This window comes from Borostomias antarcticus (genome assembly GCF_949987555.1).
Source record: "Borostomias antarcticus genome assembly, chromosome: 8".
NCBI lineage: Eukaryota > Metazoa > Chordata > Actinopteri > Stomiiformes > Stomiidae > Borostomias > Borostomias antarcticus.
This window is the reverse complement of record NC_140241.1, coordinates 31,392,723-31,464,811: the sequence shown is the minus strand read 5'-3', so window position 1 is coordinate 31,464,811 and position 72,089 is coordinate 31,392,723. Positions and strand designations below refer to the sequence as shown.

General features: G+C 44.8%; 3 protein-coding genes across 3 annotated transcripts in view; 2 read left to right on the top strand and 1 right to left on the bottom strand.

The window, feature by feature from the left end:
• Positions 1–30,499: 30,499 nt before the first annotated feature.
• Positions 30,500–43,146, top strand: LOC311312326 (E3 ubiquitin-protein ligase MARCHF3-like; the record flags this gene model as incomplete). Its single annotated transcript, XM_084442252.1, has 4 exons — positions 30,500–30,753; positions 36,897–37,101; positions 40,052–40,261; positions 42,988–43,146. 4 exons carry the CDS (start codon positions 30,500–30,502, stop codon positions 43,144–43,146), a joined length of 828 nt encoding a protein of 275 aa, XP_084298378.1.
• Positions 43,147–45,559: 2,413 nt separating this feature from the next.
• Positions 45,560–63,565, bottom strand: lmnb1 (lamin B1). Its single transcript, XM_084441851.1, has 11 exons — positions 62,893–63,565; positions 56,298–56,454; positions 55,644–55,769; positions 52,796–52,966; positions 52,058–52,183; positions 51,324–51,544; positions 50,690–50,918; positions 50,174–50,278; positions 49,724–49,843; positions 47,108–47,215; positions 45,560–46,856 (listed from the first exon to the last, which is right to left on the bottom strand). The coding sequence occupies exons 1-11, from the start codon at positions 63,255–63,257 to the stop codon at positions 46,815–46,817; spliced, it is 1,770 nt and encodes a 589-aa protein (XP_084297977.1). The 5' UTR covers positions 63,258–63,565; the 3' UTR covers positions 45,560–46,814.
• An 8,264-nt stretch (positions 63,566–71,829) lies between these two features.
• The window catches only part of LOC311312639 (la-related protein 6-like), a gene marked incomplete at both ends in the record, with an annotated part of 1,609 nt that continues 1,349 nt past the window's right edge, over positions 71,830–72,089 (top strand). Inside the window, 2 exons of the mRNA XM_084442602.1 lie at positions 71,830–71,843; positions 72,065–72,089. The exon at positions 72,065–72,089 is cut by the window's right edge and continues 186 nt beyond it. Of these exons, the coding sequence (XP_084298728.1) occupies positions 71,830–71,843; positions 72,065–72,089 (39 nt within the window). The remainder of the gene's footprint in view (positions 71,844–72,064) is intronic.

The following is a 72,089-nucleotide window of genomic DNA, read 5'->3' as shown; positions in this document are numbered from 1 at the left end:
ACAGCTGTTAACAGGCCATAGAGGGCCATTGCACTATACCAAGTCCCTCACGTCCTCATGCGCCTCTCCGATGGCCCCACTGCCACTATCCCACTTCCAAAACTAATGTAGCAGAGAATGAACTGACAACCTTTCTGAAAGGGAGTATAGACTTAGGCTCATGAAACACCCTAACCCTGTACTCTATTCCTGAGCTGATTAGGGTTGGGTGATTGGACAACTACCAATCCTACATAAATTCCCTCATCTTCATAACTGCCATTAAGTTGATGGCTAACTGGGTCCAGACTTCAGGACTTACCGCCCCCAGGCCGGGGGGCTCCCTCGTTGAAGAGTGTGGTGCAAATGTACTGTGCATGGGTAGGGCTAACCCCCAAAGAAGACTGGGCAACGATCAAGGTCCTGATGCCCTGGACCACCACATCCAGCGTGCTGTTCCAAGTGGAACCCTGGAGGGCCGCATACTTACCCCCTGGCCAAACAAACTGCTTGTTGTCACCGTAAGGTTGCCACAGCCGTCCGACCAGAGCCTGAGAAAGGTCCCTCTCTGTGCCTCCTTGCCGGCGGAGGGGTAGTGGTGAGTCTCACCATCCACCCCTCAAGCTTCTACCGGCCGAAGACTCAAGAGAGGTTCCTCTATCTATAAGTCTCTGAACCCTAAACCTCCACATCCGGCGGAGGGGTGGTGGTGGTGAGTCTCACCATCCACCCCACAAGCTTCTACCGGCTGAAGGTTAAGTCCCGTATGAGAGTCTAAGACAGTGCGGTATTCCCTGAGAAGTTTTGCGGGCATGCCACATAAACCCCTGAATTCGGCTCCTACACTGTTCAAAGAAACTCACCGACAGACGTGAAGGCCCTAGGATACTCAATACGGATTCGAGCATCGTCGGGCCTTGACTCTGCTGTAAACCACTAGGGGACCCAATTAAACTGAACAGCAAACACACCCATGGTGAAAAAATGAAAAAATGTAATATTATCTTCCAAAAATATGTATCCCAAACTAAATGTTCATTTGGCATTGGTTTCAGCCTTCCATCTCATTACCTCATTGTTTTATAAAGGTACAAAGTTTGATTATGGTTAATACCCAGAAAGCAGTGCGGTATTATATTATCATATTCAAACTCCTCCCTAAGTGGGTTAGGGTTAGTGGGCGGGGTTTATGCCACAAAGGGAATTCTGGGAGTGCAACCGTGACTGGAGATGAGAGGGAAGAAGATGACTATCCCTGCTACAGGTACAGGAGTGCTTCACTTCATCCTCTTGCTAGAGTTGGTGTTATCGTTGCACCCAGGCCAAAGAGATGTGGAGTAGCTGGTCTGAGAAGGTCTTGTTCTCCTGGCAGTTACTCATTTAGCACTGTTTGTGGTGGTCTTACACCTCTGGGAATGCCTGAGGAGGAGGACTGACTCTGGGGGCCATCTCCAGTGATCAGGGTGAGACATTCTGGAGTGCAATTTATCATGAACATGATTGAGGAAAAGCTCTGAGGTAAAATTGTATGTTAAGTAGCCATGTGTTTTTCATTTTTTTGGTCAAAATATCATGATTTCAATCAGTCTATTGACCATTATTATCAGAAGATACTGAACTAGATATTTTTTAGACTGATTAAAGTTAATTTAATGTTCATATGTCTGCAAAGATATTGCAAATACTATAAGCACATGTCCTTCCCTGCAAGAGATGTAGCATTTTTATTTTGATAAAGCATTGTTAAAACAATATGTCACTGCATTTCTGATCACTTTACTCATAAAGCATAACATGGGAAACATACTAACTTGCTTTTGATATTGTTTTAGCCAAACAGCCATGTGTAATGTCAAGGTGCCTTGCCCAGATGTACTGTGGACTGCACAATGTTATTCAAAAAGTTGTCATGCCTTTATATTCTTCACACTGATAAAAGGGAATTTAAAAAAAACACAAAAAAAACAAACAACTTTTATTGTCAGACAGTTGATGCACACAGCACCCAGTGATGGCGCATCAATGTTGAACACACACACAGAGAGACAGGAGTGTCCACTGATTAAGTTCTCTGCTCTTCACCCATTCTGTCATCCTTCCTCTAAGGGCAGCCAAGAGCAGACAGTAGGCAGCATGCAGGGGACGCACCATGGGGACCGATAAAGTGCTCATGTCCGTCTTCATCAGCGACGGACAGCATTAGCGGTGGAAAATAGTTGTCATAAAGAATTCTCATGTTTGTCAAGCATGGATTTGACTTATATTCCTTAGTTAATAGTTGTGGAGACATCCATATATAATTTAATGTAAGGCTACATGAAATTTGCTTTTTTTTTTACATCGTGGAAATGTCCCCCATTATTTTAGCTTTTCTTGTGCTCCAGACCAGAACACATTTCATTCACTTTGCAATACTGACAAATAAATAATAGAAATAGTTAATCTAATCCAATTACTAATATTTGACCATCATAGTCAAAAATGTACTACAGCCATTGATATAAAACAAGGCACCAAATATCATTTTTCACAATCATTACCCTTTACCTTAATTCATAACCCCCACCCCCTTTCTCCACTCAAAAACAAATCCCCCACAACTCCTATACACTTTGCTCAGACAAGGCCATCTCTCATCACATAAGGTAGAGCTGGAGGTGTCTTTGTGATGGCAGGTTCAGGCAGCTCCTCCTTGAGATAAACAGCACTTCCAATGTATAATTTGTGTGTGCAATTACTGAAGGTGAAACTTTCAAAAGTACCCGTTTGAAGACATGTCCAACAAATTGCTTGAAGACACCACGTATGTGATAAAGAATCACAATGTCATCAAAATAAACTAGTTTGTGACATCAAAACATATGAATGGTGCTATAGGGTTAGGGTTAGTGTATGAATGGTGCTATATAAATAAAATGAAATTGACATTCAATAAATGACACAGTATTCAGTTGGACATGACTCACAGCTGAACCCCTTGGCTGTGTTCACAGACCCTGCAAGCTGGAAACACAGCCAGACCAGAGCACACTGACAGAGGCAGAGAGATTGAAAGAGGGAAAGAAACAAAGGGAGAGTTAATTCAACCTTTTTGTATAATTGTCCCCCCTAAGAATCTACAGTCAACGTTCACTTGAAATGAGGTGAGATCACGTACAAAAATAAAAAGTAATATAGCTGCAAGCAGCAATGTGGGGGCCAAGCAGGACGCGTCACCAGCGCATCAAAGACAACAAGTTCAACTATTCTGTTGTCTGCCATTGACTTGTACAGCAAGAATGCCTTTTGGATGAACGGGAATCGAACCTTGAACTCGCTGCTTGTAAGACTGACACACTACCGGCTGTGCCACTGTAACGGACGTGGTTTAGGGCATGGACAGTGATGACTCAGTGTTCCTCTGGAGAATTTCTTTTACTGTAGCAAATCTGGAGAAGACAAGCAAACACACACATTTGTCTTCTGTTGATCACTGCACTGGCAAGTCTGCAGCAAAGAGACTCAAATCTGCTGCCTTTGTAAAGTCTCCACAACATATACATGTTAAATACATGTCTTCAACACCACAAGACAGTGTTTTCATCTTTCCTATAGTGAAAGGTACAATTAAATTAAAACATAACTTAAAACAAAAGTCGCAAACCAGCACCACCTGCTGGACAAAGTGTGAAGTGTAACAGTGCTCAGGCAATAGCGAGCTAAAACACTCTCAGAAAGAACATATTCACAAGTAGTTATATGGAGCCACATACCTGGAGAAGACAAGCAAACACACACATTTGTCTTCTGTTGATCACTGCACTGGCAAGTCTAAATGAGCAAAATAAAATAATGAATACATTTTTCCCTAAAAACCGAGTGCATATTTCTGAACAGCTTTACATGAGTCACATGACAACGATAGAATGCCTGAAGCGGCAGCTAGCTATTCTAGAACGTGGTGAAATTACACATTAAGATATCTATTGCCATCAGTCAAAACAAACACAGATATCATCAGGGCACGTAGTAAAACTGATGTTAAGCATTATGCACTACAAATCGCAACTTAAATTATCTATATTTAGCAAAGATTAATAAAATAAACACTCTTCTGACTTCAAGGACAGCCTACCTGCAGCAAAGAGACTCAAATCTGCTGCAGGGATACGGCAACACAGCAGGGACATAAAGTGTGATAACCAAAGTGCAGTGAATCAAAACTCTACAGATTGCTCCAAAATAACAAATACTGTCTGGGGGTTGCTCAATTCGAATACAATTCACATAAACACATTACAGGATTGTTAAATGATAAATAAAAGACACAAATACAGATTATAAATAATAAATAATAAAGGGCATTTTTAACTCTGTTACATCCACCTCCACTGAACTTTATCGAAATGGAGCACCAACTACACAGCACGTTACGTTAAGCATGTATATATATAATCTGTTGCTCCCTCGAACGACAAAGGATATATACCTATATAACACATGCACCACAAAGCACAAATTGACAACCTACAAGGGGCCCATAACAGGAAAAACCAACACAGAATGTATCCCTTAAGGATGAAGTGGCATGAGAGCAGCGCTTATCTCTCAACCCAGCAACTGGCAAAACAGGGTGCCTTGTACACCCCACATTACCCCGACACACACTAGTGCAGTGCAGTGCAAGCCCACGACAGAGAATAAAAAGAATATAGCGAAACATAAAATAAAATAAAACTCTCCTGCCCATGAAGGCACACAGACTAACTTATTAAAACAAAACTCTCCTGCCCATGAAGGCACACAGGCTATCTGATTTGAGTACTAGTCAGCAAAAGCCTGGAACACGGATCTGCAAACAGCCCTAACATTGAACCTGTCCTGCACAACATCCTGCCTGGACATGGTTTGTATGAGCCTGTTCACAGGTTTAACTAAACGACCAAACTTCGACCTAACCTGTGTCTGTGCATTAGACTTATCACTGTGTGTGGATGAGGTCTGGTCAACAGCATGCAAAGTGCCCGCATCGTCTGCCTGTATCATGGTGTCAGGATTAGAGTCTGGCTGTCGCACATGTGCCGAAACATCCACAGCAGTTACAGGGCTAGAACCACATGTCACAGACAGGTCTGTTATGCCATCCCCAGGAGAGATTGAAGCGGCCAGTGGGTCAGAGGTCACGCTTGTCATGTCAGTAACATCCGCCTCTGACAGACTTGGGACAGACAACTGCGTTATCCATTCAATGGTTCTCCTCTCAGAATCCACAGGCTCTGGATCAGTCACGGGTGAGTTACTGTCACATCCAGCGACAAGACTTCCACTAGCTCCAGAAGGTGTCTCACTCTCTCTCTCGATCAAGGCTTCCTCCGCCTCTCCCACACCACCAGATCCTGGAGTTGAAGATTCCGTAAGCGGCACAGATGAAGCCAGGTCCGACCCCTCACACGTGTCCTCCAGAGGGAAGAAATTGGCCAGCATCAGCAGATTCCTGTGGATCACCTTCTCTTGTCCACTGCTCGTGTCACAGATCCTGTAGGTGTGAGTCTCTGCATTCATGTCCACCACGGTGTAGATGGTTGATTCCCACCGGTCGGCAAGCTTCTTTTTACCCCTCTCCCTCCTGTTAGCCAAGAGCACTCTGTCTCCAATCTCAATCCTGGATCCCTTCATTTTCCTGTTGTAGAGCCGGGCATGTCTGTTCTGCTCCCTTGCAGCATGATCCTGAGCAATCACCATCGCTTCTTTCAGGTCATTGGCGAGACAAGCTACGTACTTATCATAGCTCGTCACAGAAGAGTCATGAAGGACCGTACGAAAGAGGACATCAACAGGGAGACGGGGGACTCGGCCGAACATGATGTAAAAGGGGGGGTAGCCTGTTGACTCATGCACTGTGCAATTGTACATGAACGTCAGAGTCTGCAAGCGGCGTGGCCAGTCAGCTTTCTCTTCAGGGGACAAGGCACGGATCATGCCACCCAAAGTCCGATTGAACCGTTCCACACTCCCATTCCCCATTGGATGGTACGGGGTAGTGTGTGATTTCTTGACACCTGAGACCCTGAGGAGCTCACTGATCAGGTGACTCTCAAAGTTTGCGCCCTGGTCACTGTGGATCCTTTCTGGGAACCCAAAGACACAGAAATACCGGTCCCACAGAACCCTTGCCACCTGCTTAGCTGTCTGGTCTTTACATGGAAACGCCTGAGCCATCCGCGTGAAGTGGTCTGTTATCACCAGAACATCGATAGACCTGTTCTTTGAGTCCTCGGCTGACCAGAAATCGATACAGACCAGCTCCAGCGGCCTTGTTGACGTTATACTTTCCAGGGGAGCCCTCCCCTCAGGCTCAACTGTCTTGCTTAAGATGCATCGCTGACAATGACGAACATAGTCCCTGACGTCTCTGTCGAGGTTTGGCCAGAAAAATCTCTGCCTCGCCAGGCTGAGGATCCTGAACTGAGCTGGATGTCCAGCTCCGTCATGAACTCCATGCAGAACCTCCATCTTAAGTGAGTCAGGGACAACATATTGGAAATGCTTCGCCTTGGTTTTAGGGTCCCTTGAAATCCTGTACAGCACACTGTTGCTCACAGCGAGCCTATCCCAGTGCTTCAAGTACCTCGTGACAGAGACAGACTCCCTAAACCTCTCCCTCCTAGAAGGCCTCCGACGTCTCTCAACATAGGACAGAACACGAGAGAGAGTCTGATCTCCCATTTGCTTATCACGGAGGTCTTTTTCGGTGTAAGCAGGTAAAGAGTCCTGTCCAGGCGGAACCAACTGGGGCAGATATTGCAATGCCTCGACAGCACGGGCCCTCGCACCAGCATCCCACTCAACATGTGACTTCAGCAGAGCAGACACATCCTCCATAACAACAGACTGAGTGTTCATGCGAAGTGGACTACATGTGGACTGAGTAGGGTCACTGACTAGAGAGGGTTTCCTGAGACCACTGGATGACCTGAAGGCATTTTGGACAGAAGACTTTGACACATCTTTGACTCCAGTGAGAAGTCCTGCATAGGGCTCAGCAAGCAGCCTGTGTCCAACACTGTCCCTGGTAAACGGTACACGGCTCAGGGCGTCAGCCACAACGTTCTGCCGACCAGGGACATATTTGATGTCAAAGTCGTAACTCGCCAGCTTGCCCACCCAGCGTTGCTCACAACAGTCCAGCTTCGGCTTTGTCAGGATGTGAGTCAACGGGTTATTGTCAGTCCAGACTGTGAATTTGTGACCTTTCAGCCAGTGACTGAATTTGTCGCAGACTGACCACTTCAAAGCCAAAAACTCTAACCGGTGAGCTGGGTAGTTCCTCTGGGACTGAGACAAGGACTTGCTAGCGAAAGCAATGGGCCTGGCTCGTGTCTCTCCCTCCTGCATTTGAGACAGAACGGCACCTATGCCATCCAGAGACGCATCAGTTGACAGCATGAAGGGGCGGCCAAAGTCGGGATGAGCCAGTACGACACTGTGAAGTAGTGAAGCCTTCAGGTTTTCAAACGCCTGCTCCTGCTCCTGCGTCCAGTCAGATGCATGCAACTTCCTGCTAGATGGTTTGTCTTTACGTTGTTTGCCCTTTCTTTTCTCACCCTTCAACAGACCAAAGAGCGGCTTGGCGACGGCAGAGTATCGGGGCACAAAATGTTGATAGTAATTCACCATCCCCAAGAACGACCGTATTCTCTTCTGAGACGGGGTTATGCCATCAGCCTCCATGAGGTCAGTGCTTGTGATTTTTGTGATGGCCTCAACCTTACTGGGGTCTGTCGAAACACCATGCTCATCGACTATGTGTCCGAGAAATCTCACAGACTTTCTTAGGAAGAAGCACTTCTTCGGGGCCAATTTCAGATTATGGCCACGCAGCCTGTCAAACACCATCTCCAGGCGCAGTAGGGCACTCTCCTCGTCAGGCGCAAAGACCAGCAAATCATCTAAGTAGCATAGCAGACTGAGATAATTTTGATCCCCGAAGATGCTGGTCATCATACGCATAAAGCTCCCGGGGCTGTTGCAAAGGCCCTGCGGCAGGCGGTTGTACTCAAACAGGCCCATGGGAGTGGTGAAGGCGGAGTACTTCCGGTCATCTTCGTGGAGAGGCATATTGTGAAACCCAGAGGTTAAATCCATTGTACTGAAGAGACAGTTTCCTCCCAGTGCCGCCAGACAATCCGCCTGGTGAGGAAGGGGATGAGCATCCTTCAAGGTCCTCTTATTCAGCCACCGGAAGTCTGTACATATGCGGAGATCTCCATTCTTCTTCCACACCAGCACCAAAGGTGATGCATATTCACTGGTCGACTTCCGGATGATCTCCTTATCCTCCATCTCACTCAGCACTTGGCGCAGCTTTAGATATTGGCCAGGGGGCACTCGCCTGTATGGAAGCCTGAACGGTCTGTTGTCTGACAGGTGTATGCGGTGTACAAAGCCCTTCGCCTCCCCGCAGTCAAGATGGTGGCGTGAAAAGATATCCTCATACTGCAAAACAAGGTCAGCCATCTTCCTCTTACAGCCCTCTGACACCTCGCATGACTCGATGTCGACTGCACTGAGCTCAGCTGACCTGAGCTGATCTTGGATTGAGTCTGCACCAGCAGTGGGTGACACAGCCGATTGGGTGCAGCTGACCAGGGGAACGTCTGAACGCTCAGCAACATCCATGTCTTCAAGCGCTACACAGGAGTAGACATCAGCCAATTTTGCATTACGCCTCAATAGCACAGGCCTGTCAGACGTATTGATGAGCTTAAGTGGGACCCACCTGTCTCCCCACAACGGAGTCACTATTCTAGCGACCATTACACCTCTGGGAGCTGAGTGGGATGACGTGGGCTCGGTCATGATCGTGCTGCCTGGGGAAACAGCAGAGTTCTTGGGCAGTTTTCCCCAGATGAGATATTCACGGCCAGGCTCGAGACAGGTGGCTGAGTTACACCTCACTGTGCCCACCTTATCAGGGACATCTCCACCCCTCCAGGGGTTCAGACCAGAGAGCATAGACAGGAAATGTTCAGTTTCTGGGTCTTTGGTCGGGCAGGGACCGGACACAGTCTTCCAATACGAATCACACAGCTTAGACTGATGCAGGATGTGTTTTATGACATTAGTCCCAAGTATCAGTTCATCATGCTGCCCCGGAACGACAAGTGTGGGAACCAAAATCCTACATCCATACACCTCCATCTCCACTTCAAAAGCACACTTGGGCTTAACTCGTAGTCCGCCACATCCAATAAGCACTACATTCATGCCAGTTTGTCTCTGTTCAGTTATCATCCCGGCCTCCCTCAGTTTCATCTCAGCTGTCTCACTGATGCTGCAGGCCATTGATCCACTGTCCAACATGCCGCCCATCTTCACTGACCCACCCATCACCACGGGAGTATAGAAAAGACTGTCACTACTGCCAATTCTATGAATATTCTGATAAACAACCTCAGAGTCACATGACTCTTTCACAGACGCGTAAACTGTCTCAGCATCAGACATGTCATCAGTTTGGGAGTTTGTGGTGTGACCTGTACTGCCCCCCTCTGAATACAGGTCAGCTAGTTTCCCACAGACGGGGATTGGGGGGGGTTATTGGCAGGGCAGCTCAGCTTGGTGTGACCAGGGGCAAGGCAGGTAAAACAGTCTCTCAGACATGCAGTGTGAAATGGTCCTCCCACCTCGAGTTGGATGAGGAGTGTCGCGCTGCTGCATTTTCCCCATCATCTCCTGAAACATGTCGACCATGCGAGTGAGAAGTCTCTCCTCTGACTGTTGGAGATTTTGTGCCACCGTTGGTACAGGGGCATGACAGGATTCGGCTTGAACTGAGACAGACGCTGAAGAGGGGCCAGGAGGATAAGACACATGACACTGGTCCTGGAGAGAGGAAGGCACGGGACTCGGAGTGTGACACCGCTTCAAAACTGCCATGCTCGCTGGTGGTGGATTAGGCTGCCCAGCGGTAACAGCTGTGATGTGGCTTTTTAGCTGTGCAGCACCAGAGGCTCTTCCACCAGCCCTCAACTCCCTCTGATAGTCATCAATCCTCAACTGAACATCACGTGAGGTCTACTCATGAATTGGCTTGCACTTCAGGGTGCACGACAGCTCTGGGTCTGGGCAGTGTTTGACAAACATGAGAGCCACCTCGTCATTCATGTTCTCCATCCGCTTTCCTTGTCTGCGCAGGCCCTCAAGGGCCAGGTCTGCTGCATTGTTCAGTCTCAACCAGTAGTCGACTGGGTTCTCTACGAGCCTGGGCAGGGTAGCATAAAAGTCAGCAAGAGGGAGACATGAGGGGGCATCACTGAAGTAGTGGAGAAGAACATTGTATATTAGCTCAGGCTTCTGTTTAACATCAAGCGCAGGATCACTACGCAGCGTAACCTTCACAACATCTCTGGCCTTTCCCATCAAATGACTCATGATCTCTTCTGCTTGGTCACACACAGGGATCTCTTGCTTTCTGAGATGACTCCTAGTCAAGTCAATCTAATCCTGGACCGGGTATTTGTCTGTGCTGTCACCCCTGAATGTCTGGAGACCTTTATCAGATTTAACATGTACTGTTACATGTGGGAGGTCAGTCCTGTTAATATCACACTGTGTGGTCTGGGTGACAGAAGTAGTGTGGTGTTCATTAGAAGCAGTATGGTGGCCACTAGAAACAGTGTTGCGATCACTAGAAACAGCTGGGTGGCCACTATCCATGCTAACAACACCGGCTGACATCAACTTTGCTACAATGGATTCACCGATTTGAGCACCTAATTTCCCCACCATATCTGTGAGGTGGTGAATGGCATCAGCATCACTACCCGGAGTGGAAGTATGGGGGCCCTCCCTCATGAACCCTCTAACTGGAGTAACACCTGGGCTCTGACCTAAACCCGTATCAGCACCATCAGACATGACTCTTGAGTGTCCCACTTCCCTACTACCAGCAATATCACTGTACCACCAACCTCTACCTTTCGGCAAACTAGGACTAGCCATTATCTCAGCAGCTGGTTTCATTCATCAGTACTTGCGTTGTTTGTTTTTTTTTCTTTTCCACAAAACCTTGATCATAAAAGCAAACTAATGCAAATGACAAAATCCAATAAAATAAAATAAAAAATATAAATTGTAACCTGTTTCACTGAGGTTAAACCATTCAAAAGCACTGTGCCCTTATCCCACATTCGTTCAGAAATCCAACCATAAGGCACGTAGATGATGACAGCAGCGCAGCACCTACGGCGATGAGCATCAAGCTTATCTGAAGATCCAAAGGGTCACGGCACCAGTGTAACGGACGTGGTTTAGGGCATGGACAGTGACGACTCAGTGTTCCTCTGGAGAATTTCTTTTACTGTAGCAAATCTGGAGAAGACAAGCAAACACACACATTTGTCTTCTGTTGATCACTGCACTGGCAAGTCTGCAGCAAAGAGACTCAAATCTGCTGCCTTTGTAAAGTCTCCACAACATATACATGTTAAATACATGTCTTCAACACCACAAGACAGTGTTTTCATCTTTCCTATAGTGAAAGGTACAATTAAATTAAAACATAACTTAAAACAAAAGTCGCAAACCAGCACCACCTGCTGGACAAAGTGTGAAGTGTAACAGTGCTCAGTCAATAGCGAGCTAAAACACTCTCAGAAAGAACATACTCATAAGTAGTTATATGGAGCCACATACCTGGAGAAGACAAGCAAACACACACATTTGTCTTCTGTTGATCACTGCACTGGCAAGTCTAAATGAGCAAAATAAAATAATGAATACGTTTTTCCCTAAAAACCGAGTGCATATTTCTGAACAGCTTTACATGAGTCACATGACAACGATAGAATGCCTGAAGCGGCAGCTAGCTATTCTAGAACGTGGTGAAATTACACATTAAGATATCTATTGCCATCAGTCAAAACAAACACAGATATCATCAGGGCACGTAGTCAAACTGATGTTAAGCATTATGCACTACAAATCGCAACTTAAATTATCTATATTTAGCAAAGATTAATAAAATAAACACTCTTCTGACTTCAAGGACAGCCTACCTGCAGCAAAGAGACTCAAATCTGCTGCAGGGATACGGCAACACAGCAGGGACATAAAGTGTGATAACCAAAGTGCAGTGAATCAAAACTCTACAGATTGCTCCAAAATAACAAATACTGTCTGGGGGTTGCTCAATTCGAATAAAATTCACATAAACACATTACAGGATTGTTAAATGATAAATAAAAGACACAAATACAGATTAGAAATAATAAATAATAAAGGGCATTTTTAACTCTGTTACACCACGACAGATCTTGCGAAAGCGATTCGCAGATTCGAGTGGATAATGTCAGCTTTTGCTTCCTCTTGGTAGAGTGAGTCCTGAGCACTTAATTAATGTCAGCTGGTAGGGTTGCTTCCTCTCGGTTGAGTGAGAGGGGGGCGGTGTCGTTTAAATTGGCACATGGCGAAAAGTATACATAGCATAGTATATTACATTACATTACATTTACATTACAGTCATTTAGCAGACGCTTTTATCCAAAGCGACTAACAATAATTGCATTTAACGTAGGAAGAGCCAATGTACTACTACTTGCCAGAACTCACAAGTGCATCTTCTTTCTAAAACAAACAAGTGACTAAGAGCATAATCTAGTGCTGAAGCAAAGTGCAAGAATCACAATCTAAAGTACAGTGCAATATAATATAATAAGTGCTTAGGTGGGAGGATTGTTGTAGTACTTCTTGAAGAGATGAGTTTTGAGCCTGCGACGAAAGATGGGCAGCGACTCTGCTGTCCTGACATCAGTGGGCAGCTCATTCCACCACTGCGGGGCCAGGACAGAGAAGAGCCGTGACCGTGTCGATCGACCGCAGGAGCCTCGGAGTGACGGGGCAACCAGTCGCCCTGAGGTAGCAGAGCGTAGTGGTCGGGAGGGGATGTAGGGTTTGACCATGGCCTGGAGGTAGGAGGGGGCTGTTCCTTTCATTGCCCTGTAGGTTAGCGCCAGAGTTTTAAACTGGATGCGAGCCGCTACAGGGAGCCAGTGTAGGGAACGGAGAAGGGAAGTTGTGTGGGAGAACTTGGGGTGGTTGAACACCAGGCGAGCAGCAGCTTTCTGGACAAGTTCCAGAGGTTTAATGGCTGACGCCGGTGCCCCCGCGAGGAGGGAGTTGCAGTAGTCCAGGCGGGAGATGACCAGGGCCTGGATGAGTACCTGCGCCGTTTCATTAGTGAGGAAAGGGCGAATCCTCCTGATGTTGTAGAGCATGAATCTGCAGGAACGTGTGACGGATGTGACATGTGAGGAAAATGACAGTTGGTCATCCAGGGTCACACCCAGATTCCTCGCAGTCCGAGTCGGGGTCACCACTGTGTCTTCAATGGTGATGGCCAGGTCCCGGTGCGGACAGCCCTTCCCCGGGAGGAACAACAGCTCAGTCTTGTCCAGATTGAGCTTGAGGTGATGTGTCGTCATCCACTCCGAAATGTCAGCCAAGCACCCAGCTATGCGTGTCTCCACTTCTGTATCAGAAGGGGGAAATGACAGAACCAGTTGGGTGTCATCAGCATAGCAGTGATAGGAGAAGCCATGCGAGCGAATGACAGAGCCCAGAGATGTAGTGTAGAGGGAAAACAGGAGAGGACCCAGGACAGACCCTTGTGGAACCCCCGTAGTCAGACTACGCGATTCCGACGTCGACCCTCTCCATGTCACCTGGTAGGAGCGGCCCGTCAGGTAGGATGCAAACAGGGAGTGTGCAGAGCCATCGATGCCTTTCTCCTCGAGGGTGGAGAGGAGGATCTGGTGGTCTACCGTATCAAATGCTGCTGACAGGTCTAGGAGTATCAGGACAGAGGAGAGAGAGTTCGCTCTAGCGGCATGGAGTGACTCTGTTACTGCAAGGAGGGCGGTCTCTGTCGAGTGGCCAGCCTTGAACCCGGATTGGTGGGGATCTAGGAGGTCGTTCTGGTGGAGGTACGAAGACAGTTGGTTAAAGATAGCACGTTCAAGTGTTTTGGATAGAAAGGATAGAAGGGAAACCGGTCTGTAGTTTTTGACATCAGATGGGTCGAGAGATGGTTTCTTTAGGAGGGGGGTGACTCTGGCAGTCTTGAAAGCAGAGGGAAAACATCCTGAAACAAGAGATGCATTGATGAGGTGGGTTAGGAAGGGAAGGAGTTCGGGTGCAACAGACTGAAGGAGAGTCGAGGGAACAGGGTCTAGGGAGCACGTGGTGGGGCGGTTAGATGTTACAAGGTTGAGGGCCTCGTTGGGGGAGAGGGGAGAAAAGTGGGATAAGGTGGGGCGTGGAGAGGAGGGGGGGAGCAGGGAGTGGAGAGAGGGTGGGGATGGGGGGGTGAGTTTCGTGCATGGAGCGTTGACCGGGGGAGGGGGGAAAGAGGATCTGATATCGTTAACTTTCTTGTCAAAGAAGTTGGCGAAATCATCAGGGAGAAGGGAGGAGTTGGGAGTAGGAGGTGGGGGCTGGAGTAGTGAAGAGAAGGTTTCAAAGAGTTTTTTAGGATTGGAAGCAGAGGTTAAGATTTTAGAGCGGAAGAAAGCAGCTTTAGCAGCAGACAGAGAGGAGGAGAATGTGGAAAGAAGAGATTGGAAATTAAGAAGGTCCTCTGGGAGCTTGCCTTTCCTCCATTTGCGCTCAGCTATTCTCAGGCTCCGTCTATCAGTACGCACTGAGTCCGACAGCCATGGGGCAGGTGGAGTTGGGCGTGCAGGCCTGGAGGTGAGGGGACAGAGATTGTCCAGAGAAGAGGAAAGAGTAGAGAGGAGAAGATCAGTGGCAGTATCAGAGGGTAGGAGAGAGAAGGATTCAGGGGCGGGGAGGGCGGAGGTGACAGTAGAGGAAAGGTCAGTAGGGGAGAGCGAGCGGAGATGGCTACGGGCGGTAACCATGTGGGTAGGAGGAGGAGTTACAGGGGAAGAGGGGATGGAGAGGGAGTAGGACATGAAATAGTGGTCAGAGAGATGGAGGGGAGTGACAGAGAGGTTAGGGGTGGAACAGTGTCTAGTGAAGATGAGATCCAGCTGGTTGCCGGCTTTGTGAGTGGGAGGAGAAGAAGAGAGGTGAAGATCGAAGGAGGAGAGGAAGGAGAGGAAAGGTTCCAATTTCTCACTCTGGATGTTGAAGTCCCCGAGAAGGATGAGTGCGGACCCATCATCTGGGAAGTGCGAAACTAGTGTATCGAGCTCCTCTAGGAATTCACCAAGAGGACCTGGTGGGCGATACACAACAGCAATGGTGAGCTTGATTGGATACATGACAGAGACAGCATGGAATTCAAAAGAGGGAGGGGAGAACTGTGGGATGGAGACGAGTGAGTATTTCCATGTTGGGGAAATGAGCAGGCCAGTACCACCACCTCGCCTCGCAGCTCTGGGAGTGTGTGAGAAAGAATACACATCTGACAGGGCTGCGGGTGTGGCAGTGTTCTCTGGTGTGATCCATGTCTCGGTGAGAGCAAGGAAGCTGAGGGAGAGCAAGGATGCATAGCCTGAGATAAACTCAGCTTTGGGCACCGCCGACTGGCAATTCCAAAGTCCCCCTGTCACCACTTGCTCTCTATGAGTTGAGACAGTCGGATAGATGAGGTTAGAGGGGTTACGGAGTCTGGGGGTGACCCAGTGTCTGCGTGACCCCCGGAGAGGGAACACAACAGGAATAGGATGCAAACACATAATGGTAACAAAACAGGTACTGAGGTAAATGTAGACGTACTACCTTCCTGACAGTCTTACTTGACAAAGTCGCTCTTGAATAAGTCGCCCGGTGCCTTTGGCCGCCCTAGCCTTCGGTCGCACGCCGGAGGGAGCTGTCGCCTTCCCGCTGTCGCCGTCTAAGCCGTCAATGCTTAAGCATAGCTCAACTATTTACTTCTTCAGAATCCAGACAATCATGCGAACATTTCCATGTATAATATGTCATTCGGTGTTCAGAAATGTAGGAGAGGTGACGAGTTAGAAAAATCGACACTGATTCTGTCATTTTCTAGAGCGTGGCTCCATTGTTTTGAATGGAGGGGGGGAGTTGTCGTTCAAACTGTCACAGAGTGAAAAATATACATCGGAGAGCTTAGCTTTTTTGATTTTATGAATCCCAAGAGTCGTGTGGACGTTTTGATATATAATATGTGTATGAGCTGTGAGAATTTGAAGAGGGATGGCAGTTTCCAAAATGCGCCTTTCATCACTCTGAAACCGGTGAAATTGTGCAGAAGACCAAAAGTGTATCTTGCATTCTGCAATCAAACAAATGAAGTAATAATGAAACCATGGGGTGTTTTGAACTCAGCATGAGCCAGGGAATCCATTGCTACCATAAATTTGAAGATTGGACATACAGTTCAAAAGTTACTGGCATAAACGCAACTCCAACTTTGACACGCTGGTGGTGCTAGAGTGCACGAGATGTCAACATGAGGCTTGGTGACAGGTGTCATGGGTGTGTCCCGGATGAGTGTGCCAAATGTGGTTTTGATAGATGTAAACATTACTGAGATATGACCCCAGTTCCTGTTTTGCAGCTTTTCTGCCAATTTTGACTGGCTGTCACGAGCGAACGCAATGGACAATCAAAAATCACTGTACAACTTTTGTGGACATCGGTCTATAGATTGTCCATTCTGTGTTCCGTGCAGATTGGTGAAAAAACCTAGGAGGAGATACATTTTAAGTGTTTTACACAAAGTACAAACTGGCGGGAAATCCAATATGGCGGACAATGATGTCATGAGGTGTGTTCAACTCGCTTGAACCAAGGATTCCAAAGGTACCTCGTTTTTCAAAATCAGACTTACAGGTCAAAAGTTGCATGCATAAAAGCATTGCCAACTTTGACACGTTGGTGGCGCTAGAGGGTTCGAGCTGTGGACATGAGTCTTGGTGAGGAGACTCAGGGGACTGTCCTGAATGAGTGCCAATTTTCATAACTTTCTACCGTATGCTTCTATGGGCTGCCATAGACTCCAATGGCAGAAGAATAATAAGAAAAGGTAGAAACTTAATGGTGGCCTACGCAGCTTCGCTGCTTGGCCCCCAAAAAGGTGATAGATATCACAGCATGCAACAAAGCAAAATGAGGAAGAAGGAATGATGGATAGATGGACATGTTATCACCCTAATCAATAACTATTATCCGGGGATGAGGGACCATAACTGGTACCTGATCTATATCCTGGCAGTGGGTGCTGTTCCCATCCATAGCAGGGGTTAGGGTCGCAGCCTACGGTGCAAAGTACACACAAAGAATTGAAACAGTTGTCTGTTGCTGACCATTCCTGCGTTCTTGGTAAGCTGCTGGAGGGGCAGGCCCTGTGTCCATCTCTCCTTGTTCTCAGTCTGTACAGCACAGCAGTTGCAGATAATCACCACAGCGGGAGCTATAGCCTGGGAGCAGGGGGGAGAGAGAGTAGGGTGGCAGAAGAGATCAGTGTTGCAGAGAGGATGTCAACGTGTGTGTTTGTGTGTGTATGTGTGCTCTCACCTGTCCATGCAGTGTGTCAGAAATAGACCTGGATGATGAGATGGGTCATCCTTATGTCTTTGTTGAGTGACACCTCGAGGAACTGAGGAAGGCCGTCAGCTGAGAGAGAGGAGACAGACACACGGACTAGCTACAGAAACGTGAGAGAGGATACATTTTGGCACCTAACATAGGCACCGCCCATCCTAAATATGCAGCAATGTCTCAGCATCACAGTGTGTGTGTGTGTGTCTGTTCTGTCATTCACTCACATGGCTTTTCCTATCACTGCTATGCTGATGACACCGAGCTGGTCATGTCATTTCCTCCTTCCTCTGACACAAGTGGAGGCATTCATAGCTGCATGCTTGGCTGACATCTCAGAGTGGATGGCAACTCATCACCTCAAGCTCAACCTGGACAAGACTGACTCACCTGTCCATGCAGTGTGTCAGAGGTATACCTGGGTGATGAGGTGGTATCTCATCACTGGCTACACTAATTATGGCACTGGTTGATGAGTTGACCTATAAGGCTTGTGAACTTGGAACAGGTTAAGAACTAAGGTTCAGCTTTGGGAAAATGGCATTATATGCATGTTTCAGTTAGAGAGCACATACAGTTTGTCAGGAATCTGGCATTGGGGCTGTGCTGGGACAGTCTGGGGGCGGGGGTGGGGGTGTGCTGGGACAGTCTGGGGGCGGGGGTGGGGCTGTGCTGGGACAGTCTGGGGGCGGGGGTGGGGGTGTGCTGGGACAGTCTGGGGGCGGGGGTGGGGGTGTGCTGGGACAGTCTGGGGGCGGGGGTGGGGGTGTGCTGGGACAGTCTGGGGGCGGGGGTGGGGCTGTGCTGGGACAGTCTGGGGGCGGGGGTGGGGGTGTGCTGGGACAGTCTGGGGGCGGGGGTGGGGGTGTGCTGGGACAGTCTGGGGGTGGGGGTGGGGCTGTGCTGGGACAGTGAGTAGATAAGAGCAGAAAACAATGGTAAAAGTGGGTGGGTCCAATATTATTGGACCTAAAAAGTGAGTGGGACTTGTCCCACTCACTTATAATGGTTCCGACGCCCATGATTTTAACAAATGCTGGGTTTTGGCGCTACCATTAAATAACTTATTTAGACGCATTCTGTCTGAGTGAAATTATTTTTCAGAGGTAGTCTTCTTCTGTGGTGGTGGCAGTGCTTTGAAGCTTCAAAGTGTATTAACACTTTGTATTCTGTGTATTAACACACCGAAGCTTCAAAGTGTATTAACACTTTGTATTCTGTGTATTAACGCACCGAAATGTGTGACCATCGGATTTTGTGACCGGTGGTCACACATTTCGGTGGTCACAGATGTCGGTGTATTAACATGCAGAAATCAGTGACCACCGGATCTTGTGACCGGTCACAAAGTCCGGTGGTCACAGAATTCCGCATAACACCTGGTTGAATCAGGGCGACACGAAACCTCCGGTTGAAAATACGTGGGTTGCTCTGGGAAGAGGAACCAGCAGCTGAGGCTGCCCAGCCCCTAATGACACAGTGGAAGTCTGAAGTGTTTATCCCATCCTCCAGGGGCAGCGTTCATGGCGCCCGGGCCAGGGACCAAGTCCTGGTCAGGGACCGGACGGAGTGAAGAGCATCTGTTCTTTTCAGGAGAACATGCCATGTCCAAAGAGAAAGGCCCGGAGACCTGCTGTGAGGCGACAGTACAAGGCAGGTATAATGCACGTAAGCGACTTTGGGGTTCAGTGTCTTGCTCAAGGACACTTAAGACGGCCCCAGGCGACACTGCTTCTCTGGGACCATCTTGTCCATCTCTATAGGCTAACTGTGGTGTGATGCCTTTCTGTGTACAGGGCAGATAAAAACCATGTCAAGTCTCAGAGCAATTCCTGCTAGTTAATTTAATAGTGGTTACACTAACCATGACAATAACTTGCTAGGTACCCATGTCGATAACAGACTAGTTATCGACATGGCAGTGTCAGAAATACTATTATTTACACATTAACAATAATCTGAATTAGGTGCTGAACTGAGTAAGTCATATAAGAAAGAATAACATTGTACATTGTGTCTTTCCACAGCGTGTAGGCCTACTCTATCTGCAGAGTGTGATGACGCCACTGATATCAGCGCCTGTAAACAGAAGCCAGGAGAGTAACCAGGTCATTATCAACACTGAGGTAGTCAGTGACGACACAACTATGCTAGAGAGACTTATGATGGTGGAGCTGCCGGTGACCAGGTGGAGAAGCCAATGGACCGGTCAGATACTGATAACCTGGGCGTTCATGGTGAGTTGTCTTTGGTACCGCTGTACTTTTAGAGTACTTTGATGGAGAAGTTATTCAGATGTCTTTTTGCACCATACACTGTATATGCATTACAATGAATTACCCTATGGGTTTTATTACCCATCAAGAAGAGCCAATGGACTGTTCTATCCCCGTCCCAAGTAAACCAGAGAGTGTGAATCTGGGTGGTCAGGGAGAGTGCTCAGCTGCAGCGCATGTGCTGGAACTGCTGAGTGTGTTGACACCACCAATATCATAGCTGGGTATATAGATAGTAAGTTTGTAGAAAAGTATAGTCATTGTGAAGACAACAGATGTCCCTGATGATCCACGTACACATTTCTGAGTTAAAACAGTACACTGATCTCAACCTAGGAGAAAAGGGCCTTAAAGTGTCCAGCCTGACACAGGTTGATCTAATCACAGTCCTGGAAAATAACTTTAGAAAAAGCATCACCTCAGTTATACACACAGATGGCTTGGGGGAAGAGGGGGGCGGGGGTTATTTACCAGTAATATGAGAATCTGAGTGAGTGCAACAGAGTGGTGTGTGACAGCAAGACGTGCCAAGAGGCGTTGATCTACATGGTCAAGTTATTGTTACACATCAGAATCCATCATCCTGTGGGAGGAAAACCGCCATATCTCTCAGCCAAACCAGAGGAGAAACTTCTTAAAACTAATTTCTTAAAATAACTCATCAGTAAAATAAACATTAGTGTAGCTTTGTTGAGGAGAGAGAGATGATAATAATTGTTACCAGGTATTAAAGTGAGTGGACTGTTCCACTTCCTACCCCTTCATCATAGCAGGCCAAAAGGCCCTATGCTGCTCCCATCCTACCTCCCAGACACAGCTCCTTGGTATTACTGAAGATGGCTTGTCTAGCCAGGTTATATTTTGTAATGGGAATTAACATGAAATTAAATTCAGAGCAAAGAGGGAAAACCTTGTGTCAAGTTTTACCTTTTGTAAACCTTGTGGATGTAGCTGTATCAGTCTATATAGAATGAAGTAACTTGTATTTGTGCAGATTTAATTGTATATTTTCAATGAAGATAAAGATTTTTTTATTTTTTTTTAAAGGAAAAAAAAGAAAAAAGACTGAGATCGCAATAGTGGAAATTCCTGATTATTTATTATTTAGTAAACACAAGTGTCAACATGAAAAAGTGAGTGCATGACGCTGACAGCTAACAGTGCAGCAGGTTGCACAATCAACTTTCAACAGTCCAAAATGGCGACGGCCCCTGGGCGTTTTGGTTCCATAGCAGAATGAATGGAATGTCCCCTCTTGGCATTACATACTCTTTGATATCATATCGCTGAAGACCCTCCCATTAGTGGTAAGTTTTGCTATTGTAATAATCTGATTGGCTAGGGGAAACCGTTACATTGTACGTCTGACTGGCTGGATGGGTGTACTCAGCAGCTGACCGTGGAAGTTCGCGTGCATCACTGATGTAGCATCAAACTGAATGAGACGGAGATCAATTTATCATCCGTTGTTGCTCCTCCGAATCATCATTGAGTACCTGTAAACATGCAGTAAAGGTAAGCGGCTATTATATAGTTTTAAGAGCAATAATGTAAGGCTTGTCACGTTTGTGTTTCTTTCCGATATACCCACACCCTGCTGTCAAAACAATGCGTTTCATTTTCACAATGATATCAGTGAATTACAGTAGCCCGTTTGGTTGCAAGGATCAAGAAGTCCACACTATCACTGCTAATGAGCATCACACGCCAACATACGAGTTTTTGTCTTTGTTTTGAATTGTTAAATTAGGCTTTAATTACGGTAAAATTTACTGTGCATCTAATTCCTTAAAAATAGTAGGCTGCTGTTTAAGTGTATGCAACTCGGACACAGGCAATTTGCCTGTCTTAATCAAACACGTCAAGACAGCGCAGTCACATTTGATCAAGAAACTTGATTAGTCAGTAAATTGATTGTAGCCTACAGTTGTCAGTGCATCCAGGTATTCATACAGGCGAATTTGCTCATTGATATATGGTACTTAAATTAACAGTAGGCCTATTATTTTCATTTTAATTAGGTTTAATTGACATTAATAGTGGCCTATTGAATTATATTGAGTTTATGTGTGTGTTATACTATATGGTTAATGACTACAAATTAAACCATATTAATGGTTGAAATGATAATTTTATTTCCATTATTCTTGGTTTGAATTATCTCTGAGTTAATTTTTGAAAGATGGGAAATGAGCCTGCAGATCAGTCAGTAGTGATGAGTAAAATATTACAGTATGTTACAGCTACCAATTTATGTCATTAGTCCATGTCACAACGACACTTGACTGTTGAAGATTCTTGCTGGTTGGCATGTTGACATGAATTCTAGGAAATCAGAATATACTTGCTTGGTCGAATCATTGTAGTGTTTAGGCTAATCAGTGCTTTTGATTCTGTAAAAAGATATATTTGGCATTGGTTTGTTAGTCCACATTATTATTATACCATAATCCTACCCATAATACATTTATTATCAAGCTCACAATATATACTGTGTAAAGGCGTCTGTTAATCCAAGTGAATTTATACTTTTTTTCAGATTCAGATCAGTTCATTGCCATGGTAGTTAACACATATCAAGACTTTGTTTAGGTCGATGATGCATAGCCTACACTGATGGAGACAACCTTAGACAGGGTGCAAGACAGGACAGTGCAAGTACAAAATACATGTATCCAAAAAAGTACCAAATGCACAATACACAATATACACAAAATGGAGTGGTGAGAGTATAAACAGTTTTGTGTTCCCCAAAATGCCTGTGCAGTTTTAGCTAAATATTAAAACTATAGGCTAACATACCAGCTACATATATTTTGTGGGAAATTATCTGTTTTTAATATAATTCCAACCACGTTGGCTGGTTTACAATGGCACTATTCTGTTGGCCATAACAGACAACAATAATGTTACAGGGAGCACATGAGACCTTCACTGACAGAGCCTTTGCTGAGATAACAAAGGTGGTCAGGATTGATTGGATGCCTGGCACAGAAGGAGGTGGATGTGTTTAACAGACCCCAGCTCCTCAGAGCAGAAAACACAATACTGTATCATGGAAAGAATTTTGTAATGTTTAGCCGTAAAAAGTGTGTGCTGCCAAATACTGATTGGACAAAGCCTAGCTAGCATGACACCATGGTAGGCCAATAATGTTGTCCGGGCATGGTTCCAATGCTGTATGTTGGCTTTCATGAAATGGGCATGTTCCATTATGAAGTGGAGACCCTCCAGAGGTCAGTCAATCAAGGTTATTCTGAAGTGCTTGCATGTCTACTTGCTATCTGATGGGGTTATTCAGCGTGATGGCGGAGTGAAATTGAATGTGACTTTGGAGGTGAGTCACTCAAGATCATCTTCTATCAATGCTAGACTGTTAAGGACATATGCGATGCTTTCTTTGTCCTGGTTTACACTGTGTGTGTGTTTGTGTTCAAAATTTCTGTAAAATTGTTTTGATTCTTCAAATCAATCTAAGCTGCCATATTCACAGCATGATGCAAACAACATTTCCCTCCTTGGTAAACATCTGCTTACAGGTTGATTATTACCACATAAGGTCCTTCTCAAATGTAAAACTCCAAAACCCTTGTTCCCCAAAGAGCGTCTTGCTATATATTGGGACAGTAGCTCTCATTGAACCCTACCATTGCCAATCATGATGTGGCATGTTGTTTACCACACTGGCCCTATGCCCCACTAATTCCTACTGAGTTTAACATTAATGGACAAAGCTATGAGATACATTTATTACTTTGAGTAATTCTGTAGGCATAGCTGAAATATCAACTGATTGACCGCCGTAATCCCCATACTGGTGGCCCATACTGGTGGCCCATGGCTCTTTGGACCAAACCCCTGCCAGTGGCTCGCCCCACCGGCACCCCCTAGAAGGGCTTTGTCTGTTTGACCCATGACAGTTAAAGTCTCTCTATTAATTGGACAAAGCATGACATCATCAGCCAAAGCCTCCATAGACAATTGTCCCTTAATACCAGTGGTATGCCAGTCTCAGCTGACACAGACACAGATGTCTCACTCCGGCAGAGTGGCGGACTCTACAGTGGTTTTGCTCTCATCTCTCCTCTGTTCTCATGTGTTAAAGCAAGTCGTGAGTTTGTGGAGGCTAGCTAGTGGTTTCAAGCCATGTTTTTGTATAGTTCCTTGGTGCTGTAACAGCAGGGCGCAGCAGATAGCTCAGGAGGTAGAGTAGCCACCTGGGGACTGGAGGGTCCCTGGGTTGATTCCAGCTTCTCCTGGCAGCATGTTGAAGTGTCTGTGAGCAACACACTGAACTCCAAATTGCTCCCTGGGTGCTGCAATTCGCAGCCCAGCATGGGTCAATACATAGGTGAATTTCCCCAAGGGGATTAATAAAGTGTAATTATTATGATTATGATTATTGTTATTATTATTATACTTATTATCATTATGTGGTTAAATAACTGGTTGCAGCAGATTCCTTAGACCTTTCCCTTAATCTTGTCCTTGAATGTGTAATTTACTGTATGAACACAGTGTAAGAATGATATAGAGTAACAAGAGCATGGTTTTATGATTAATACCCGAAAATAGCTTTTATCATTAGCATGATTAAAAATGCATAATAATATTAATAATAATAATAATAATAATAAACATGATTTGTATAGCACCTTGTATTATTTATATTACATTTGTATAGCATTATGTGGAGATTAGGGTTAAAAGGACAGGAGACCTAAAGAAAAACAAAAGAATACAGAGCCTCTTCTCTGATTTGTGCCCCAGTGGCTGCTATCAGACAGCATGGGGGACTCATGCCACACTGGTCACTTGGCAGCATGCCCAGATCTGGTTGGGCCTTGCCCCTGGCACACATTCAGCCATCACCCTTTGTATTCGGTACACAGGGTATTTACAGTTTATCAGCTCCCAGTTCATAATTACTTAAGATGAAGCAAGCAACAGGACACTATGGGGGATTTATACTATGAAAAAACATGGTAAAAACAACCAGGTTTTGGGGTAGCCTCAGGATTGTTAGTACTATTGGAGGAGAATGTTGTATGGAGGAACCCTACTATTGAAGGAGAAGGATGTAGCTAGCTGTGTAGCCAGTGGTTGTTTTCGTGTGAGGATGGTTGAGATTATGTAGGCCCTTGAGTCAGTGGAAAGAAAAAGGGAAAAGTCCAAGGACAGATATTTTCTGTGCAACTGAGTTAATTGCTTTAATGTGCAGAAATGTCAACCATGTGTGCCGCAAGACATTTTCAGAGAAATATATTTGTCTGCACGCGTTGAATTGAAAGTGTGAGAAAAACGTTTACCACAAACGAGCTATACAAAACAAGTTTATATTGCTTGAGACCAAGTGTTGAGGAAAAAGTATATTCTCGTGTGTGTAAATGTGTGCTTGTTGATGCATGTCCACTGTCCCAATTATTTTCAGGCTCACATGAAAAATAGGTTTCACTTGGCTGGGTAAAAATTAATAGGTCTAAGTCACTTCAAAGAAGCAAAATTAAGCAGAAGCCTAAGGTAATGATTATGTTCGTATCGTTGTGGAGCTATCTGGGTACATGGTGGGTCGTTTGTGCAACTGCATATCTGTCAGGTGTTTTTACATTTAAAATGTATAAAGTTGTGATGACTTTTGCTGAATTGTATTTTGGTACATTCAAAAGAACTTCATATAGCCTACTCAATGTATCAAACTATGACTGCTTGTATGAGCACAACCTCATAGTAAAAAAAATTAGAGCATAGTTTGTCTGATTTGATGGCAGATTGTTTTAAGAACCATACGATTTACAACCAAACAAAATCATAATTTGGCTCTAGTAGACTGGCATATTCTTATATATAAATCTACTCTTGCACCATGGGAATTTGGGAGGTTACATGTTGAAAGCCTGGTTCCCATCAAAAATGGTTCTGTTTCCACAGTGTCCCTTCCTCTTTGCAGTCTGAATGAACCACACTTGGTCCCAAAGGAGTCCGAGGGAAGGACAGTCCTTATGGATGGAATTAAGACTGGCTGGGGGTTACAGGCTGTGGTCAGCAGGGTTGTGGAAAACCGCCTGTCATACGGGTGGGGGAGATGCTATTTTTAAGCCCCCCTGGTCTCTTTCCCACAGTGCTAGTATGCTGTACCTCTGTTTTCACATGGAGGTCAAAAGTGTATTTGTTTTAGGGCAGACGGACTGTGTTTGGATTGTTTGTTGTGATGCCATTATTGGCAATTCCGTGTGCTAAGTATTATTGAGGGCCAGAGAAGAGTTATTGAGGGTCAGAGAAGTGTTATTGAGGCCAGAGGGAATCTATATGGAACCAAGTCATTGCTGGTTGATGTGGTGCCATAGGCCTAATGGCAATTCCCAGTGCTACAGTGTTTATTCTAAGTGCTACAGTGTTTATTCTATATAGAATGAAACCGTTGTTTGTCGATCTGATAGTTTCACTTCTAGTGTTTGTTCCAAGTAGTCCAAGATAGTAGTTTAATAAAAGCGAGTCACCTTGATTAATGGGTTGATAAAAGTACAGCCTTTCCTTTCCTCCCTCTATCTTAAAAGAATCAGCTTCTGAAAGACAAAACACAGGATAAATATAGCAAATAGGCCTCCATTGTTACAAGCACAATTTGACCTCTGGGGAATGGATAAAATAAACGATTTGCAAGAGACGCTCACAATAGTTCTTCAATATGTATGGCATACAATAGAGGGGCTGACCTCAATTTTAGACATAAAGAAACATAACATCTCGACTGAGAGATAAGCCCGTTCTTTGATGATTATACTGTATCTGTCGAGCAATGTCTCGCATTCCATCCACCACTCCACCCAGGCTGGGCCACACCTTATTCAGCAAAGCGCTGATCAGAGAAATGCTGGACTGGCAGTTTGAGTTCAGCAGAAGCGACTATGCCAACTGTTACGGAGAACACAGCTGTGACTAGAAGGCAGGAGTGGCTTTATTGAACAGCTTGTGTAGGTCACAATCCACTGGAATGCCTCACTGGCACACTCAACAACACTTCCCAACCCATTACACTCTGTGACCACCCACTGTAACCAACCAGTGTTGGTTACAGTTTTAGCGTTTTAAAGCTGCCAACAGTGCATGTTGAGGTCAAACAGGAGAAGGTACATGACATCGTGACAGAGAAGCACTTGTTTTCTGTCCAGTCTTTTAAGTCTGTTTGCTGTTGTCTTCCTGATACTGAGAAGTCTATGATATAATATACGCAGTTTCACCCAGATAGATAGAGATTGAGCATGTGCACTGCAGTGTGGGAGAAGGGCTTGTAGACAAACAGGACTCTCTCTCCTCTATGCTCCGTGACAGGCTTATCTGAGGAGAGCAGCAGCTTCTTCTCTACATCACAATTCACTAGAACTTGACGCTCTACTCACTGGTCCTGACTGCATTTTGCTTGAGAATGTTTTGGTGTACGGTCCAGTATTTGGCGTAACACCTTAAAAAGTGTTACTGTACCTCTCTTAGTTGTAATTAACAGCCACAGCTCTGTCAGCATAAGTATAGTTTTAGTTCTTGTAGTTAGTATGTATGGGTATTTCAAAAGTTCTGCTTTGTGGTTTATCGTTCAAAAATAAGGTGAAATATTGTGTTGGTTTTGGCTTGTAAGTGATCAGGACTCAGAGCTAACGGTGTCTTTATCCTGTGTCCTTTCTTTCAATTACTCTTGAGATATAGACTACCAGACTATCGGCTACCAGACTGCATATTTGAAAGATCTCCATGTCTATTTGAAAGTCATTCACAAACAGAATCAGAGGTGGAAATTAGCATAAAAGGTTCAACTAAAACAATCTGTTTTTGTTCCACTGTGGTGTCCTAAGGGGGGGGGTCATAGTTTTGGCACCCCTTTGTCAACCTTGTGATGTGGTTACATTTTCACGGGGAACACATTCTGCTGCTACACCCCTGCAGTGAAATGCACTTTATTGCAGTAGTGGAGATAGCTGTGGATAGCCCTGGCTGCCATGGGTGGCCTGCCTGGGGCATGCTCCACAGCCTTTATAAGAGTAGTCAGAACACACGTGAGGCCAAGATCACAGGACGGAGCACTAAATCACATCACTGTGACTGCGATGAAGGCTAGCCTACCTTAGGTAACCCAAGAATAATAACTGCCTAATAAGGGACAGCAGATCAGAGGGATATGTGTGTGTGCGTGTGTGTGTGTGGGTGGGTGGGTGTGTGCGTCTGTGTGGGAGTGGATATGGATGTGTGTATGAGAGAGGGAGGGGAAGAGTGCATGCACACATTTTAGGAGAGCTGTGCCTTGCTTACAATTTAATAAGGTCAAAGGGAACCACAACTCCCCTCCCCCCAAAAAACCAGGTGCAATATGATAACATCACAACCACCTCAAGTTTAGATACACGCCTACTCCAACTGATAAGGAAAGAATTTCCACACGCTACTGTAGCTCTTTACACCATAGGCTTGTTGCGCGAATGGAGAAAGAGGAAGCGGTTTGACATTTTGATGAACAATTTCTCTGCTGCTCCACCCTTGGCGCGCTCTTGGGAGGGCTCCACTTCCTCAGAATCCAAACACGCACTGACGGTTACCTCCTTTCTTTCCCACCGTAGCTGCTGACGTCTGTCTGTACCACTCCTCCTCTCCTCAGCCCCTACCCCCGCCACCCACAAAGTCATATTTTTACACGCTGGCATACTGTGAAAGCCTGTGGTCAATAACTGATACTGGTCCTTTTCACGCCCTGGTGGTGTTGACAACAGTTGTGAACAGTTCATCGGCAGGGTTGTGATGTACAGTATATACAGTACTAACAGCTCTTTCTGTGGACTGGAGCAAAGCGTAGCTCAGCACATCTGCTTCTCTTGTAGTTGGGGGACTTTCCAGGGCCATAGGGTAGGGTCAAAGGTCACCCTGAAAGTCCTCTGTGGAAGTGTAACAATGTGACTAGTAATATTACGTCTTTGCTAAAGAAGCTCTTGGTGGATGTGGCTGAAGGGCTGTTCTGTTAAAAAACTATTGGAAACAGAGAAGCCATTGTTATTGCTAGTCCACAATTAAACCCTTGTGCTATTTCTGTGACTTGTCTAGTGTCAATTATTCACTATGCTGAGGTTATCTTATGCATCTGTTTAAACATGCTCTATGCTTAGCTAGCAACAAATGTTGTGAGCTATAATTTGAATCATCCGTCAACTAGGCCATCTTTGGTCTGAAAGCCGTATGTGGGCTTATGTGCGGGTCCAAAATGGTCCGTTGAATTTGCTATGTTGACAGAATGTTTACGCCGACCACAGACGTATGACCTCAGCCACATTGCTGCAAATGAGTTTTGTGTTGACACCGGTCTGTTTGGTTGTGTTGTCACTGGTCGCCCCGTCTGTTTGCCCCCCCCTTCCTCTCAGAGCGGTGCAGTCTGGCGTAGTTGAACTGTGACAGCGATAGCAGCACACCAGACATCTGTGTTTAGTCTGTGGCAGTTGGAATGGGGATCGCCCCCCTACCCCTCAACCACTGTAGAGGTAAATAAAAACACAAGAGATCAATTTTTATTCTAATAAACCGTGTGTGCGTATGGTACCATGGCTACCCCGCGTCTATTTTCTCTTGCTTTCTCTGTGGTCTTTAATGAACAGGGTTAGGGTTGTGCAAGTGTGCATCAGTTTAGGTTAGTGTATATAAAGTATTAATTTTCAAAAGCTGCCATACAGTAAATTTGTCTGTAGAAAACGGAGTCTATTCTGGGTAAATAATATTGATGCCACTGGAGGTTTGGTCCTGATGTAGGCAGTCCTCAAAATGCACTAGAGGGCAAAATACTTTTAGTATTATTTTTTTTTTTTTAAAGTTTTTTTACTGTTTTCCTCTTTTTTTTCATATTTCGAACATTGAAGAAGCGAATAACCCACTCAATATAACAAACAACAGTTTTAGGATCGCTAAATAGTCATATTTGTCATCAAAAGTCCATGTCCTGTGAGAAGTGTGAACAGCTCTGAATCTTTGAAGCCCTTTTTATCTGCTTGGTGATTTCAGGTGAACCAACATTCACAGAAGCATAGCTTCTTCAAATATTTGCAGATTTCAATGTATGGCATACTTTCATAATCTGTACAAAACAGAAAAATGACCTTTGCCCTACAGTACATCAGGACCAAACCTCCAGTGGTGGTCACAATACAGTATATGCTGGCTGTTATCGAGCCAGTTTCAAACATTGATCCCCAGCATGAGAGTTGACCTTCTGAGTTCTATAAGGGCCCCGGCAGAGAGGCCCAGCATACAGTATGAGGGTAAACACCGTCATGAGGGTAAACACCGTCATGAGGGTAAACACCGTCATGAGGGTAAACACCGTCATCTCTTCTGTACCTCAGGATTGTTCATCACCACATATTCAATGCTTTGGAGTTTGCCTACAGGACTGAATGTATACATTTCATAGTGTTGCTTCATATGCAAGAGAGTACCACTAGACAACCTTCAAGATAACACTTGATTTTCTTGGACATTATTTCAATTGATGAAAAAACACCTTGGCCTAGCAACGGATGTAAGAACACTTAAAATGCATGAAAATCTTATTGGTCTCTCTCTCTCTCTCTCTCTCTCTCTCTCTCTTTCTCTCTCTGTCTGTCTGTCTCTCTCTCTCTCTCTCTCTCTCTCTCTCCTCTCTCGTCTCCCAGATGAGAGATGCTCAGTGACATTGCCAGCCTTCCTCTGAGAGATAACTGCCTGCTGCCATGACGACCAGCCGTTGCACTCTGTTGCCGGAGGTGCTTCCCGACCGATCAGACTCCGCCCCCTCAAGGTACTTGAGTGACAGGGACTGCGGACCAATGTGCGTGGTGGACCTGACAGCGGAGCCCGCCCTCCCAGGAAAAGCAATGGAGGAACCGAGCAGTCCCGCGAGTGGACGGTCACAGTGTTACATGCAAGTGTCTACCAAGAATGGTCAGCTGGTCTCACCTGTAGTGGGGGCGTTCGCCAAACAGAGGTACATATGGGTTAGAGAGAGTTTGTTAATTTGTTTATAGTTTGCAGATTTATTTTAGCGAAGTAGGTTTGCACCTACCACCTAATACTTAGAGGGCAGGTGAGAGAGTGATGCTTTCTTTTGTTTGTATGTTGGTAGCTAGTCCTGGCTCTGATGAAAAATTTAGCTTAAAACAAAGTTGCTAGCATGGTCTTGGCGATTAGGTTATGGCGCAAGTGACTCTTTAACTGACAGGAAGTTTCAAAACATGCAGAGCTCAGCCTATATTTAGTGCAGTAGAGTAGGTGTGATGGGCTTGGTCCTACTCACACACATGCAAGGCTGACCCTGTGTATCAAAGTCTAGTGTCACTGGACATCTCTTTCACCAACCCCTATCCACATACACTTACACATGAAAACACACACACACACACACACACACACTACCACCCACCTATACACAAATACATACAACCACTGCCTACCAAACCCCACACACACAAATTCACTCACTCACTCACTCACTCACTCACTCACTCACTCACTCACTCACTCACTCACTCACTCACTCACTCACTCACTCACTCACTCATACATAGTACACACACACACACACACACACACACACACACACACACACACACACACACACACACACACACAGGCCACAGAGACAAAAGAGGGCTTTGGCAGCAGCAGCTGCCACAGCTGCAGTCATGCAGACTGGGTTGCAACTGTTAGCCACCGCAAGGCCGACCTAATAATCTGCCCCCAGCCTGAATGTCTGCGCTAGCATAGAAGCTAAGCTATACAGTATGTGGCCTCTCACCACTAGTCATTGCAGTGTTACAGTAAAGAGGTGTCACCTGGTTTACAATCACTTTGGAATCAACAATGGCTCTTTAATAAAACTATTGCATCACACATACCTGGGTGGTCGGATTGGGGGTTTATTTCCAGTGTTAATGTTGATGACAAAAGGGAAAGCTTGAGTAAACAAGAGCATTTAATGGTGACTCTTTATAACCTCACATTACACAGAATATTTGCAGTTAAGGTGAACTTCTTTATCATGTCGTCAAAGAAATAAGGATCATATTAAATTATATTTGGGTATCGATAAGGTGAAGTGCCTAGATTCCAGTGATAGTGCATACATGTTGACTGATACTAGTAGACGTGTCATATTTTGATGTATCCATTGTTTTATACACGGTGGTGGTTGATGTGCAGCAAACAAACCAACATTAGTGGTTTCAATTGGTTGTTTATATGGGTGACGGTGTTTGGGTCAGTAGAGGATCATTCCAGCAGATTACTTTCCTGATTAAATAAATGCAGTAAACCACCCAAAAAGCCAACATGATCATCCAGCAAAGAGGATTAGGCCTAGGATTAGGGATATATGTCCTATAAAAGATTGGTAGTTCATCGATTACCACCCCTATAGTAAATAAAAGCATACAAAAATGCTTATTGTGTTGTTTCTATCCAGATTTCAGTTTTTAATGACCAGCAAAGATACCTTGTTCATACATGTACAGAGTACACATGAATACTGTATAAAACTATGATCTGTACTTCTGTACTTTCACTGGTCACTATGTTACTCAACTGTTTTACAATGTATCTAATTTTGTACCTTTTGAACTCACTATACCACCCCCATATGTTTCACTGTCCCCAAGTTATGCTGTAAGAACGAACTTGAGATCCAACTCCTCATCCTGACCCCTTTCCAACCATACACTCTTGGAAAAGAAGAGGGTTTCTGGATGAACAACCATTGTACCTGTAGGGAACCCCTTGAAAAAATCTTCCAGATGAAACCTTTTCAGGTCACTGTGTCTTCTAAGTAGAGCTTTAGCTCCATATAGACCTCTGAGGGTTGTGAAGGTGTGCTCTGACCATACCCTCTCTCCTTCCACTGTCACTCCTTTTCTATTACATTGGTCATCAGTGAGTGGAACATGGTGGTAGGGGGACAGTGAGTGGACTGACTACACATTAACCAGAGCGCTTAGACATGTAGCTCCTGCCCTTAGTACTCAGTCCGCCTGTGCTGTTGTTGTTGTGATGGCCACTCCATGTATAGTACATAGGCTAAACTCTATTACTGCACATTAACTGAAGAGCCTATTCCTTCCAGAAAAGGATATTCCCTTGCGGTAGTCACTGATCTAAGATGACTGGAAGGGTTGACACACCATAGAGGAAATGCTCCCTGTCCTCTTCCCAGCTGAATTAGATCAGTAATATATTATTTTAATAAATGTTTAGGGCATTTCTGCTTTATTTAGATAGGACAGTATAAGGACAGACAGGAAAGGTGGGAGAGAGACGGGAGGACATGCAGCAAAGGGCCTGGGTCAGATTCCAACCCACGCTGCTGCAGTAAGGACTAGTCTTTACATTGTATGCGCCACAACCTGTTGAGCCACTGGGGCACCCCAGATCAGTAATATAATGTATTATGTCATGATTTCAAGGAAGGAGGTTTTTGGAGGACAATGATTTGAATGGGCACCTTGGTTATGTGAAAATCACCCAGAAAACCCATATAGCAACCCTTCATTTGATGTTTTCTAGGTCTTGCGTATACTCTGTTCCTGTCAATACATGTGCTAGCTCAGTTATGACTAGAGATGGCCCTGAGCGGCAAGTGCTCTGTGAAGACAGTTCTCTGAACTAGACCATTGAAAAGGAAAACATAGTTCACTGAACAACTGAAAATGAAACAGTTCTCTACTCACAAGAAATATAAAAAATATGATTTATAGTGTACATAACTACAGTAGAAAGGGTGCTCAGAGCACAGGCCTCTGCAGATTCTACATTTTGTAGGTGTAACTCAGTTGAAATAGTCACACCTCAGTTTATATGTAATAGCTTTCCACAGGATGAATGAGAATCAGATATTATTTTGTTTTACATACATAGAAAGATAAGATAATATTGTTTGCTTAAACAGCAAATAAAGTTGATATCTATCTAAAGCTGATTTGATTCCTCATTGTAGAGAAAAATTATCTGATAGAACCCGGGTCTACAGATTACTCCTGCAACGGCCACCGTAATATGGTAAACCTGGCAGAAGACGTAAAGATGAAGTGAAGGGAAATGGTCTAGGAAATGGCCAAGTTTTGTTTTAATTAGTGCATCCACCCGGTGATTCAGGTAGCATATGATTTATATGTAATACCACAGGATCCAGGCTCACATCTCACATCCCTGGCATAGATGAGGAGAGATGACAGCTTGCTAGTCACCGCCATGGTCCCCCGGTCCTGGTCCCACCTGTTCAGGCCTTCCAGGAGATACAACTGGAAGTTCAGTGCATTTGCACTAGTTCCTGGGAAAACAACAACATACTCAAATGAGAAAGGTCTTCCTTTTCAATCTGAATGATGCTTTCATTAAAAAAAACATACAAATTATTTAAAATATCATACACCAACCTGGAATGAGCCTGTTCAGGTGGCAGTGAAAAGACTCAGGGAAGTGGAGCCTCTGGCCCAGCGGTACCTGATCAGGACCACGCCCCTCTGGCCCAGCGGTACCTGGTCAGGACCACGCCCCTCTGGGTGCTGTGTACAACTGTACATCCTGGATGCACCTGATGTGGTATTTCTGCACACTCCAGATGTGCTAAACTGATAACTGAAGTTAGTTTGATTGCTACCGTAGCTATGCTGACTGAAGTCAAATGTTGACTCGACAGCAGAAGTGACTGTCCTGAGCCAAGTAACGTTAGTTAGATCGGTAGGTAGGGAGCCTACTGTAAGCAAACCCACTTAGCTTTTGTCAACATAGCTTCTTAAAGGTGGGATAGGTAGTTTGCTTTTGGCTTTATTTGGTAAAATTGGCATAATATTCTTTCAGCTATCAGTAACAGATGTGCTCTGAGAATAAACTTGGATCTCTGTGTTTACCGCTGCCTCTGTATTTTGGATTCAAAGAATGCACCGCGCCCGAATGTATTGACCAATCAGGGTCTCTATCTCGCCACACCTACCAGTCATGTTTGGAGGGAGGGACTACATCATGATTGACAGGAGGGAGGGGTGGATTCTTTTGAAAAAGATGACCAATCAGAGTCCTTATTGACGTCAAACTACCTACCCCACCCTTAAACTAGCCTAGTCTAATGACGTTAGCACCAAGCTACGACATTATCACCAAGCTACTGATGTTGGTTGTCGCTAACATAGCCTAGCAATGCTGACTGAGGTTTACCACTCGACAGCAAAATGATAAAATGACTGTCCTTATAGTTAGATCAGTAGGTAGGTAGCCTACTGTAAGCAAACCCACTGACAACATTAAAGGCATCCCCATAAGATTGCCTTATAGGTGGATGACATTCTGGTGTATTTAAGTGAACCTACCAATTCAGTTTCTGAACTGATTAAGGTTTTAGACACTTATGTAATTTTTTAGGCTATAAACTAAATGTCCAGATAATTAAGATTCTGGCATTAAACTATAACCTGCAAAAACAGCTACAAGATGAATTTCATTTGAAATGGAACCAGACTACATAAAACATTTAAGTGTACTGTCACCCAAAGAAGCTTCCACACTGGCAAAGATTATAAAGATAAAGATAATAAAATGATGACCCCCTCCTTGACCAAAATAAAGTCTGATTTACTGAACAGTACAGAGATGGAACTCTATTCCCTTCATGAGCCGCCCAATGAACTGAGTCTGTAAAAATGAACATGCTCCCAAGATTCCTCTTTTTGAGTCAAGCTCTCCCCATAGAAATCTCCTCTAAGCAATTCTCTGAGTGGGATAAAATTAATTTCCAGGTTCATTTTGGCAAGGGAAAAAAAAAACAGTTAGGTTTAAAACTTTATAACACCGGAAGGAGTTATGGCTGTACCGCACTTAAAAGACTACTTTTACGCCACTCAAATTAGGTCATTGATGAATCTCTGCAACCAAGATGACCATGCTAGGTGGAAAGAAAATAGAACAGCCACTAATTAAGGACCCTCCAATTCAAGCAGTATTAGCAAATAAGGATTTGAAAACAATTATAAAATGTCCAAAATCCATGGATAAAATTCGAACTTAAGTCTGGAACTCTGAATATGAACTCGATAAGATGAGAATTATTAGATGGTGTGCCTGTGACCCCAATTTTAAACCTAATTAATTGGACCCTAGATAAAAAGCCTAGATGGCCAAGGGAGTAACAACATTGTAACAAAAATTACCCACTAGATCTAGATGACCCAGTGCTGAAAGACGTTTTAGGGGGTAAAAGTTAAACAGAGGTATTATATACAGATTGTAGGGTTTCATGAGCAAAAAATCAACGGTGTATGTCAAAAATAAATGGGAAAATGAAGGTTATTTTGAGATTCCAAAGGAAGAATGGAACAGATATTGTGTCTTTCAGTGGAAGTGCATCCGCTTGCACTTGGAGAGAATTCAGATGAAAGTGTCTAATTAGATTGGCGGGTGGCTGTAGCTCAGGAGGTAGAGCGGGTCGTTCAATGATTGCAGGTTCGGTGGTTCGAATCCTGGCTCCTCCTGTCCACATGTTGAAGTGTCCTTGGGCAAGACACTGAACCTGCTCCCAATGAGCTGGCTAGCACCTTGCATGGCAGCTGCCGCCATTGGTGTGTGTGTGTGTGTGTGTGTGTGTGTGTGTGTGTGTGTGTGTGTGTGTGTGTGTGTGTGTGTGTGTGTGTGTGTGTGTGTGTGTGTGTGTGAATGGGTAAACGAGAGGCCACTTTGGATATAAGTGCAGTCCATTTACCAGAGATTTTTTATGCTTAAAAGGATAACGAGAAGGAAAGGGCATGCTGCTCATTTATTTGATTAGATTTTTTATGTTCTCTGTAACTGCAAAGCTATTTCTTTGTGATCAGAGAATTGCTCTCAACTATCCTCTAAATAAAGAATCAGTTTAAAAAATAAAAAAAAGTTCTCTGAACAACAGAAAATGAAAACATAGTTCTCTGAACTAAACAACTGCCTCTTCCTTTTTCTTCCACTCCCTCACTTCCTTCATCCCTATCTCTCTTTCCTTCTCACACCCATCTGCCTTCCCCCTTCAAACTTACACTCTCCCTTCACCCACCGCCTCTGTTCCTCCTGTCCCTCCACCCCCCCCCTCCCACCCTCCTCTCTCTGCTCTCCCTCCAGCCCTCTCCTGGAGAAGCCCATGTGTAGGATCTGCCATGACGGAGGGGGCCAGGAGGAGCTGCTCTCCCCCTGCGAGTGTGCAGGCACCCTGGGCACCATCCACCGGAGCTGCCTGGAGCACTGGCTCTCCGCCTCCGGTACCAGCTTCTGTGAGCTCTGCCACTACCAGTTCAACGTGCAGAGGAAGTCCCGTCCACTGCTGGAGGTACTAGATGCACACACACACACACACACACACACACACACACACACACACACACACACACACAAATTGTCCTGCAAAGAAGCAGGTTATTAGGCATCAAATGACATTATTTCTTGGACATGTTAGGTCTGTTATCATATATATTATACTGGACATATGGCACACTACAGACTACACACAGTCCCCCTGCATGTGGTCCAGCCCTTCACACCCCATCTGTCATCTTTATCCCCACAAACACATATGTTCATCCAGCCTGGGATTAAAACCAGGGCTTTGACGTGTCAGCCAGGCCTGACATTAACACCAGAACAACATGTTTGGTCCTGAATGTCTTCTAGGAAAACAGTTTTGTACAGTGCTAGAGTTGTCTATTTGTGTTTTTGCGTAACGTGTCCATGTTTTGGGGGTTGAAGGGGGCTGAGGACACTTTAGATGCTTCTGAAGAGATTCCATGACAGTTCTCATACTCTCCAGCTCCTTGTGAACTTCACGGACCAGTGGGCTAATGAATCAGTGTTGATGAATGGATGTTTTTATTACTCCAGATGATTGCATACCAAAATATGTTATCCTAATGTATCCTAATGTAATCTAGGTGGGGACTGAATTCAAAATACCACACACTCATCAAAACACACACACACACAAAAACAAAAAAAACACAAGTAGTATAATTTGCTAAGAACCACCCCTCCAGAAAGTAAGTTCACAGGCGGTACTGTTGGCTGGAATTGAAAATGTTATGATAATGTAAATATGTTTATATTTTCAAACTGTTGAAACAGACCAACAACAACAAAAATGCCCTGTGCTCTATGAACACCTTTGAAATGTTTGCATAATAACACATTTTCTGCAGAAAACAAATATGCTTGCCAAGAACCACTCGGAGAGCAAACAAGGGCAATACTGACCTGGAACAGACACTACTAGCAGAACAATACTGACCTGGAACAGACACTACTAAACATCACAATACTGACCTGGAACAGACACTACTAACAGAACAATACTGATCTGGAACAGACACTACTAACAGAACAATACTGACCTGGAACAGACACTACTAACAGAACAATACTGACCTGGAACACACACTACTAAACATCACAATACTGACCTGGAACAGACACTACTAACAGAACAATACTGATCTGGAACAGACACTACTAAACATAACAATACTGACCTGGAACAGACACTACTAGCAGAACAATACTGACCTGGAACAGACACTACGAACAGAACAATACTGACCTGGAACAGACACTACTAAACAGAACAATACTGACCTGGAACAGACACTACTAAACATAACAATACTGACCTGGAACAGAGACTACTAAACATAACAATACTGACCTGGAACAGACACTACTAAACATAACAATACTGACCTGGAACAGACACTACTAAACATCACAATACTGACCTGGAACAGAGACTACTAAACATCACAATACTGACCTGGAACACACACTACTAAACATCACAATACTGACCTGGAACACACACTACTAAACATCACAATACTGACCTGGAACACAAACTACTAAACATCACATGGACTTTGAAATTTCTTGACATAGACAGTAAATAAAAGTCTTCTTCTTGTCCTGTCAACGAATGCTGAATTCCAAATAGGTTGTCACCCTTCACGTAAAAATTATTAACCGCCACTAATATGGCCTTCATATCCTCCCCATCCCTTCACTTATTTGGCTTCTCAGAGATTTGTATCCATATTTGGTCATATAGGATGAATGATCGGCTCCAATTCCAATATTACTAGATATCTGAATGCCAATGCGAAGTTCTGTGCCAGAACCTCCACATAAGACTAACAAACCCCACATTCTGTCTGGTGAAACCGGCTACCCACAACATAATGAGGCCTCTTATCCAGAATAACCTTTTAGCATTTAGCCTCCCCCCCTAGCATCCTGTTCTTTGTTTACATGTCAGCACACTGCCACAGAACATGATGCATAATTGCTCTGCACTGGTGCGTGATATCCCATTTGTGGGAGCATCCATGGAGCATCTGTAAGATGCTAATTATGCCCTTATAAAGCAGGCAGAGTCACCATAGTCTGAATTTCTAGGATAATGGTGAGATTTTATGAACCACTTTCAAATGTTTAAAGGGCGGTGTTTTGATAGCTGGAAATTATTGGTATACTGGGTTTGCTTTATTTTCATCCAAAAGGATTGTGAGCTTGTATTTCATATTTGCTCTCAAATAGCAAAACCACAGGTATTAGGATATTGGCAAATTAGTTCTGTCTTTGAGTCCAAAGTATTCTACTTTACAAATCCTTGAAATTGGAGTGGGACTGTAATTTAAAAACCACCAACCATCATATGCTCTTGGTAGTGTGTTCCAGCAACATTGGTTCTGGTGAGAGAAGCTGCAGACAGACCATGAGCAATAATGTCCTGACTAAATCTAAAAGGCATCAAGCAACGTTGCTGGCCAGGGCGATAATTTGATTGGATGGAGGCCATGCTTGCTTCGTCCCCACAGACAAACATCCTGTTTAAAGCCTAACCCATTTATGGACTGTCTATCTCCAAATGCTATCCCCCGATGTATTGAAATAAAACTTAGTTAACCTTTTTCAGTTAGCATTCTAACTATATATTATTCCACCTCTACATCCTGTTCTGTGTTAAGGTGTTTGCTGAGCAAATAGAGAATGCTTTGTTGACTTCCAATGGTGAGGCAGATGTTCAGCATCAAGCAAAAAGCCCTGGACAGAGAGAGAGGCAATGTCCAGAGCTTAAAGAAAACCTTATTTGGAATGCTTGCATTCACCCTTTTTTTTGCTATTTGACTCTGCTCACCCACTTCTCTCTCTCTCTCTCTCTCTCTATCTCTCCCTCTCTCTCTCTCTCTCTCTCTCTCTCTCTCCCTCTCTCTCGCTCTTTCTCTCCTCCTCCGTAGTGGATGCGTAACCCGGGACTGCGTCGGGAGAAGCGGACTCTGTTCGGGGACATGGTGTGTTTCCTGCTCATCACGCCCCTGGCCACCATCTCTGGCTGGCTGTGTCTGCGGGGGGCCGTGGACCACCTGCACTTCTCCAGCCGCCTGGAGGCTGTGGGCCTCATCGCCCTCACTGTGGCCCTCTTCACCATATACCTCTTTTGGACACTGGTGAGTAGAGGGGAGGAGGGGGAGTAGAGGGGAGGAGGGGGAGTAGAGGGGAGGAGGGGGAGTAGAGGAGAGGAGGGTGAGTAGAGGGGAGGAGGGGGAGTAGAGGAGAGGAGGGGGAGTAGAGGAGAGGAGGGAGGATAGAGAGGAGGAGGAGTAGAGGAGAGGAGGGGGAGTAGAGGGGAGGAGGGGGAGTAGAGGAGAGGAGGGGGAGTAGAGGAGAGGAGGGAGGATAGAGAGGAGGAGGAGTAGAGGAGAGGAGGGGGAGTAGAGGAGAGGGTGGGTAGAGGAGAGGAGGGGGAGTAGAGAGGAGGGGGAGTAGAGGAAAGGAGGGAGGATAGAGAGGAGGGGGAGTAGAGGGGAGGAGGGTGAGTAGAGGAGAGGAGGGGGAGTAGAGGAGAGGGTGGGTAGAGGAGAGGGTGGGTAGAGGAGAGGGTGGGTAGAGGAGAGGAGGGGGAGTAGAGGGGAGGGTGGGTAGAGGAGAGGAGGGGGAGTAGAGGGGAGGAAGGGGAGTAGAGAGGAGGGGGAGTAGAGGAAAGGAGGGAGGATAGAGAGGAGGGTGGGTAGAGGGGAGGAGGAGGAGTAGAGGGGAGGAGGGGGAGTAGAGGAGAGGAGGGAGGATAGAGAGGAGGGGGAGTAGAGGGGAGGAGGGTGGGTAGAGGAGAGGAGGGGGAGTAGAGGAGAGGAGGGGGAGTAGAGGGGAGGAGGGGGAGTAGAGGAGAGGAGGGAGGATAGAGAGGAGGGGGAGTAGAGGGGAGGAGGGGGAGTAGAGGAGAGGAGGGAGGATAGAGAGGAGGGGGAGTAGAGGGGAGGAGGGGGAGTAGAGGAGAGGAGGGAGGATAGAGAGGAGGGGGAGTAGAGGGGAGGAGGGTGGGTAGAGGAGAGGAGGGGGAGTAGAGGAGAGGAGGGGGAGTAGAGGAGAGGGTGGGTAGAGGAGAGGGTGGGTAGAGGAGAGGAGGGGGAGTAGAGGAGAGGGTGGGTAGAGGAGAGGGAGGATAGAGAGGAGGGTGGGTAGAGGGGAGGAGGGGGAGTAGAGGAGAGGAGGGAGGATAGAGAGGAGGGTGGGTAGAGGAGAGGAGGGGGAGTAGAGGAGAGGAGGGAGGATAGAGAGGAGGGGGAGTAGAGGAGAGGAGGGTGAGTAGAGGAGAGGAGGGGGAGTAGAGGAGAGGAGGGAGGATAGAGAGGAGGGTGGGTAGAGGAGAGGAGGGGGAGTAGAGGAGAGGAGGGAGGATAGAGAGGAGGGTGGGTAGAGGAGAGGAGGGGGAGTAGAGGGGAGGAGGGTGAGTAGAGGAGAGGAGGGGGAGTAGAGGAGAGGAGGGGGAGTAGAGGAGAGGAGGGTGAGTAGAGAGGAGGGGGAGTAGAGGAAAGGAGGGAGGATAGAGAGGAGGGTGGGTAGAGGGGAGGAGGGGGAGTAGAGGGGAGGGTGGGTAGAGGAGAGGAGGGAGGATAGAGAGGAGGGTCAGTAGAGGGGAGGAGGGGGAGTAGAGGAGAGGAGGGTGGGTAGAGGAGAGGAGGGGGAGTAGAGGGGAGGGTGGGTAGAGGAGAGGAGGGAGGATAGAGAGGAGGGTGGGTAGAGGGGAGGAGGGGGAGTAGAGGAGAGGAGGGAGGATAGAGAGGAGGGTGGGTAGAGGGGAGGAGGGGGAGTAGAGGGGAGGAGGGGGAGTAGAGGGGAGGAAGGGGAGTAGAGGGGAGGGTGGGTAGAGGAGAGGAGGGAGGATAGAGAGGAGGGTGGGTAGAGGGGAGGAGGGGGAGTAGAGGGGAGGAGGGGGAGTAGAGGGGAGGGTGGGTAGAGGAGAGGAGGGAGGATAGAGAGGAGGGTGGGTAGAGGGGAGGAAGGGGAGTAGAGGGGAGGGTGGGTAGAGGAGAGGAGGGAGGATAGAGAGGAGGGTGGGTAGAGGGGAGGAGGGGGAGTAGAGGGGAGGAGGGTGAGTAGAGGAGAGGAGGGGGAGTAGAGGGGAGGAAGGGGAGTAGAGGGGAGGAGGGGGAGTAGAGGGGAGGGTGGGTAGAGGGGAGGAGGTGGTAGAGGGCCTGGGGGTTGAGGGTATGAGGGATGGAGAGAGGAGGGGAGAGAAGGAGGGCAGAAGTAAGAGGGTTAGATTAATGGAGAAGGAGGAGATACAGTATGCATAGGAAGTGAGGATGGATGGACGGGAAGCAAATGTACCTCTTCTGAAGTGTGATGAGTGAGGGGTAGAGGAGAGCGAGTGAGACTGTTCCCCATTTATACGTTACTATGGTGACACAGTGAGAGAACAGAGGGAGGAAGAGAGGGAGGGACATAGCTCAGCCGGAAAGTGGTATTGGTATTGCACAAATTGTTCCTGTTTTCTGTTGATATGTGTGACTCAAGAGTAACTGAAACCATTGCACGAATTTCAGGAAATACCAATAATATACGTTTTGTCTGGGGAAAAAAAATATTAAAGCATTTAACACGTATAGCCTACTTAGGCTATGTTCTGGTATTGGGAAAAATCAACAGGTGGCTACTGCACATAATACAGACGTTTTGAATAGGAATCCTATGTTTAAAAACGTTAGAGGAATAGTCTGGAATTTTTAAACCTTTTTACCCTTAATGTTGTTGATTGATGGAGAACATTTTCAGCTGATTTCATGCTGTCTCTCGTTCGGACGTTCATGTCTTGCTAATGCTAGAGCAATGCAGTCGAATTGACTATCAGACTATCGGACTATCCCTTTAAACTCCTCTCTCTTGCTTCCCACAGGTGTCTCTCAGGTATCACTGTCGCTTGTATAACGAGTGGCGACAGACCAATCAGCGGGTGGTGCTCCTCCTCCCAAAGTCACGCGGCGAAGCCTCGGCCCCGCCCTGCTTACGGGGCCCGCCCCGGGACAAACGGCCGTCCAAAGAGACAATAGTCTGAGATGAACAGACCACCTCTTTAAAAATAAAAAGCCATGGAGGACAAACTCTTGGGAAACTTGTTGGTTGCACTCACACTGGAAGGGTGGGTTGGATGCTTAATTGTGCCCCCTGACGCCGCATTTCAAAGTGCCACACTAATATTTTGCCAAATGTTCTGTCTAATGTGCACAAAGCTATGGAGAAACATCAATTTCAGTGCCACAAAGACTATGGCCAAGTCCACGCCAATGGATTGGACCATTTCCTGTTCGTTTGGAAGAAAGGACTCCGTATCACTGTACAGCACTTCTCCCATATGCAATGGCTTTTCCAGGTTCCAGAGCATTTACACAGACCGAAGGACGACTGCCACTGTGATCGAATGTTGTGACTCTTGATTCATGTGATGTGCAGAAAAGAAAATATGTAGTCCTGTTATAACATTAGGCCATATTGCCTATTAAATGTGGTATTACTAAATTATTATAATATTACTTCAGGTATTACTTCCATGATATTAATAAGGTTGCTCCAACAGTAAACAGGACATTCAATAATAACTTTAATAGATAAAAATGTAGAAAAATACACATTTGTACTTCTGTAGGCCTATTTCTAGTACAAAATGTAGTTTGCCCAGTACTGTTGAAACAGTTTCAGTATTTGAAACATATATTGCACTCATACCTAAACCTACATGTATGTAGGTCTTTGTGCCTCAAATGAGCTTAAAGACAGGCTTTGTGGGGTGCTGGTATATGTTGGTGTCCACTAACTGTTCAGCTCTGCTTTTAAAGCAAGCTACCTTGAGATGGAGCTAAGTGCATTTACAGTACATGTACAAAGACCTTTTGAGTTGACCTTGACTACACCACCAACAAAGGGATAACATTGATTCATTTATAAAGGTTTTTGGCTGAAATTTTGTTTTATGTATGAAAGAATATAAGTTACAATTGGTCGCACAATCGGAAACTGTTTGCCCATGGTTTTTTTCATTGTTGCAGATATGTATTTGTAAGTGTTGGTAATTTTTAGTTTGTTTCTAAATAGTACTCTTGTGTGTCTGCTAAACGGGTCAGATTTACCAAGCTTTTCAGCCTGATCCACTAAGTATCAGAATGATTTTTTTTAGCTACAACATTACATCTCACTTTTTAAAATAAATGTATTATTATTATACATTTATTTCTGATACCCCCTGTTGTTGCTGTGGAGGGTTCGTCGCACAACCTTGCATTCGGCGATCCGTAAGGGAGAGCCAACTACCTACCTGACTCTCTCAAGCCTGCAACCGTGACTCCAACACCAGACGGGGTCGCTGGAGAGGGGTGGACCCTTGCGCTGAAATAAAACTAACCACCCTCGGGAGTGGCGGCCCCTGTGGGATCCTGCCATTCCCCTGTGGGCTCCGGATCGGATCTAGCAGGACCAGGGTGCGAACCCCAATCTTCAGTGGGCAGCTACACCGGAATGGGACCCAATGCTAGATAGACCGCAACCCCACCGCGGACCCCTACAGCTCACCTTTTAACATATGTTCATTCCTTTTTCCTGTTTGCCCTAGAACCAGCCCTGAAGACAATCTCATTGTCTTGTTTCCTAATATACGCTCACTGGCCACTTTATTAGGTACACCTATCTAGTATGTAGATAGAGTACAGTAGTATGTATGTACTATGTAGTATGTAATACAATCATACCAGATCACGTATCTTGTCCATTCTGTTTGATCAAACAACTAAACCTCTTCAGCATGTCTACATTCTTTATAAACTGAGCTGCTGCCACATGATTCCTGTTTGGAGGAGCAGGCTATTTGTGTCACCGAGCAGGTGTACCTAATAAAGTGCTGAGTCTGTCTGCCATTGTCTTGTGGCGCTTCTCCTCTCAAGGACCCCATGCTTCCTCAACCACAAAGTGTATACATTATTTTATTCTTTCTCTTTGTTCTTAGCCTTTGTGTAGCCCAGCAAAGACACTTCAGGGTTGTTCAGAGGGGTGGAAACCACTAACTTCTAGCTTCAACCATACTTGGGAAACAGGTAACTTGTACCAACCCACTGTAGGTATTCTATTGTACTTCATGACCTAGTGTAAGACATCAAAGTGATATATGGAGCACTTATACAACTCAGCATATATATTTGATGTCTTTCAACACACAATATGATTTTTTTTTCAACTGAAGATGTTTTGCACAGTTTGATTAAAGTTTTGGTGATCATTTCCTTGTTCTTGCAGTTCCAATTATTTTATGGCTTCTAGCTCCAACAGAAATAGATTTCTAATAATTATTCATGTTCAGACAAAGGAGCAGACCTTGAGTTATGTCTATGAGAAATAATGTATGTATAGAGTAACTTCATGGTAGCAAACAGTATGAACCGTGAAATAGCTTAGCTGAATAAAAATGCTACAGACCCAAGAGATATACAACAAAATTGTTTATTTTGTCTTTAAAATGTAGAGGTTACATAAACAATGCATGCATATGACACCATGCCAAAAAATAAAATTAGAGTTTCAAATAAATGGTAAGATGAAATTAAACTAATGCACATAACCTGTTAAATAATGAGCCTATTAAGGAAGTTGGTGAGAAGGACTTGGTTTCTAGTTAGTTAACATCAGAGGGATCAGTCCTGCTAAATTCAATCTTACAAACAGGTCCTGCTAAACAGTTCCACTGAATTTTCTACAATCATGTACAATCCTGATCATAGGAGCCATTGGGCTTTTTTTGATGGTGACCATTGACGCTCTGTGATGGTGACTCCAGCCAAAACGAGTCATCAGTAAGCTTTGAAGTATTTTATCGTTTTCTCATTACAATCATAACCGTGATGACAAATCAAGATAATATAAAGCAGTAGTGAGATGGCCATTATATCTATACCAGACATGTTTCTAGCTATATAGTGGTTTCAAAAGGATATAGTAAAAATGACTTGGATGTAGTCCTTTAAGGTTTTTCTCAGAGCTAGTGTAACGATGTAATTGAGAATTAACTTTCTCCACAGTTAACTGCTATACAGCCTTATTCTGTAAACAACCTGGGTTCTTAACATGTTAGGAGGGGTCAAATGTGTGCTGAGTGAGCACATGGCAACCACTTCTCAACTGAACACTGACCCCTTGTGGTATGGTTCCTGATATCCAGAAAAGAATTGAAACTTTATTCTTGAGATTCATAAACAAGTAATACGCTACATTCTGGGCAACTTTGCTGTCTAACTACATATTCAAGAGAGAAAACACACTATCAAAATAAAATCATTAGGTCCTATAAAGAGGCCTTTAAAATGTTATATCTTTAAAAAGTCCAGAGTACAGACGTAAAACAAATGACAGTCACAGCACCTTGAGGAGCAGATGATCCCGTGAGCTGCCTCTCCTTCACAGAGCTGGTAAAAGTGAAACGCTACCCCAAAAAAATAAGAGGACATTACGGACTATAAAAGAATTTGGTTCAGAAAAAGCTTTTTTGCTTTTTGTTTCAATCAAAAGCAGTTTTACAATCTTGAGAAGTCTGAAAATCTAAGATCTGAAAACGAAGAAAAAAATTCACACAGTTCTTATATTACACTAAAAAGATACAAAAATAGTTGTGTGGTAGTTGTGTTGGCAGCTGAGACTGGTTTGGAAGGGGGCAGGAGGCTGGCTGTGTGTGGAGCTGCCGTGTGATCACATGATGGCACAACCCCGCTTGGCGGCACGTGGGTCTCCCTGGAAACACAAGAACCATCAACAGTTCAGAATGGATTCTCACCTACCACACCAGTATCAGCTTTAACACCCTAATCCAGAGTTGCTGCAACTGGTCGGCAACAACACTCCTGGATTGTGCATACATGTTTCTTTCCTCAAAGCTGTGTTAGTAAACAGGTGACTCAGAGATACAGTAGCTTGCTAGGGCAGTGTAAGGCTGTATCAACATCTCTGGATTAGATGGATTGGACCCTTCTTCGTCTGTTTACCTGCTGGTGGAAGAGGTCTTCCTCCATGACTTCCACTCCTTCGTCATCCTCCTCGCCCAGGCCTTCTTCCACTGATGTCTGGTATGTGGTGCTTCTCCTGGCCACCTCCTGTGGACAGTACCAAAAGCAATGTTGGTGGGTTGCATCGCTACTAGACTCAAACTGATCTGCATCAAACTCTTTTATTGGTGAAAGCAAGGGATTGTGATGTGAAAGGTCTTGGAATCAATTTTGCAATCTTTCTTCAGAGGTCATGAAGAGGAGTTGACAGCAGACCCTGAACTCAGTTCACACAGACACAATATGCATGTCTGCAGCTGATATAAAAGCAGAGACGGGTCCTGATATAAAAGCAGAGACGGGTCCTGATATAAAAGCAGAGACGGGTCCTGATATAAAAGCAGAGACGGGTCCTGATATAAAAGCAGAGACGGGTCCTGATGTCCCCTGGTGGAAAGCGAGTGTGCTGCCAGTGCACTAGGGCTGTCAAATAAATATCCCAACTTCGACTAGTCATCGACTTTGGGGGGGAAAAATGTGCAATCACAATGTGCAATCGCTCTTTAAATTGTAGATTCGATTAGTAGGCTACCGCACCTGCCTCCCGAGTCCTGCCCATCTTCTAATCATGCCAGAACACATTCCACATTAGTACAGAGTCTTTTCAACATGGGCGAAGAACAGCCAAACTATCCATCCAGGCCTACTTACTTCTGTAAACTCCAAGCACATATTCTCCTCAGCAGCACATAGTAAACAAGAAACGCTCGGCACTGATCAAGTGAACCGTCTCATCTTTTTGGTGATCAATCAAGCCTACCAGACATGGAACTGGGTGTTACTACTCAAATTCCATGAACATTTGCATGTTTTCAGAGACGGACGAAATATTAGTTCACGTTACCCTTCCTGCTTGTTCTGGACAATAGGCAACATGCGCCCTCTGACCAGATCTGACATTATGATTCATTTTCTATGCAAAATAATATCATACCAATAATCATCAAATATAGTTGATTTTCGGAAAATATTTAAGAGAGAAAGCCGAATATCATTTCTGAGCTTAGTTGACTGCCCTACAGGGCACAATCAACAAACAAACAAAGACAAGAAATGGGGGGTGCATTCAGTTAGGTAAATGCCATGTTCACACGTTGCCCCTGAAATGTCTGCAGCAAGGTTGAATTTTCTTGACCTGTGTTTGCTCTCATTTTGACAGTGAGAGTAACTATCATGCTGGCAAAAACAGTCATTGGCCAAAGGTTCACAAATATCCCATCAGCTTAGGGACCGTTTATTTATGGGAGGGGGGGGTCACTGTTGGACTTTAGAGTGCTTGGAAATAAAAATGCATGACCCTCCCTCTGACAGAAATATATTTATTTTATTTTTAAAAGTCGCACTGAAATGAAAAAAAGCATTCTGTCCCATTTTGGTTCACATAATTGGTCATAGTGTTCACCTATTCAACGATGTATGCCAAAAAAACTTACAAAATTCTACATTTGTTGTAATCTTATATCAAAGTATATAATTTCTTACTTCCTAGAAAACGGTAGGTCACGTGCAATGACGACAACAGGTACCTTAGATTTTAGGCCAATAATCTCACGACATCCACCCGTCAATCAACGCTATCCTTCCATCAAATCTGTCTAAAATTCTTAAAACCCGTCCACTTGTCAATGTTCCAATCAAATTCCTCTAAACATATGTCCCACCCTCATAGCTTGTTTGCATCGGAAATACGTCAAACTATGGAAGTTAGATGATCTCAAACGTCCGTTTCAGTGCGACTTTAAGTGTTAACCCTCCCCCACCAAAATATTTATTTTAATATGATGTTACTCGAAATAAGAAGAAAACTTGAACACAAAGTTAAAATCGAGTCGCCGATCGGCATGTCGGTGTCTGTTCGTTCTACATGTGAGTTGTTTAATCTACCTCATCATGCTGTATAGCCCACTGTCTGGAGAGGCCTTAGCACAAAGATCAACTGATAGGGCAGCCAAAGAGAAACGATAGCCTACACCTGGTCATACAAAACAGCTTGCTGAACTCCCAAAAGTTGAAGAAACTATTTTATTTTGATTGATTAAAATTTGTATGACCCTCCCCTGAACTCAAATTAAAAGACAGTAACCCTCCCCTGGATTAAAATGTAAAAAGCGTGACTCCCCTGTTGTCCTCCAGTAACCCCCTCCCATAAAATTCAAACAGTCCCTTAGCATTCTACTGTTTCTCAACTGCCCACTCAAAATGAGACTGTTTTTTTGTTGATGAAAAGATTTGCTAGGTTGGTTGAACACAGCCATGGGAGCAACAGGCTGGTGGAAGTAATGATTAAGGTTAGGAGAACCGAGAGTTGTTAAGTAGTGTTCAGTGAAGACCATAAAAGCAGGGAAAGATTTGGGGCAGAACGATGGGCCACAGTTTGCGTTTGTTTGTCAGGGTTTCTGCAAGTTTCACCCAAGTTGAATCCAATATTCATCAAGACATTTTAATTCAATTCGAATGCAATTAGATACCAATTTCACTGAGAATATAAACCGCAAAAAATGCGAGTCAAACCTTCACACAGTGATGTGTGTGTGTGTGTGTGTGTGTGTCGCTTACCTCTCCCTGAGGGTTGAGCAGCAGCACCTGGACGTCCTGCCCGGTGCCCCAGGAGGCCTGGCTCTTCCAGATCAGGTCTGTGGGGGGGTTGGTGCTCACGCCCGCGTTGAACGCCCACACCTGGGAGTGGAGAGACGGAGACGTGTAAGAGCAAGCAACAAGGTAACGACTTACTGTTCTGCAACTGACCAGGACTGTTCTGCAACTGACCAGGATTGACTTAGAGGGGCCTCGTTCCATCTCTCACAAGTCTTTCATTCCATTTACATTACCAGATTGATACAAATTGAATTTTAGATCATATTTCGCTAGCACTACTAATCAACCAAAGTCCCTTTTTTCCACACTATGCTGCTCCACACGGACGCTGCCGAGTGGAGAAGAGAAGCAGTGAAGCAGACGCTTGGAAAAGTGGCGGCGTGCCGAACGCCGTGCGGGGTGTGATCTCACCGTGACTTTCTGCCCGGCCTTGAGGACGTATTTGGGGGTGAACTTGTAGGTGGCGGAGACGTCTCCTATGGTCCTGGTCATCTCATAGCTCACCATGGCCTGGTCCTGGAGAGAAGGCATGGCACACAGGGGGTTAAAACACACACAGGCAAGGGAATAGTCTTACAGGTAAAGGAAATGTATGTGTATTGACGGGACATAACATATGTACACGGTACATGACAGTACTGGGTAATAGTGTGATAGTAAGTGCCTAGCATAAGATTCCCATTCACTTGGGCGACTGCGCTCATGTCAGTAGTCTTGTGTGATGATGCATGTAATGGATAACTGTGTGGGAAAGGATGTCACGTTTGAAGACATCTGCAGTCATGTGAGAGTACGCACACACACACACACACGGACGCACACACACACACTCTCGCACGCACGCACATTCTCTTTCTCTCACACACACACACACCTCCATCTCTCGTGTCCCACACACACTCTCTCTCCCTCTCCCGTCCGACCCACCTGTTCCCCGGTGTTGTGCAGACGGATGAACTTTCCGTCCGTGTCCAGCTCCTCTATGCAGATGGGGCCGGTGGCGGAGGCGGAGTGGGAGATGGACACCGAGCTGCTGGCCTCCTGCTCCTCCACGTCCACGCGCTTCCTCTTACCCATCGCCGTGCGCACGCTGCGGCTGCTGGAGGACGCCCGGGACACGGTGACGCGGGACGAGGGGCTGGGGGACAGCTTTAGTCTGGGGGGGGGGAGGGGATTAGATGGACGAACATTAAGCTCTGGTTTGCCTTTTCCACTGCATAATGCTTCCTACTTCAATACAAAGGAAGAAGATAAGACTTGATGTTCTCAAATGAGGCGGAGAAAGGAAAAGGCACGGAGCCCACACTGTTGACATAATCCAAATCAGCAGGCTGTTTTCTGTTTGTGTTGATCCTGGCATGGGGAGAGTATGTCTCTCAGTCTCCACACACAGGTAGCAGTTTCCAGGCATGTTTTCATGTGTGTGACCCCGCTAATTCTTAGTGCTCAAGTGTGAGTAGCTCTGCTGTGTCCGTTACATTCTGTCAGGACTCGTTTCCTTCCGGCAGGTTCCTGTATGCGTTGATGCGTCTGTGTGTTTTTGTGTGCGTCTCCTCCTCACCTCTCCTCCTCTCCCTCCAGCAGCTTCCGGTAGGCATTGATCTCCATGTCCAGGGCCAGCTTCACATCCAGCAGCTGCTCGTACTCGTCCAGCTGCAGCTGCATCTTGGCGCGGATCTCGGCGATCTCCCTCTCCTTCTCGCCCAGCAACCGGCGGCCGGTGTCCTTCTCCTGGGCCAGGGCCGCCTCCAGCTCCGTGATGCGGTCCTGCCAGCCGCGCGTCTATGGATATATTTACAAACCTTTACATAATGATTTGTTACTCACTTCTAAACGTTAATTTATTAACAAATACTTAACAAGTCATTAATAAGTAGTTTACTAATCGCTTGTTCATGATCTAATCACTATAAGTTAAGGTAATTGAAAATCATTAACTGACTATTAACAGACATTTAATACATAATTAATAACTCATGAACTAACAGTTTGTGAATGATGTAATAACTATTTATAATGGGTAGTTATTCTAAAGTGTTACCAAATCTTTTTTTTTTAATCAAATAATATTAGCCTACATTAGTTTAGCCAATTAGCAGTTCCTTAACGACTAACAAAAGATGCATTGTATAGTCATATAAATGACCATCTGCACACATCCCTATTATTTATACATTCAAATCAACTCAGACTAAAACGCATCATCACTGAATAACTAAGGTAGAGTCCACATGCCGGCCTAGCAATCTTGTATGGGAGCCACTTCAGACACCCAGCAGCATGGTATTCTGTCACCTCTTTCTGCAGGCTGGCCAGCTGGGCAGCCAGGCTCTCCACACGAAGGGACGACTCCCTCAGCTCCTCACGCGCCATGCTCGCCGACGAGCTGTTCATCTCCGACGACAGACGCACGTTCTCCAGCTGACACAGCAGAAAGACGGAGAGTAGTTAGGAGGGTTAGGGTGTTTGAGAGATGAAAGACATAGTCACATACGTGCACGCATAGATAGTTCAACACCTGCAAATGAGGAACTGAATGTGGAAGTGGGCGGTGGCCAGGGGAGGGGGGTGTCATTTCCTGACCGGACCAAGGAGGAAGTGCTCTAGTGAAGGCCGAGAGATGAGATGTGTACTTACTTCACTACGTGTCAAACTGCTTTTCTAAAATGATGGGAGAATTGTACAAACTAGTAGGAAAGGCGTGATTGCATAAGGTTGGAATGCAAATCAATAAATATGGCATCTACTCCCCATCGTACTCAATGTTTCCAGGAATCTTTACTGTCCACAATTTGATATGAAAAGTGATTTCTCTGCTTAAAACTTTGTGACTGACTTCGTAACCATGGCTCGGGTGTGTGTGTGTGTGTGTGTGTGTGTGTATGGGTGAATGCAGGTGCCTTGGCCACGTAGATCCCCGCCATGCTGTTTCATGAAATTCAGCCTGCTCTCTGCATGCAAGTGTGTGTCTGTAAGCGCGTGTGCGTGCGTGCATGCGTTGCGTCTGTGTCTGTGTGTGCACGCGGTCCTCACCTTGGCAACGTAGGTGCTCTCCATCTCTCCCTTGTAGAGCCTGACCTGCTCGTCGTGCTGCGCCCGCATCTCGCTGAGCGCCTGGGCCAGCTTGAAGTCGTACTCCGCATGGTTCCCGGAGTCCACCTCCACCAGGCGAGTCTCATGCCTCCGCCGCGTGTCCTTGATCTCCTGTTACACAGAGCAGGGGGAGGTCAGGGGTCAAATGGCCAGTAGTGTATAGGGGAGAGAGAGGGAGGGTGGGTGGGTTAACAAAGGATTGATGTTTTTGGTTTTAGACCCCAAGCTCTCAAAGCGAACCTGTGCACCTCCACTAGTATGTTTGAAAGGAAGGAGCCGTTGGAGGATGTATGACGTAAACACGCTCCTTTCCTGCGTACGCTAGTCAAGAGCTAACATGTATGGGGAGGAGTATGTTGGGGCCCAGATATCTTCCGTGGTTGGTGCACTCTGAAAGGATAAATGGTGTGCAGGGAGACTTGCCAAATCCAGTAAAGAGATGTGCAAAGACTTGTAATGTGGTGACAGTTCTACTAGTGTGAGTAGGCTATGCACAGTTTCTCTGAGAAATATGTTTTCACCGTTTTCCGGCTGGATTTGGCAAACGTTTTGCTATGCTGATTGGCTGAAGGAGTTAGTCTATCAAGGCAAGTACTCCCGCCCACAATGATCGTTCGAGATGGGGGAAAGGCCAGAATGATCTGTGGAGTGAAACAATGTGAGCTCGCTAGATCAGGATGGTCTTACGACTTACGAGGCAAGCTTTCAACCATGGTAAGCCTCTAAACAGAGTGAGCGCTCTAAGGGAAGAGAAACAGCCTCAGGAATATTGAGCAAGGGGAAGAGGGTGGAGGTAATAGATGTGATGCATGGTAAAAGTAAGTAATAATATATCATATCATAATAGCCTTACAACTTCACTTCTATTGTGTGTATATTTTTAATTATGTTTAAATGTACTTTATTGTGATTCGTTTTTATATGCAGGTTCTCTGTGCATCATCCACCAATGTACTCAGAAGAGCATAGCTGGGCTTTGGGGAGGGTTTGAGTGACACCCAGTGGCAGCATGCTAATGGGAGAGAATATTGCTCACTTCCTAATGTGTACGCATGGGAGCGACCACACAAAACAATAACTCGCACCCAGACGAGAGTTTGGTAGGGTGGTGAGACGGACGACTGTGGCTGGTTTCAGGTCAGCGGGTGCCGGACAGGCGGTCCATCGATAGAGCTAATCATATAATCTACCCCCACACAATGGGAAGGGCACAGCTATCCCAGGCCCCATCTATGGATCAGGAGCAACGCTCCAGGCACTGTGTAACTGACCGAATGTGATAGGCTTGGATTGAATGCAATGTGTTGATTGTATTTTGTATTACGTAAGCCTTATACCAGGGCTGGGGGCGGGGTTGAACCCTATAATTATCAACGTACTGCGAGTACATATTTAAAGGCCAGTACAGTAGGCGCATACCATTATGGAATGTTAGCCATCATGTGCAGAGTGATATATTTTACATTCTACAACGGAGAGTTTGGATACTTGATTCTGATTGGCTAGCAGCCGTTGTAAAATACTCTGTAACCCACGGCTGCGACCACATAACAATTAGTATTAGTGTGCCGTCAATCTCATTGATGAGGCCATTGATAAAATCTAGCGGTAGGCTACTATGCTTTGTGTAGCAACCTTGCCTTTTGCAGGTAACGTTACGATAATTGCTGTTTTGCTGCGAGTTTGAGTTCGTCTCCATTCCTGCCCGAGAGACAGAAGTTGAACCAACAGCATCAGCAACAGGAATAATCATTGTAATGTTAGCTAACTGCTTTTTAGCCACGTTAATAGTATGGAAGCTGCTGTCGTGTGCCAACTGGCTACATCAGTTCGACTCCCACACTTCCACACCCCTACCAGAAAAAATGAGTGCTCTGGAGAACTGTTTTAATAACTGCACCATAGCTGGAAATGTTCAAATAAACGTGAACCACCCGAATTATGCCTATATAGGCATATGTGAACAAGGCCTACCCAAATAGGCGATAGCCCATGTTGCCATTTAATTCAGAACTATAGCCTATCGCGGAAGATTATGTAAATACTAAATGATAAGAACGATTGGTAAATAATTGATTGAATGTCACTACTGAGTTTTTTTGTGAATGTATATGTAGCCTAGTAACCGTTGTAGAAAAGCAATTGACCACGCGAGGAAGTGGGTTACACAGGATTTTACAACAGCTACGGGGGTTTTAGTCCCTCCGCTATCGCGTCGGGCCCAACAATGCCCCGTAGCTGTTGTAAAATCCCGTGTAACCCACTGCGTCGAGTGGTCAATTGCTTAAAGGACAATGCTCGTTTTTGACAACCTGGACCTTATTTACAACATATTATAAAACGTCTGACTCACCGAGATCACTTTGGTGTAGTTCAGAGGTATGTTGAAGAAATTTAAAATCCAGCGCGAGCCAGTATATCCATGTAATGGCGGTGGTCGGGGCACTTAGAATGCAGTTTCTAAAAATCTATTTTCTGCCGCGAAACGGTTGTTTTCATCAATCTGTCTTTATGAATCGCTAGTTGTGCTTACATAGAGCATAGGCCTGTTGTGGTTTTTCACATGCCTCTGTAATATGATCTTTAGAAACGTCTTTAGACACGAAATAGCTTCCTCACTTGCTCCAGCACGCATGCGCACAGCATGCAATGTAAACTGCACTTTTTTTTCAATGTGGTATTTTACTAGCACTCATCTATCAAGCTTTTATGGCTGTTATCTGATCCACACAATAAAGTGGATTTCAGTTAGTCTAGTGCTTTCTTGCTAGGGGGGGGGGGGGTTCACCTCCTCAAACATGTTCTTGCGGAAGTGGAGATCCTCAGACAGGCTCTGGCAGCGGTTCTCCAGGTCCACGCGCAGCAGGGTCTCATCTCCCAGCTGCTTCTTGGCCGCGGTCATTCCTGTATCCAGCTACAGGTCAAAGAACAATGGGACTTAGAACAGCCAGATGGATCTCCCTGATAAAACAAACTGTATAAAAATGAGTGTTGCGGGGATGGTAAAAATATACTAATCTCTTAAGTGTGCAACTGAAATGGTTGTAGCTAGATTGCCTTCTCCTGGCGATTCAAAATCTGTGTTGTGATAAAATGCTTGAAAATGTGCTGATTATGAGAGTTAACTATAGAAGAGCTCTAACTTGATAGGCTATATAATCACAAAAAGTGATGAAATTACAAGTGGGTTGTAACTTCTGGAGTTATAGGTAGTTAGTGGTTACTAAATAAACGTTTATAAAACAACTTCACACATTCTAAAATGTAGAATCACTTCACTTTCTGATACCATCCCACAAAATTTTAACATTAATCAATAAACATCAACCAACCTCTTCCATAACAGCCTCCTGTCTCAGCCAACTATCTCACACTTCCTCCTGCTCTACATCTACTGTCCCCAGATCAAATGTCTCTCAGCTCAGTGTGTGGGAAGGCTCACCTCCTGGATCTGGCCCTGCAGGTCAGCCAGGCTGGCCTCCAGGGCCCTGTTCTCAGACAGTGCGGTGGCCAGCACGGCCTCCTTGGAGTTCAGCTGGGCCTCCAGATCCTTCAGCCTGGCCTGGCTCCCGGCCGCCTCAGAGTCCTTCTTGGCATAACTGCAGGGAGACAAGGAGGTGATGGTGCAGGAACAGTGGTTAGCAGTGGATAGTGAAGGCATGATGTGTGTGTGTGTGTGTCTGGATGGAGTGTGTGGAGTGGTGATAGGGTGTACGTTGGAGATTTGGGGGGTTTAATCGGTGGCGAGGTCATTTGGGTGGTGTCTGCTGGGTGGGACCTCACTGAGAAGTCACTACTAGGAGGGGAGGGTTGCTTTTGTAGGAGGGGTGATTAAGAGACAGATTAGCCAATTATGTAGGCCATTGTATCAACATTGGCCAAACCCTCTCGGTAACGACGTAAGAATGTTGCATGCCATTGGTTTTGGGGGGTTGAGATAGGATCACATGCTGCATGCTACAACAGTATTAGTCATTAGTCATCTCATAGATTAGATCAGTGAACCTACTTTTGACCACTGGGGAAGATCTTGAAATCAGGTCTGATCTATGCTACTACACAAGGGGTCCAGTCTAAAGAGGCAAGCAATCAGGAAAGGGCATCTACTATCCAGTTAGCTAGTTTATGCAAAAGATAGGTGCTGTCAAGGTGTAGCGTAATTACAAAGGATTAATGTCAGTCTCCATACTCTGGAAAACTGTTTTCCATCCAGCACTGAGATACTGACTGTCTGGACCTGTAGAATTCAGGCCTGCCATTCATTCCATACAACCAATTTACAATTTAGTGAAACATTAAACATGACTAAAACCCTGGAGACAGGTTTCTGGCTCTAGCTGGTCAGCAGACTGGAACTAGCGGTTATCAGATTCTTTAAGGGACCGTTCCAAATGTATGGGAGGGGGAATCTGTGGAGGAAAACAGGGGAGGGTCGTGCTTTTTTAATTTTAGTCCAAGGGAAGGTTACTGTTTTTTTGTTAAGAACTTTGAGCTGCATTTATTTGTATGAAAGGTGGCTATACAATTAACGTTTTATTATCATCATCCTTATTTTGATTCGAGTCTAGGGGAGGATCATACAAATTTGAATCGATGAAAATAAAAATTTCTTCAGCTTTTTGGAATTCAGCAAGCTCTGTGGAGTAGTAGTATAGGAGAAAAAAGATATGATGTTTGTGGAGGCTTGGCCATATTGGAGGGTCCAGGTCCATGCCCTCCCTTGGGAGTCCCCCGAGTGCAAACCAAACACAGTACTGCTTGTGTCTTGGCTGTGCAAACCAAACACAGTACTGCTTGTGTCTTGGCTGTGCAAACCAAACACAGTACTGCTTGTGTCTTGGCTGTGCAAACCAAACACAGTACTGCTTGTGTCTTGGCTGTGCAAACCAAACACAGTACTGCTTGTGTCTTGGCTGTGCAAACCAAACACAGTACTGCTTGTGTCTTGGCTAAGTTGAAACAAACATGAAATGGAATGGTAATGCAGCGCTTCTGTAGAGGGAAGCAAGTTTAAGTAAACCACTTGTGTTGATTAAACTTGATTTATTCATTTCATAATCAAATCTATATTTGAAACAATGTCTGAATGTAAGGTGTGTGAAGTAAAGACTTAAAAGACAGTCACTGATGTAACCCTCAATGGGAGGATTACATTCCATCCTGTGTGTGTGTGATTTCATGCTGGCGGGTCCAGAGGTCAACCGGTGTCTGTCTGACAAGCATGCTGTGACACCCACATTACCCCCTGGGCATTTCTGGTTGAATGAAGTGTCCATTTCAGCTTGTTCTTGTTCAACCATACATGTATGTCTGCATGGTATGTTATGGGAACTGTGCAAAATGCCTGAATGCATGACTGAGCCGTCAAAAGCACTGCTTATCATCACAAAGTGAGCATGGAGTTTGATTACTAGGCACCATAGTTGGTTTTTCGCTGGAGACATTTAAGGCATTTAGACAAACAAATTCAACTCAGGTGTGCAACTAGTTGAAATAAGATACAAACTGCCCTGTGAACATGAGCGTGTTTCCTCACATTCTGTAAACCTTTCAGACCTTTTTTAATTTCCTGTGCATACTTTGGTGCTTTTAAAGGAATAGGGTATAAAGTTAGGAGGCCCCCCTTCTTCAGGGTTAAATCAATTATTTTCTCCCCCTCTTGGGTGCGAGATGTATTGGAGGATTGAAGCAGTGCCTAGGTAGAGCCCAGTATGTGTGGAATGTACAAGGCATGTCTGGTATTTCACACATGGCTGTCAGAAACAGTCAGGGGGAGGATAAGGAACTGAACCTGCAGGCTTTTATGTCAAACAGGAATCCTAAGGATGATGGTACATGCCGAGGATCCTTCTTTTCAAGACTAAATGCATTATAGTTGTGTCATAACAGGTTAGGTTTTGTAAGCACATGAGCTGTAGTGTTTTCCACTACCTGAACTTCTTAAGTGAGTTTCTCTTTTCAATTAGATCAGGCTTTCCAATTACATCACCAGCAAACAAGGAGCAAATTGTCTAATGGCGCAAATCATGCAGGGTCCAGGAAAATGTGACAAATTGGAAAGAAACTGTTGTACAGAGCCATGAAGCCGGTCCAAACAGGCTAGAAGGCATATGTAGCTAGCTATTATCCAGACTAGCAGTGCTGGACAAAAGACCACTTTCAGTTGGAAACTAGTTCAACAGCTGGCTCAACTTGTGGGGACTAAACGCAACAACTTACATCTTGCAGCTGCCCTGTCACTCTAATGTGAACATGCATTTTACCTCAGGTTGTCCACAGCATGGCTGGTCATCTGTCCCCAAGATCAACTTACTTTTTAAACTGAATTTCATAGGGCAGCCTGGCAAGTAGTAGCAGCTGGCTCAACTTGTGGGGACTAAATGCAACAACTTGCATCTTGCAGCTGCCCTGTCCCTCTAATGTGAACATGCATTTTACCTCAGGTTGTCCACAGCACAGCTGGTCATCTGTCCCCAAGATCAACTTAGTTTTTAAACTGAATTTCATAGGGCAGCCTGGCAAGTTTCCAGCCCATACCACTCTAGGCTTTGAGCAAACAAGGTTGTATGAAACCTCAAATGATCATTTGTTTATCAAGAAGAATCTTCCATTTCAGAACTGGTCACTATGAGAATTCCATTTAGACTGACATTTAACCGGACTTCATAAACAACTCTCCATTAACATTCTACAACATGAGGCCAGGTTTCTCTAGCATATTCTAGCTTGACTTCCAGGGCAAAGTTTGTTAAGTCATATGAACTTAGTCTCACATTACATGTGTGCCAAATATGGATATTAGAAACTTTATTTTTGCAATTGCTTTAAAAATACACCAACCACCAAGCCAAGGACTACACCTCACAAGACTAGAGGAGGCTGGCGAGAAATCATCTAGAGTCAATGGTGCACCTGCTGCTGCCGTAGTTCCAAATAAAGGGCATCTGTTCAGTCTAATCTTCTAACAGGTGTAGAGTTTGTGTGCTCTCGGCTTCAGTCAATCAAATGGCTCACACTTCCACGTTCAATTAGGTGTTTCACAGTGGTAAGCTGTCTCGCCCACAGACTTCACAAAGAGAGTGATGAGAGATCCGGCTATATATAATATAGCTCAATCAATATGAAAAGCTGTCTGTCATTTAGAGGAGGTTCTACAATCTACATAGGGGAAATTCTCAAGACGTAGGAAATCCCTGTGTTTTTCTTCTGAGAAAAGAAGCAGCGCCCAAGCTTGGGGGTGTCCAATGCCCCGGGGGTAAATATATGCATAGCTGTGCAAAGCCACTAGATCAGTTACACATGCACATGAGGAACCTTCCCATCAAACAGATGTTTTTAGAAACCAGCAGACCAAATTTTCAGCAGGACTCCGTTTTTTCATCTTTGTGAGAGAGAGGCAACATAAGTTTTGTGCACCGTTGACCTTTGTCAATGAAATGACTCCTCCGAACCGTTTGAGGTGTTTTGTCCTGCTGATTGTAAATGCAATGGTTCAAGCACTTTACAATAGTTCAACATCAAAAATCGCCAAAGTAAAGTCTAACTCTTGAATCACTTCCATATCAAATCTGGATTTTGTCCAGCACCAAAATGCAGGTGGCCTATCTGAGCAGATCCTTCCATTGACAAACCTGTTTCACATTCTTAAGGTTGTATTTTACACAACATCCGTAGTATGTCAGGCAGCTGAGCTCATTAGAAAGACCACATTGCCTACCCCCACTGATTACCAGGCACGGGACTCCAAACAACTATTTACAAATGGGAGCAAGCAGGAGGGCTGGGATGGGAAACCAGTTTCAGGACAGGTTATTAGATTCATCTCATGAGTTGCTGACCTTAAACAGTATGCTGTAAATCACAATTCACTGCCACCTGCTTACAAAAAGCACCCAAATCCCTTCATAAAGATCCCTTCAACAAGTCATAAATTTGGGACTAAATTTAATGCAACCACCATATAACAGTAGTGGTAGGGCTATAGGGTGTGTAGGCTTTAAATGCTGTCACTGTATTAAGGCTCTTGAGATATAAGCCAGTGTGGGTTAGGGTTAGGGTTTAACCCTTCCAAATATAGTGGAGCGGTGAACTGGAACAAGTTACCTTTGCATGTTAAAAGCATAGGTAACCAGCATGGTTTCAGAAAAAAGGTAAAATCCTGGCTCATGGAAAAATTAGAATCATAAGAACTTTAACCTGTACTTTTCCCATGGTTGTTGTTTGTTGTTGTCTGTTTTTTATGCTTTGAATTTATGCCACTAATATTGCTGGATGCTGCCCAGCCATGTGCTCTACTCTGTCCATCTGTACTGTCATTACATCAAGGTCCACAATGGAAATAAGTCGATGACTTTGTGTTAACCTTGACAATGTATTCTTAAGCTATTGATGTAAAAATCTAATGAGTTTAACATTTCTTGTCAAAAAAAAATTCCTAGTGTATCTTGTGCCCGTTTTTTTCTGGAAAGCTTACTTCTGCTACTAAGATAAAGATTATAGATATTTCATATGATCCATATAGAAGAACATAGGCTCTGCCCTTTAATGTTGCACAAATAGCTGCTCATAATGGCTATGAGACGACACCTGATTTACGACACGTGATTAGCAAAAGTAGAGCCCAATTAGCTCTGAATATTCAGATAAACCATCTGGTCTGGGTCTAGCCCTAACCCTTGTATCCGACAGTTGAGTATGCAAATGAGCAAACAAATAACAAGAGGGTAACATTTTATTAGCAGGATAAATAAGAATGGTGCTGCTGAATCATGACTTATGGAATAGCCTCCCTTATAGACATCTGTATTTAGATAAACCTATCTTAATCAACTCTGTTTGGAAATAATACCTGCTAACGAACCACCTGAGAAATAAATACAATCTGGTTGAAAACTGTCTACCAGGTTATCCCACCCCCAGGAGTCCACTAATCTGTTTGGTGAAGTCACATGTACACCCTTGCTGAGTGCTTAATTCAATAGCAAAACAAGCTCATGGAACTTGAGTGCAAACAGTCATTCTTAAACTTCTCATGTGACCTCCATCGACCTATTCAGGACATAACATCCACATGCCAAGTCAGGGCATGCAGTTGGTAGTTTTTGAGACCTGTACTGCATAGACAGAACTGAAGTGACTATATCTCCTTAGTCTCTCCCCGCCACACACGTCCCACGCCCGGTCAGAGTAACCGCAGACTTCCCTGCATATTTAAGTGCTTACAACATAGGCAGGAAGTTTGGAGAGGCAGGACGTTTGGAGAGGGAACTGACTGGAGAGGGAACTGGAGAGGGAAGCGACCAAGTCGAATGCATTACACCCTCCAAGTAGCCTAAGCATGTCGAGTTAGTTTAATACTCTGTCAGTATTCACGGTTGGAAATCAATCAGATTTCAATACGGACATAATTCAGCGAATTTGAAAATTATTTAATTATAAAGCACGGCCAAGTGTTAGAATGAGACAGGGTATTGCAAAATAAACACTGCAAGTGACTTTAGACGTAGCCTACTCGATGGCTCAGGTTTCAAGATTGACGCAATGACGCTATAAAACCCATTCAAGGGTCAGGTAGGGGCCCCTCCCCCATAGGCTACTATCAAAATAGGTGTGGCACTTGAAAAGTCAAAGCCACACCAATGCTGTACTTTGCAATCTGTAACCATTGGGGCCAAATCAAAATATTCATACGGCGGGAGGGGGGTCTAAGATTGAGCAGTGGTCAATAGACTCAAATCACAAACCAGAGGCCTTTACAGACATAGGCTACAACAATTTTGTTTATAATACTTGTTTGAACTGCTACTACACAGGCAGAAACAAGGTTACCAGCTATCAACCTTCCGGGGAACTGCTACAAACATTACTCAACGTAACAAGCGTACCTCTAAATTCCAATTTGATGCAATTTCTTCGTGTGAGTAGGCTACACAGGCACAAAGACCAATTCGGAACTGATACCGGACAAATCAGTATCAGTATAAATCAATTATAATATACATCACCCTAACGAATGAAGTCATTATTAGGCTACTTACGTCTGCAGTAACTGTTCATGCTCGGATTTAATCTTTCCCAATTCAATTTGCAGCTTCGCGCGTTCTTTAGCGGTGTCATCGAGGGATCTCCTTGCGTCGGCGAGCTCGGTTTCATACAATGATTTTAACCCAGTAAGCTCCCGACTTCTTACTTCTTCCTTCTCGGAAATTTGGAGGTGAAGAATACTGTTTTCCGATTCAAGGCTCCGGACTTTATCAATGTAGATAGCAAGGCGGTCGTTCAAATGGCTCAGTTCTTCTTTCTCCTGCAACCTAGATATCCTCGTGGGGCTCAATGGAGTGCTACCGGCTGTAGCACGGGTGCTTATTCTTTGGCCGGCCGGAGTTGAAGTTACGGTCGCCATTATGAAGCAGAAATGCTGATTCAAACGGGAAAAACAATATTTGTAAAATTCGATATAGGTGAAAATTACAAAAAATCAATTAGCATCTAAAATATCGCTATACTTGATGTGAAAATTGTGAACACGACATGCACCAAATTTGGTAGCCTAAGCGGTGTAAAATAGTTGTGAAATACCAGGCTTCAGCTAACCTATAAAGCGAGGTAACAAAATGCTAGTCTCCGAGAGGCGCAAGTAAACCTAAAGTATCTCGCTGCAAGCAAGATGTGGAATAAGATTAAAAAGGCAAGCAAGCCGCAAGCGCATGCTAGTGTCTTACTTTGTCTCAACCGAATGAAAGAGGGGTTGACTTACTAATATGGCCGCTAATGAATATGTAAATGCAACGTGACCAGACCAAACCAATGGTGAGCTGTAACGCAATACGTCCTTTCAACTTCGGCGCTTGGAACAAAATTCAAAATAGATGGAATGCATTTTCTAACCCTAACCCATAACCACACGTGGTATAGGATAGACCTCATGATTTCACTATCGAAAGGGGGGTTTCTTTTTGTTTTCGGTTTCATTCGATTAAACGCATTTAAAATGCGTTTTATCAATGTAAAATATGAATGAATTAAATCATATAAATATTATATTATATTAGCCTATGAGGCATATAGGTGACAAATTGTGTGTAAGCCATATTGTGTGTTAGTAGGCCCTATGTTGTAGTAATTGTTAGTATGTGGTAGTAATTGTTGTCTGAATGAACTGAAATTACTTGAAAACAAAATGTATTAGCCCTCAAACCTGCCATGGCATAGGCATAAGATGTTGGTATACTCTCGAAATAAGTGGGTATGCTGTAGCAGAAATGTCAGTTTTACATTCGTGGTGTTTAAAGAAGTGGGTGTACTGTGGTTCCACGGATAAAGAAGTGGGTACACTCCGTTCCACATACCCTCCACTATACCACTGGTCGGTTGTGATTAGATGTATAGGCCTACATGCCAGATGGTTCAGTGCATCAATGGATGACAAATAATAACATTGTTATTTTCTCAGGTTCTCTGAAATGGCTCATTCTAGAGGATGCACCACAAGATACCATTTTACTATGTGGAGGCTTACATAGTCACACAAACTCATCACAAATTCCACAACCAGATACTGTATAAACATTGCGTACAGTATCATTTTTGCACACCAACAATTACCGTTTGAACACTTTAGTTGTGACTGTCCTGCTATTCTTGAGTTTTATTGGTTTGCAAGTTTAGTTAGTCGGATTAGCTAAGTTAATTTTGATGAGTTAATAGAAAATGCTCATCACTTTCACTTCTGAAAACTATTTTAACATTCTTGGAGACATGAAAATAATAAGATGACTAAGTAGGCTAATATTAGACATGATTACTATTAGGTATGATGACTATTGATCATAGTTAAGTAGTGACATGATTTAAGTGCACAGTGCTTGTATCTTATTGTCAGGTCTATGTTTTTGGTTGTGTGTGTTCGTTAGTGGGTTAGTTCGTTATTTAGCAGGATTATGCAAAAACTACCACCATGATTTTCACAAAACTCGGTGGAGGGGTGTAGCATGGGCCAACTTACTGTAGAATTTTTGGAGCCTAACCCTAATCACTGGGAGGATACATTAATTGAAATAAAACTTGCTGAGGAACAATAGCCTGTTAAGTGTGTGTGGGGTGAGGGGAGTGGGGGAACAGCATTCCTGGGCGGAGACCTGTGCTCTCTGAGTACCCTTTCTAGTTTACACAATGAGTTTATTCTAGTACGATTGGAACTACAGCTCCCTCAAAGGGCATACATCTATAGCTGTGTTCACACAATTAAACCGTGGTGAAGTGTACCCACTTCTTTATCCCCCAAACGGTGGTGCATAGGAGAGACCATGGAGATGGTGGTGCATAGGAGAGACCATGGAGATTGTGGTGCATAGGGGAGACCATGGAGATGGTGGTGCATAGCAGAGACCATGGAGATGGTGGTGCATAGGGGAGACCATGGAGATGGTGGTGCATAGGGGAGACCATGGAGATGGTGGTGCATAGGGGAGACCATGGAGATGGTGGTGCATAGGGGAGACCATGGAGATGGTGGTGCATAGGGGAGACCATGGAGATGGTGGTGCATAGGGGAGACCATGGAGATTGTGGTGCATAGGGGAGACCATGGAGATGGTGGTGCATAGGAGAGACCATGGATATGGTGGTGCATAGGGAAGACCATGGAGATGGTGGTGCATAGGGGAGACCATGGAGATGGTGGTGCATAGGAGAGACCATGGATATGGTGGTGCATAGGGAAGACCATGGAGATGGTGGTGCATAGGGGAGACCATGGAGATGGTGGTGGACTTAAGGAACAAGGCTCCATGGACTCCTGTCTCCATACAGGGGTTGATGTGGTCCAGTCATACTTGTACTTAGGAGTGCACCTGGGCAACAGGCTTGAATGGGCAGGAAACACAGGCCTTATACAAGAAGGGACAGAGCTGACTTTACTTGATGAGGAGGCTCAGGTCCTTTGATTTATGTAGAGCAATGCTGAACATGTTTTACCAGTCTGTTGTAGCGCTGCCATCTTCTTTGTGGTTGTGTGCTGGGACTATAGCAATATCAGGGCAGCGGATGCCAACAGGATGGGAAAGCTGATGAGGAGGCCGGGCTGTGTGCAGGGAGTAGTGACTTCTTCTCCTTCGTCATCGTATGGGTCGGTTCTTGCGTCCTCTCCCCCCAGGCTCGGGGCCGAGTGGCTATCCTTTTACCACCCCGAGCCTGGGTGAGGGGGTCAACCGGGCTATATATCCGGGCACACCTCCAGGAGCCATGTCACCATTTCGTCATGCACAACTGTCAGGCCGCGCATTCCGTTAGTAGTGACTGTGGTGGCAGAGAGGTGAATGTTGGGCGGACTGCTGGCCATCATGGACAGTGTTGCACACACAATACATTACTTCTTGATCATGCAGGTGCTTGGTGCTCAACACCGCTTCCGGAGCAATAACTAAGCATCCTAGGAAACCTATTGTTTACACTTGTATATTTTGATCCTTTACTATTTGTATCTATTGTACATTTGTATTTAATTATTTAGTCTTGAATTCTTTTGTTTCATGTATTTTTGCTGTGGCTTGCTGCTGCACTGTATTTTCTCCCCAGGGATCAATAAAGTAGCCTACCTCCTATACCGAAAGAAACAGACAAGTCTGAAGGCCTTTTCTTAGATATCTCAGCTTGGTCTTGCATGCTGTCATTTGTTCCCTTGATATGCTTAGACAAGCCTAGTAAGACGAGCCCCATTTGGCCCTCCCCATATATGAGGAAGGGGGGTTACATACCAGTCAATCCTGAATAATGAAGGCTTCTGGTTGTGCTAGAAGTACTGTACCTTCTGTTTTGACCGGTGCAAAGGTACAGTACCTTATCCAGTCGAGTCAAACCGCTTTTACACAAGTAAAACAAACTGACATTAGCATTCGAAGAAACACCAAAATAAACAAACAAGCCAGCGTTCTGAAGGTGTGACTTGTTGGTTCACATTGCCTTCAGCCAAAAGTAGTAGGAACAACCCTTCAAGAACCACATTGTCCACCCAGACAAGTTATATATCAACTTCATTCTAGTGCCGTGGAGTTTTGCATAGGGAATGATGAGGCCAATACAGTGTGCATTAATAATATATGCTACTGATAGACTTTATTGGAGGTTGTAGCAGGAGGAAGAGGGAGAACAGTTTGTTCTAGTATGTTCTGGCCCTTAAATACCGTACAGCGACTGCCGCAGGAAACATTTCTCCGCCTCATAGTTCCAAGGTGAATTATGTCCCACTTGGTCACCATAGCTTCCTAATTATCCTTTCAACAGAACAGGTGTTTACGAACCAAAATGCTTTCCAATGTCTCTCTAAGTGTTTTGATGTGAAAACATCAAAACATTCTCACTTGGCCTCTGTTTTCATGGGTTGCCCCAAAATTGCTCACAATAACCGAAAATACAATATTTACCTTTTATTTAGTAACCTCTTGAATGGTGTAGCTTACCTGCTGGCTTCAATTGAGTTAGTGTTAGCATTCTTGTACTGATGAAACTCAAAATTCAGGTTAATGAATATAAACAATACATACATACATACATACATACATACATACATACATACATACATACATACATACATACATACTGAGAAACAACAATTAATGTGTAACAGTCGCAAATCTGACCATGGCGTTGACCATATCAAAACTCCAACCTGCCAGCTAAGCACGTTCGACTAAGTCAGAGACCTCAGTTCTGTCAGCTTGCAGTTTGGAGATTGTGATTTGCAGATAAGCCAGTGTTCTACTAAACCCACCATTATGGTACTCTGGTGAAGCCTACACTGTAATTACCATCAAACACTATGAGTAGAGGACCCTGCAACTCTGCTGTTTGTCCAGTTGTTCAGAAGAGCTTGAGAACAAATAACACTTGAATGTTTAGGGATTGAATACCGTAGGGGAACATATGGTGCTCATGTCTATTTTGTCACTTTTAGAAATGAATAGGATTTATTTTATTAATCATAGAAAATCTAATAAATGTCATGGAATGAATTTGAAGTAACTTTTTATATAACTTTTATTTAGGCAACTTGAAGCCCCATACAAAATGCACACAATACAAATAGGAATACATTTTGAGGAAAGGTTTATTACTGCTGCCTCCCAGTTTTCCCTGAGTCCTTATCATTGTAATGAAGGTGAACGTGTTTTGAGTTAACCATTAAGTTGACAGAGATAGATGAACCAAATATGTGTGGAAGGAAAGTACAGTATAAAACCAGGGTAGAATTTACTGTATACAGGACAGAATCAATGCCTGGGATGGTTTAAAGACTATCTCTGTGATATAAAAACCAATCAACACATACCACTTTATATTTATGTACATTATTTGGATCAAATGAATCAACAATTACATCAAGCCTACAGTCTTACTGTACTGTATCTATTTTGGCATGGGGTGATATGGAAAAAAAAAAGTCATACAAGGTGGAAGTACATGTGAGCAGATTATGTACTTACTGTACATGTACAGTATGCAGTGAGAAAACAGGCACATTCCAAAATGCTACATATACAGTATCCTACATTTGGAAAAATGTTAGTGTACTGACTTTTATCCCCCGAGATCTACATAATAAAGACGGATTACCTACTCAGGATCATATTGGCCATAATTCATAATCTTTCATAAAAATGTAGAAGTAGTCTTTACTTACTGTACCTCTACCTTTTCTTTGGCTTTTTGATTCAGTGTGAGTCGTGCTCTACTTGTCTATGTGCATTTTTTGTGTTGTGTACAGTATGTCTACAGCTGGATGTGAATTGTGTCTTTGTGTTTTTGTATTGTCTCAAGCTCTTGTGTTGTTTTGTCTTGAGTCACTGTGTATTTGCTTTTAAGTCTTGTGTTTTAGTGTTTTATAGTCTTTAGAGTGTCTGAAAGTGTTCTCTTGTTCAGCACTTTGGAAACCTTGTGTTTTTTTTTAAATGTGCTATAGAAATAAAGTGGATTGGATTGGATTGGATAAAGGAGCAGTGAAGATTGTTTGCTTGAGTTTCTACATTGAAACAGTAACAGATAGTTGTCACTAGATGGCGATGATTGAACAGATGAAAAGCCTGTTCATAAGAATTGATGAGCAACTTGCTGGTTCTACATCTTATCCTCAGCCTGTGGTAACTGTAAATGGGTTAAGAATATATTGAGTGTCTGACACACTCTGACATACTCCCCAAACTGACACTGTTTCTTCCATCACAAATAGCACTTCCATACCCACACTAATTGCATAAACCTTTCAATTCTTGGCTATCACATGGCATAGGCTAGCTGTACTATTGGGATGGATGACTGTGGCTCAGGAGGTAGAGCAGGTCGTCCAATGATCGTAGGGTTGGCGGTTCGAATCCTGACTCCTCCTGTCTACATGTCGAAGTGTCCTTGGGCAAGATACTGAACCACAAATTGCTCTCAATGAGCAGGCTAGCACCTTGCATGGCAGCTGCTGCTATTGGTGTATCAATCAATCAATCAAAACTTTATTTGTATAGCGCATTTCATGCCCAGAGGCAACACAATGCACTTTAAACAACAACAAGGGAGGTGGGGATACGTCCCACCCCTACATATTCCAGAGGGAAGAAAAAAACCAGTGTCACCCGGGGGCCAGATAATTGAGGTGTAAAAATTCTTCCCTGACCCCTCTCAACAAGGCGATCGAGCAAGCTCCCGGAGTATGTTTGTCTACCGGCTAAGAACATTTATAAAGCAATAAATTACATTAAATTACATTTTCAGAGTAAGAGAGGCTAAAAACATAATAGGAGAGACATGGCAAACACTTGTGTATGTCTGTGAGTGCATGAATGTGCCTGGGCACAGATAGAGGCAGGGGTTGGGGTAGGGAGGGGGTAGGAAAAGGATACGGACCCGGGTTAGGGTGAGGGAAAGGGTATCTGAGCCCAGGACTGGTGTATGTCTGTGTGTGTGTGAGTGTGCCTGGGTCCAGGTAGAGGCAGGGGTCAGGGGTAGGGTGGGGGTAGGAAAAGGATACGGACCCAGGTTAGGGTGAGGGGGAGGGGGGACTAGGTCCAGGCCTAAAGCCGGAAGTGGACTGGTGTATGTCTGTGTGTACGTGTGTGTGTGTTAACTAAATGCTACGACATCCACAGCAGACACAGGGGTGTCTATCAGACTCAGGGTGGTCTGCTGGTGACAGTGGGGCATCCACTGGACCTGTTAGAAGATAGGAGGGAGAGAGAGAGGCACTAGGGAGAGGGAAGGCAGAACAGGGTTAATAGCACACAGAGCCATAAAAGCAACACAGATATTAAAACAGGCAACCTGGAGCAAGCTCCTGGAATATATTTGTCTAACGGCTAAGAACATTTATAGAGCAATAAATTACATTAAATTACATTTTCAGAGCAAGAAAGGCTAAGAGCATCATGGGAGAGGTATGGCAAACACTGGTGTGTGTCTGTGTGTGTGTGAGTGTGCCTGGGTCCAGATAGAGGCAGGGGTTGGGGTAGGGTGGGGGTAGGAAAAGGATACGACCACAGCTGACACAGGGGTATCTATCGGACTCAGGGTGGTCTGCGGGCGACAGTGGGGCATCCACTGGACCTGGTTAGAAGGTAGGAAGGAGAGAGAGAGGCACTAGGGGAAGCAGAAAACGGTTAGTAGCACGCTGAGCCATAGAAGCAACACAACAGTCAGAACAGAACAAGCCTGTTTCAGGGCAACCAGCTTCTGTACACAACTTGATATACATACAGTGCATAGCAGGATATACACCAATGTATACAGAGTATGCACAGGTAGGTTTGAGGCTGCCTTTCTGTGTCTCAAGGTCCTAGCTAGTGATTGTAGGCTAGGCCGAAAAGGTACGTCTTGAGATCTCGCTTGAAGACCTCCGGTGTTTCGGCCCTTCTTAGGCACTCCGGCAGGGTGTTCCAGAGGTTGGGGGCATTTGAAATTTCTTCTACATGCCTCCGAACTACACCAAAGTGATCTTAGTGAGTCAAACGTCTTATTATATGTCGTAAATAAGGTCCAGGTTGTCAAAAACGAGCATTGTCCTTTAAGGCCATGCATGGAGCAGCAGTGTCTGGGCATGTTGGGGTCTCAAAGACACTCCGCCGTCTTCGCCAGAGCTTCTACTGGGGACACTTCAAGAGGGATGTTGAGGACTTTTGCCGCCACTGTGTCCCCTGCTTGGCACGAAAGGGTTTCCCTGGTCCTGTGTACGGCAGTAGGTCTTGGGACCGGTGGAGTGCTGGTGGGAGACAGGGGCGCAGCTACGATGTGGGGGCCCAGGGAGGGCGCTTTCGGCCTGGAGAGATAGTTTGGGTCTACGACCCCCAACAGAGTAAAGGCTGATGCCCCGCACATGACAACCAGTGGGTGGGGGCTGGGGGAGTTTGTTTGGTCCTTTGGGGGCGAGGTGCTTTGTGGTGGGGAGGCTGACCCTGTTAGGGCTTGTAAGGGACAGTGCAGCATCTCTCATCTCTCTTCCGGTGTGCACACCACACAGATCTAAGAAGCTAAGTAGCCCACAGATGTGTGTGTGTGTGTCTGTAACTGTGCTAAATAAAGCCATAAATGCGAATAAGAGCTTTCTGCCTCCAACCCATTACAATATACTTTTGTCCTCCGGCAAAACATAGACTGCTGTGCTGTTTATAGCTGTCTACTCGTGTATCTATTTGAGAAGTCCAAACGGATGAGATCAGTGGGCAGCAATGCCCTTTCATGGGGATATCCTGCTGAATGGTCCTCGTCAGACAACTGTGGTGTAGCTCACGAACCCGAGAGATGCTTCAGAATGAGAACCCCGGTACCTGATTTGTCAGAGCAGCTCAAGCCTATAAATTGGCAAGCAAAGGAGAAGTGACATGATTTAGTGTTTCTACCTATTTGATGCATGACAATCTTTTGAAAGAGACATTTTCTGTTATCTCAGTTAAATTCTCAGGTGTTCTGGAAGAAAACGATAAGGAATAGAGAGTCCTATCATGAGTAATGACAGGTAAGCTATTGTTGTTTTTTTTGGCAAGCAATGTTGTACGAGGTTGATAACATGTGGAAAGAGGAAATTAGCTGTCAAGTGTAATTAATAATTATAATCAGTGATACAGTATGAAACCTGAGATATGAAATGAATACTTTAAGGTTATGTCCTATGTATTAAACTATTACAGAACATGCAACATGTGTTCTGACAGTCATATTTCATATATTCTGTCTCAGATTCATCAACCGACTTTTCTACAGT

What these genes read in the sequence shown, in the direction of transcription:
- lmnb1 (XM_084441851.1), bottom strand. Translation starts at nt 63,257, where the DNA reads ATGGCGACCGTAACTTCAACTCCGGCCGGCCAAAGAATAAGCACCCGT. An exon ending in TGGCCAGCCTGCAGAAAGAG is followed by an intron (nt 51,545 to 52,057) that starts GTGACAGAATAC and finishes ATATATCCATAG; the next exon opens with ACGCGCGGCTGGCAGGACCG. An exon ending in CTGGAGGGAGAGGAGGAGAG is followed by an intron (nt 50,919 to 51,323) that starts GTGAGGAGGAGA and finishes CCCCCCCCCCAG; the next exon opens with ACTAAAGCTGTCCCCCAGCC.